The 72,089-nt window shown below is 48.3% G+C and overlaps 2 long non-coding RNA genes across 2 annotated transcripts; one reads left to right on the top strand and one right to left on the bottom strand.

Annotated features, from left to right (window-relative positions):
- The first annotated feature begins 26,797 nt into the window (after window positions 1-26,797).
- LOC115652921 lies at window positions 26,798-54,813 on the top strand. The gene is made up of 3 exons (XR_004000770.1): window positions 26,798-26,906; window positions 50,564-50,646; window positions 54,374-54,813. It is a non-coding gene; the product is annotated as an uncharacterized LOC115652921 (long non-coding RNA).
- LOC115652923 lies at window positions 35,508-43,827 on the bottom strand. The gene is made up of 3 exons (XR_004000772.1): window positions 43,816-43,827; window positions 39,432-39,436; window positions 35,508-36,038 (listed from the first exon to the last, which is right to left on the bottom strand). It is a non-coding gene; the product is annotated as an uncharacterized LOC115652923 (long non-coding RNA).
- Window positions 54,814-72,089: the final 17,276 nt, after the last annotated feature.

Here is a 72,089-nt window from a genome sequence, read left to right as displayed (position 1 = left end):
CCAAATGAGGTGTGCGGTTGACTGGTCAGTTCGTAACTCTGGTGTTCATAACTCTGAGGTTCTACTGTAACACTTTGGACATAGGAACTGCCATACTGGATCAGACCCAAGGTACATCCAGCTCAGTGTCCTGTCTCTGACCAGATGGTTCAGAGGAAGATGCAAGAACTTCTGTTAGGGTCTCATCCAGGGTTCTAGTAGATAGAGATTGGCTAAGACTGTTTTTACTATTAGGATGCTGTGTATTCTTGTCAGCCAGATAAGTGTCCAATCACTCTTTAAATCTTGCTTAACTTTTGCCCTCAACATATTTGGATATGTACTTGTTTTTTTCCTGAAAGCCCTGATCCAAATAAACCCATGAACAGTCCTGTTGTCTTTGTGTTTGCAGGCTAGGTATCTGAATATACGATAGGCATGCATGTTTCTTATTATGACACAGACTAACTGGAGAGGAGTGAAAAAACTTTCACTAAACTCTGTGCTGCCTCTTTGCCCTCATTCATTTCTCATGATTTCGCAACTCAATATTTTCGTAGGCTGGAAACATATTGCAAAGAAGCACATGAAAGTCCTGTCCTGCGTGGGGACTGTGAAGGCCTCGCTGCGTTCATGGGGAAGATAGCCATTTTTATTTCTCCTCATTTCATATGATCCCCAGCCAAGTTTGGGTTTTACAGAGGTGCCATGACACAGCCTGATTGCTCTTGGGCTGGATGTGGCTGAATGTCTCTGTCTACTTTTGCGCTAGCCAGTTGTTTCCACATATGTCCGATGCACTGAGGTCTCTCAGCTCAGGTAAGCACTATGAGCCTTAAAATGTAAAATTCCTGCACATTTTACCCTCAGCCTGAAGCAGAAAGCACAGCTGAAGAGACCTCATATCCTCCAAAGGCCAATAGGATCAGCACCCACAATGCATTTTCCCTGGCTTTCTTCAGTCTCATTTCAAAATGTCCCAAGCAATGGGGCTTCCCTTCCTGCCTGTGAGAGACTATTCCACAGCCTCAACTCTCACTGCAGGAAGCTTCCCCAGAAATTTACCATTCCTTAGTGTCAACTCAAACCAGCTTAAACAAGCCCTAGCTGCCTTACCTCTGCAGGCAGGAATTGACTTTGCAAGGTAGCGGCGAGTGTGTGCCCTGTCCTCCTTCTTGTAGCCACTTGACGGATGTGTCAACCCCAAACCCAACATGTCCTTCAGCTTCTGAAGATATTGGCATCCCCTGTTCAAATGAGACAGCCCAGGAGAGTGCCAAGGAGCCCAGCCACCTGCTCCCCTGGCACTCACCACGGCAGCCTTGAATGGCTGCAGCCCAGCCTTGGTTGTTGTGGTTGTCATGGAAGTAGTGGCTGCTCTACTCCTTTGCAAAACAAACACATGAAAACCCTGCCAAGCACATTTCAGCCAGAAAAGCTTTGGGAATGGAAACAATCGCAACAGACTCCAGCTCTTAATTATGCTCTAGCTCCCCGAGAGTCACGGTTTATTTTTAGGCTGCAAGGCTCAGGCCAAACAGCTGGTGGGTGTGTAGGATGTGGGGGGCTGTTTCCATCTATAACTTTCTCAAACAACTGTCCTGCCAAAAGTATCTGCAGTGGCTCGTGGAAGGTGAACAGGAAATCATACTAGACACTATTGTGCAACAAGGGAAACAATAGCTGGAGCTCAGAACCAGGAGGTGAACCGATTGCTCATCATCCGTAAAACAAAGAGCAGCCTCTGGTACTAGAAGGAGGAACCTTCCCCTAGCAGTGGATGCTGGCCAAAGCGAGCCCTGATGTAAGTGGGTGCAGCTCTGCCTGAGGACACTGGATTTGCAGTGACTCCCCCACAGGCTGGATTTGGCCCCAGTGAGCAGTTTGGAATGAAGGGTTCTGGGCCCAGCCCTCTGGGTGCAAGTGTAACCCACACACCTTCTGGGTGTGGTGCTCTGTCCCATCTAGTGGCACCAAGACCACTTGGAGAGGGAGAGAAAATGAATCTGCTCTACAACCTGAGCTACCAGCCAGTTGGATTTTAGCTCATGCTGTAGACGCTCATGCACTAATCTCCAGAGAGTCCCCGGTTTGATCCTGCCCGCTGATAAAACGGGGTCTGTCAGCGTTACACAAGTCTATTGGTCTCACAGTGCATGGGAGAGCAGAATCAGGCCAACTATTCACCTAGAGGAATAAGAAACAGTGGGGGGCAAACTGGTTAAGATAAAATAAGCAGCCACCCAAAGCTCCAACCAAACCAGTTTTGACGGGAGGGGGGTGTCCACACCTCATCCCAGAAGGAAGAAAAAAGTGTAAATTAACACCCTTTTCTACAAAGGGACAATGGCTGCTGCCTGTCTGTGCTGCAGGGCTTGCAAGCAGTAGCTGTGAGAGTCAGTGACTCTCCTCAGTGTCCTGGAAATGAAAGCAGAGCTAGGGGGATGGGGTACCAGATATTCCCCCAGTGCCATCAGCACAGCAGCTGATGGAGCTATGTGAGGGCTGATGGGCATCCCTGGGCCAAGGTCTGCTCCAGTAGGGTACCCACCAGGTCCAGAGCTAGGTTGCTTATTGCAGTCCCTTACCTTAGCTAAGATGGGCCTGAAGGATGACCCCAGAACAGGCCTGGTGACCTTCCATGAGCAGCAGAGAGCTTGTAATGGCCAAGATTTTTAAGGCCAGAAGGGACCACTATGATCGTGTGGTCTGACCTCCTGCATAACACAGGCCATTGGATTTCCCTGTATTAATGGTCCATGCTAAGGACACATGCCTATTTCTACTACATAGATTTAATGTAATGAGTAAGTAAAATGGCAGGTTTCCATTGGAGTTATCCCATCCCAGAGACAACTGCTATCAGTTTGTCTCATATATTCCCTCTTGTAGGGCCTGATCCAAGCCTATGGAATTCTAAACCAGACTTTTCATTCGTTTCCATGGCCTTTGGATCAGGTCCATAATGTCAAGTGAGTTTTCTCCAGTTAACACATTTATCATTCCTTTCTGATGCAAGGTGCTCAGAGAAAATGAAAGCAATTTGGCTGAGGAGTATGAAGACAGGGAGGGAGAAAGGGCAGGGAGAAAGGGCTGGACAGAAGGAAGTGAGACTATTCTAATCTCTTTTCTTAGGAAAACATGGTTGTGCTTTAGTAAGAGTCTGCTAGCCCTGCCCAGAAAGCCAGAGAATGCAAGAAGCACTGCTCCATTTCCACTCATGAACCTGTCACCAGCCACACATACCTACAAGTGCTTCCCATTGCCATTTCCACACTTGGGTGTCTAAAGTTAGCCTAAATCTGGGTTTATTTGTCTATGTCTATGCTACAGCCTATGTCGGCAAAATTTATATCACTCAGGGGTGTGAATATTCCAGCCCCCGAGCGACAGAAGTTACACTGACATAAGTGCTGGTGTGCACAGCACTATGTCGGCAGGAGTTCTTCTCCCGCTGACACAGCGTCTACTGCTCATGGAGGTGTTCTTTTATCCTGTCAGCATAGAGCATCTTCACCAGACACGCTGCGGCAGTGCAGCTGCATTGGTACAGCTGTGCCACTGCAACGCTGTACATGTAGACATGGCCTTAGACTCCTAAGTAAGAGTGAGCTGATGTCCAGGAGCTCCTACTGAGCCAGGAATCATTCTCATGGCTAAGGCACATTCATGGCAGGTGAGCCATTGTGACACTGAACCAGCAACAGTTAAGCAACCAGCAGGCTAAATGACCCAAAAATCAACCTTTAAGAACATGGAAAACTATTGAAATGGTAATTAGGGCCATTCCTTGTGGATAGTTATCAAAGCCATGTTAAATAAACCTGTATTGTTAGAGCATTAAGAATAGGTACCAACTGTATTTGTCTGTGTTCACCTATATCTTGTTAGAAGATTAACAATATGATCCAATTAGCTTGTAGATGCTAAACTTCAGTTCCTATCTGTAATGTCTATTACTATATTCTATTGATTCAGAGATCCAAAAGGAATGTTAACTTTAGATGAAACTTGGGTGTAATAATATCATTGTCTATCTATCTCTTTGAAGTTTGTGGTAAACTGTTTATGAACTGCTTGAATGGTTAATTACCTTATGCTAATGAATGCAGCTAGTTACCGATGTGTGCCTAGGAAACAGAGATTTACTTCAAAGCAACAATGTGTATTACTTATTCTTCATCCAAGAGATGCCTGCTGTGCTGTCTGCTGCCAAGAGGCTATCATAGCCTTCTAGAGAACTCTAAACAAACTCTAGAGCTTGGTCCTTACCATCTCAGATCTGCTTGAACTTTGTTGTGGCAGTTTAAGTCGCAAGACTGAGATCTCCAGGTCCACATGGATTATCCCGCTAATTTTCATGGAAGAATTTGAGCACTTGCAGTGATTCTCAACCAGGGTTACATGTACTCTGGGCGTATACAGGTCTTCCAGGGGGTACATCAATTCACCTAGATATTTGCCTACTTTTACAATAGGCTAGATTAAAAAGCAATAGTGAAGTCAGAACAAATGAAAATTTCATACAGACAATGAGTTATTTATACTGCTCTATATACACTGAAATGTAAGTACAATATTTATATTCCAATTGACTTATTTTATAATTATATGGTAAAAGTAAGCAATTTTTCAGTCACAGTGTGCTGTGACACTTTTGTACTTTTATGCCTGATTTTGTAAGCAAGTAGTATTTAAGTGAGGTGAACCTTGGGGTATGCAAGATAAATCAGATTTCTGAACGGGGTACAGTAGTCTGGAAAGGTTGACAATCACTGGCCTATTGAACTATAACCGGATGAATTGATTCTGGAAGGACTTCTGCAAATCAAGTATCAGCATAGCTGTGTTAGTCTGGATCTGTAAAAGCAGCATTTAGCCGTATGGCATGGAAATCCATCAACCTCATGAAGAAACTTGCACAAGTTTTACAGGACTCTTTGCTGCTTTTGCAAATCAGCAGCTCACCATTTCTACAAAACTGACCTAAGAATTTTATTCATTTCTGTATGTATAATGATCTTTTAACCATAGTAACTCTTTTCTTTTTTAATAAATCTTAGTTTAGTTCATAAGACTTGGCCTTAAGTGTGTACTTGGGTAAGATCTGAAATATACATTGACCTGGTGGTGGGTAAAGCACCCAGTCTCTTGGGATTGGTAGAACTTTATATTAGTGAATAAGATTTTATGTAATCCTCACCATATTAGACTTGGTTGTCTGGTTGAGAGCCAAAGGATGCATTGCTTAAGGGGAACTGTATTTTAGCTTCGTGGTAACCAGTAAGGTATTGTAGAAGCTGTTTTCTTACTGACTTGGTGGCTCTAATTATTGGACTAAACCACCAGTTTTGGAAAGCGTCTACCCTGTTCTTTTCAGTTTGCCTTGATTGAGCATTCTCAGTGTGGCCCCTCCAGTGGCCATGGTCACAGCCATACTTTGCAGTATAGGGTGCCAATGCTACAGATAAATGCCTGACGCCAGCCCCTCTTCCCACTGACATCAAAAGCAAACCACCTTGCCTTTTCTGGACCAAAACAATGCCTCACAGCAAACCTCTTGGAAACTAGTGACATCTGGGATAAAAATCAGTGATGGCACCTCCTGGAGGAAGAAAAAGAATGACCATGGCTTAGGGTGAGCAAACCCCCAGTAGGCATTAAAGCTGCCTAGAATCCATGTGGAAGATGCTCAGTCTAACAAGAGAGAAGATTAACACAATGTAAGCTTGCTGTGTCTCTGGGCCAGGGTGTCCCCTGTGGCGGCATGGCGGTTTGGGACACCCGCCAGATGAAGAGGTTGGCATAGTTGAAGCTACCGCGTGCAGGTTCAGCACGTTAACGGGCAGTCTATATTGTTGGCCTCCTAGGACGAGGGCTGAGAACTTAAACCTTCATGGGCTCCAGCCTCCTAGCTGGAGCATCCAATAAGAGTTGATGGCTCAGGTTTCCTAAGATGAGAGCTGAACAAACAAACAGGTAGCATTTCCAGCCACTGGCCTAAAGGTTAGAGTACACCCAGATCTGCATAGGGGGCTGGAGGTAAGTGGACCTGGATCCATCCTGCTCCACCAGGTCTCATCCCGGGGCCCTAGAAGTGGTGTGTGCCCCTGCCACAGGGTGAATGGTAAAGCATGCAGTCTAGGAGAACCATCTTTTCAAAATGCAAAAATAAGACACATGCAAGACCCCCACCCCCTCTTAGCCCCATTCTTGCTCCTTCTCTCCCCATGAGGTCCTGCCCCCTGGCCAGACCAGAAGCGGGAGCTGGGCAGTGGTAAGAGCTGCCCAGGGAGCCGGAACATTGTGGGAAGCCCTGGACCCTGCATCTGCCCTGGGCAGGGCCTTGAGGGGGTGGCAAAGAGGAGCAGGAGGCAGGGCCTTGTGGCAAGGGGGAGGCTAAGGCCTCCTCAGCCTACTGCCCCCTCCCTTCCCCCCGGAAGAGGTTGGTGCTGCCCTTGAGCCTCAGGCAGGCATGGATCAGTGCTACAGGGAATCCGGGACAAATTTTGTCCCAGAGTGATTCAGCCTGGGACTGGGACTTGAAATGTACATTCTGGGACTGATCTGCCTAATTAGGGACGGGTGTTCATCCTAGTGTGATTGCTGCCTTGCACCCTGGCAGCACCACCGGACCCAAGTCTTGTTTTCCTGGGCTACTTCCCACCAGCTCTGGCAGGTGCTGCTTCATCCCTGCTGGGACCTGGCTCTCAGCCTCACAGTCAGGCAACCCTTCCGCTTGATTCTCTCTGGGGTTGTCCGGCTCCTGGGGCAGCAGGTCACCTTTCCTCCCTGCTGCTGGTTGTGGGCTCAGCTTCCTGGAATGAAGGTTTGCCGCCTTCTCTGGTCCAGCCCCAACTGAGTGGCAGGGCCTTGCCCTTATACTGCCTTCCCTGCACTGCACTTCCTGCGAGGGAGTAGGGTGAGCTGAACCCCTCTGTGCTGGAGGGAGGCCACGCTACTTCACTATACACAGGAAGACTTCTAGCAACGCTGAGTTTGGTGACTGGCCACATGTGATGACCACACTGAAGAAGAGGGCATATCCCAGAAATAACTCTACTCAGCCTGCCCTATGTTTAATCCATTCTAGGGCATTTTCAGCCTACATGATCGTTAAGGTAGTGTCAAAACTGGCAAATGAGGGATTCATTTCGTTACTGCACCTGCCTAGCCAAAGTAGAACACTGATAGCAAAGCCGAGCTACTGACAAAGGGATCAGGTACCCACGATAATATGCCTTCACTGCAGGAACAAGAGCAAATACCGTTGTATTAGCAGCACAAGAATAACTGAGCTAGCTTCAATGCGGGACAATTGCAATACACCCTACCTGGAACTGCTTCAGGAGAAAAAAGAATTCACAGATATATTGACTCCCCTAGGCTGGATGAACAGACAGCTGGGCTTACAGGCAGCCACTACCCGAAAATGGTAGTCATGCTCCCACTGCCACTCAGACAGACCCCTAGCTGTAAGAGGCAGACTGTAAACTAAGCACTTCACTGTTGCCAACTCTCCTGCTCTTATTGTAAGTCTTGCAATAGTTGGTGTTTTTCTTAAAGGCCCAGCTACTGGAGCCATGGGATTACACATAAGAATTCCAGATTTCAGCTTCCAAAAAAGGGTTCTAGCCCCTGTGATTGTGAAGAAAAGCTTGACACCAAGACCCCTGCAGGCTGCAGCACCAGGCAGCCAGGAGACACACCCTACAGTTGGTATTGCTAAAACCCCTGGGATTGGCGGGCCTGACTTGTGATTGGGATGGCTCAGGACTGGCACCGGCAAGGAGTGGCAGGCCCAGCCACAGCTCAGACAGTGCCGGTGATGGGGAAGGGCTGGTTGAGATACAGCATGAAGCAGATGCTCCACAGCAAAGCCCAGCTCATCGATTGTGTGGAGACAAAAGGGCTCTCACAGAGCGAAACAGGCCTCCATGCTCAGAGCACTCATCCACCTGTAATTTCGTCACTGGGGAGTGCAGTTCCCCAAGGGCTCCCCTCCACTCCACTAACTCCCCTGGGTTTGGGGGGATCTTGGCCCTTCCTGCCTCCTCATGGGCTGCTCTAATGAGCACTCAGTGGGGCCACCGGGGGTGCTGGTGCCAGGCTGGGAGTCTGTGGGGCTCCAGGCCTGTCCCACCAGAATGGGGAAGCACCAGATGGCAGAGAGGAATTGTCCCATGGGCAGTCTCCTACCAGCCTCCTCCTCCCTGCAGGGAGAACTGTCCCTTCTCCTCTAGGGACAGAGCAGGGAAGGGGGGAGCCTGCTGCTTCCAGCCCTGCCTCCCTCCAGGGGAAAAGAGAACCATGCCCCTCTTCCCCCCTGCAGGATCCGGGGCAGTCGAGCAGCACTGTCCCCTGCTGTCCATAGAGAGGGCAGGTGGGAGCAGGAGGGCTGAGCCCCTACACAGCTCCACACGGCAAACGCACATACAGGGCTGCTGGGGGACACATTTATTCCCTTGCCCCTGCTCCCTGTGCTGAGCTGTCCCATCATGCACCACGATGCAATGTCACTACATGACATCACCTTCGCCTGGGATGCCATGCACCCTCCAGAATTGGTGACCTCTGTTGGTTCACCTCTTTGAACCCATTCACATGCTTAATTACATAATGGGTCCAAGCTGAGCTCGCAGTCTCAATTGCGGGTAAACACGCCTGTTGCCCATCCTACCCATTACAACTAATTGTATCAGCGGGAAAATGAACACCTGCCTCTGCCCCAGTATTTGCCATAGGCCCATCAGCAGCTCCAGGAGCAGGGCCATTGAGGTGGTGCACCCAAATAGGAATGTCTTATATAAAGACAAGAACATGACCAATGACATTATTGTATTTTATGCCTCTGGCGAGGCATTTATGGTGCTGGCTCCTGTTATGTGCTCAGATCCCACTGTCCACAGGCAGCTGGCAAAATTAATGATATGCATTTTTCTTAACTTTTGGGAACAGACTACTTATCCCAATGGACTGAGCTAACTTTCAGCTACTGGAGATCCCTATGAAACCCAGCCCTGACCAAATGTTATGAAATGACTGCACCCATTAAAAACTACTTGGATCTCAACCTGGGTGAGGCCCCATGTCCAGTTGCCCCAGATTTGCATTTCTGGGCTACTGCCTTGCAGTTTAGATTCTAGGGGCCTCCTTTACTGAAGATGTCATGTACTTTTCGAGGTGTCTCTGGAAAGGGGTAAAGAGTAAATCTGATCCTGTCAGATAAGAGAAGTATCAAATAGCCCCATGCAGATACTCTCTGGATTAGAGCCCGTGAGAACAGAGGGCTCACTCCCATGTATAGACTCAAACAAACAGCAATTGTTGGGTACAAAGTACTGTGCCTTTTTGGAAGAGTATTCAGTTTGGCTTCCATATTGCCTCCCATTATCCAAGACAACAACTTCTCTGGACACACTAGGCTTCCCCACTCCCCTCCCTGCATAATTTAGAACAGCCTGTGAAACACAGTGGGGAAGCTACAAGTCAGAGCAATGGTTTGAGGATTCCCAAACTAAAGCTGGGCCAAATGTGTGTCTGACATGCCGATGAGGACCAGAACCGTGGTGAGCTCAGCCAACACTTGGGCCAGCTGGTGACCATGAAATCAGGTCATTCACAGAGCTGGGGAGCCGACAAACCTCTCTCCCACAGCTGCCCTGTGGCTCCTGAGGATATTCATCATAGGAATGTGAGTGAGGACCCCAGCGTTTGTTGGAGGACAGGGTCATTTGGAGAGGCCTTTCTGAAGTCTGCCTGCTGAAGCAAATGCCAGCCTATGTGACTCAAAGTACAGATAGTTTATGAACCCTTTCAAAAATGGATTCCCGTCAGGGTCACACAGCCCTGCTAAGAACTGAACACAGAGTGAACCATTTGTTCTCTCTCTCTCTCTCACTCACACACCACACACTTCCTTCTGATGTACAGATTCCAAGACGAGAAGGGACCACTGTGATCATCTACTCTGACCCCCACGTAGCACAGGCCAGAGACCCGCCTGCAAATAATTCCTTTTGAACTAGAGCAGATCTTTAAAAAAAAAAAAGGTATCTTTATAACAGTCAGGTTTCTCTTCTCCTGTTTTCTCTTGGAGGATTAACTTGGAGGACTGGAGAACCAGTGCAGTTATGATATCACAAGTCCTAGCTATACCAATGGTACCTGTAGGGGAGACATGCTGCACTGGTGCATATCATGACTTTGGTGATTCCATAGTGAGGTATGTTGCAGCATGAGAAGATTTTCTGACAGGAGAGGCACCAGCCAGATGTGGATTATAATACTCTGACAGCCCCTCGCCCAATCTCCAACCAACATCCTAATCCAGCCACAGGGGCCTTTCGCACTAGCCCACCAGGAGAGAGACAAACTCCAATGCCATGACAAGAAGGAAGAGCTGTCCCTTGGCCTTGAAACCATGCAGCTGGACAACAAAGCTGGACAACAAACAAACTGAAGTCCAGCTGCCACAGTAACTCCCTTTTATGCTTCCCAGAAACCAAAATGGCAGCTGTCTGGGGTCAGTTGCTAAGTGGAGCACTTTATAAAAGCTTCACACTGTTTCATAGTTATTATTGATTTTTAGTCTTCTGTATTTCTGAAGTGTCACAGCCAGCACTTGGTCTCACTGCCACGGCTCTGGCAACAAGAAGTCTGTGGATGGTTGTGAGGGACGTTGTGGGAAAGCTGCGGTTATTTTAGCACAGCCAATCTGAGGCATTTGCTGAGATTTCCTAGCTCACTCCAGATTGCTTTTATAGTGTCCTGTTCAGGTTCTGTTAGGAGTTTGTTAATCTGAGTGATTATTGCTCATCTCTGTCACCAGGTTAGTGTTATATAAATACACTACTTTTTAAATGCTTATTTTCATAAGTGTGTAATATTGGCTTCTGGAGAGAGCAGCTTTCACGCACAGAGTTAGACAGGCAGAACTGCAGGGTCTCACTGTGTGGATGAAATAATGGTGGAGGGAGGAGGGGTTTAGGTTGATTAGGAACTGGAGGTCCTTTTGGGACAGGAGGAGCTTATACAGAAAGAATCGGCTCTACCAAAACAGAATTCTATTGCTGGCATGTACAATTACAAAGGTTGTAGAGGATTTTTTAAACTAAAAGCCAACACATGCAGAGGACCACATGCCTTGGACAGACACATGCCTTAGGGGAAGATTTATTAAAGGGGATACTTTATATCCTAGTAAAGAGGAGAGACTAGAAGTTGATAAAGCACAGGTAGGAACTGAAGAGAAACAGTGAAACCAAAGAGTCCCATTCAATTACATCACATGACAGAAGACAACTAAATACTCACAAATTTTATAAGTGATTGTATACAAATGCAACAAGTCTAAAGACCAAGATGTGAATTTGCATGACTGGTATTAAATGAGGATACTCATATAACAGATGTGACGCTGGCACACCAGGTGCCAGCTCATGCCAAGACTGCTAGACCTCACTGAACACTGACAATGCAGGACTGGAAATCAGTCTGGCCCACCTGTGTGTTAGCACTGTCAAAACAGATGTTGAGTTTGTAAGAATGTGTTTAGTGTTTAGACTTGATGAAATGCTTGTAGGATGCTACATATATTGATCTCACTTATAATGTCTGTAGTCCATGGTATAAAGTTATATTGAGTATTTGCATTGAAAACCTCTCTAACTATGTAACTCCCCAAACAGGAAAGAAGCATTAATTATCAAAAAAAGGTCTATCTGTGACTCCATGTTAAGCCTGTTACAGTGCTTGAGGATTTGATACTTGGTTGGCGCAATCTAAGTAGAGAACACACAGTTTGGAGGTTGTGCCCTGGTTTGTAGCAGTCTTTCCTGAGGTTGGTACTCATGTCTAGTCACTCTAGACAGCTTAACAATATGCATCACGGAAACTTGGTGGGATGATGATAATCAGTGGGACACAGTAATACCAGGTTACAAAATACACAGAAATTACAAAGTAGGTCATGTTGGTAGGGGAGCAGCACTATTCCTGAAAGAGAGAACTGTGTAAAATCCAATAAAAATCTTAAATGAATTAAACAGTGCCATAGAATCTCTATGGATATATGCTTGAGCAATAAGAGTACAGCAGTTGGAATATACTATTGACCACCTCCCAGGAGGGTGATGGTGATTGTGAAATGCTCAGGGAGATAAGAAAAGCTACAAAAACAGAAAATGCAATAATAACGGGGGATGTCAACTATCTCCATATTGACTGAAATGACACCCCAGGAAGGGATGCAAAGATAACATTTCTAGACACCATTAGTGACTGCTTCTTGGAGCAGCCAGTCCTGGAACCCACAAGGCAAGAGGCAATTCCTGATTTAGTCCTAAAAGATGCACAGCATCTGGTCCAATCAGTAAATATAGTTGAACTGCTTGCTAATAGTGACCATAACATAATTAAATTTAATAACCTATAAGGGGGGGGCAATACAAAAGAAACCCACTACAATAGCATTTACCTTCTAAAGGGGGAATTACACAAAAAATGAGGTGGTTTGGAAATTTAAAAGAACAGTCACAAAAGTGAAATGCCTCAAGCTGCCTGGAAACTTTTTAAAAACATCATAATAGAGGCTCAAATTGTATGTACGCCTCAAATTAAAAAAAGCGGACAAAAAAATAAAATAAGAAGGCCACCATGGCTAAACAAGAGAGTAAAAGAGACCATTAGAGATAAAAAGTCATCCTTTGAAAATGAAAGTCAAATCCTACTGAGGAAAATAGAAAAGGACAAACTCTGGCAAGTGAAATCTAAAAGCATTATTAGGCTGGCCAAAAAAGAATTTGGCAAGCAACTAGCAAAAGACACAACAGCTAACAGCAACATTTTTTAAAGAGCATTAGCAGCAGGAAGCCTGCCAAATAATCAGTGGCAGGGGTTGTGGGAGGCACACTCAAGGAGCACGCAAGGAAGACAAAGCCATTGTAGAGAAGCTAAATTAATTTTTTGCATCAGTTTTCACTGCAGAGGATGTGAGGGAGATTCCCAAACCTGAGCCATTATTTTTAGGTGACAAATCTGAGGAACTGTACCAAATTGAGGTGTCGATAGAGGAGGTTTTGGAACAAAATGATAAATTCAACAGTAATAAGTCACCAGGACCAGATGGTATCACCCAAGAGTTCTGACGGAACTCAAATGTGAAATTGCAGAACTACTAACTGTGGTTTGTAACCTATTGGTTAAATCTATAGCTGTACCAAATGACTGGCAGATAGTTAATGCCATGCTGATTTTTAAAAAAGTCTTTAAAGGTGAGGCTGGCGGTTACAGGCTGGGAAACTTAACTTCAGTACCTAGCAAATTGGTTGAAACTATAGTAAAAGAACAGAATTATCAGACACGCAGATGAACACGTTACCTTGGAGAAGAATCCGCGTGGCTTTTGTAAAGGGAACTCATGCTCACCAATCTGTTAGAATTTTTTGAGGGGGCCAAAAAAACGTGGAGAAGGGTGATCTAGTGGATATGATGAACTTGGACTTTCAGAAAGCCTTTGACAAGGTCCTATACCAAAGGCCCTTAAGCAAAGTAAGCACTTGTAGGATAAGAGGGAAGGTCTTCCCATGATTAAAAGATAGGAAACAAAGTGTAGGAACAGATGGCCAGTTCTCACAATGGAGACAGGTAAATAGTGGTGTCCCCCAGAACCCCAGGGGTCTGTACTGGGACCAGTGCTGTTCAAGAGATACATAAAAGATCTGGGAAAAGGGGTGAACTGTGAGGTGCAAAAGTTTGCAGATAATACAAAATTACCCAAGACAGTTAAGTCCAAAGCAGACTGCAAAGAGTTCCAAAGGGATCTCACAAAACTGGGTGACAGGCAAGAAAATGGCAGATGAAATTCAATGTTGATAAATACAAAGTAGTGCACATTGGAAAATACAATTCCAATTATACGTATACAATGATGGGCTCTAAATTAGCTGTTCCCACTCAAGAACGAGATCTTTGTGTCACTGTGGAGAGTTCTCTGAAAACATCCACTCAATGTGCAGTGGCACTCAAAAAAGCTAACAAAATGTTAGCAGCCGTTAGGAAAGGGATCGATAATAAGACAGAAAATATCATAAAGCCACTGTGTAAATCCATGGTACCCCCCTATCTTGAATACAGTGTGCAGTTCTGGTCACCTCATCTCAAATAAGACATGCTAGAATTGGATGAGGGCTATGGAACAGCTTCTGTATGAAGAGAGATTAAGAAGACTGTGACTGTTCAGCTCAGACAAGAGATGACTAAAGGGGGATAAAGGTCTATCAAATCTTGACTGGTGTGGAGAAAGTGAATAAGGAAGTATCATTTACCTCTTTTCACATAATACAAGAACCAGGGGTCACCCAATGAAATTAATAGGCAGTAGGTTTAAAACAAACACATTGGGAAGTATTTCTTCACACAACGCACAGTTAAGTTGTGACAGCCAAAACTATAAATGAGTTCAAAAGAGAATTAGATAAGCTCGTGGAGGGTAGGTCCATGGTTATTAGAGAAGATGGTCAGGGATGTGACCCCATGCTCTGGGTGTCCCTAAGCTTCTGGCTGCTAGAAGCTGGGACTGGATGACAGGATGGATCACTCAATAAATTGCCCTGCTCTGTTCATTCCCTTTGAAGTGTCTGGCACTGGCCACTGTTGGAAGACAGGACACTGGGCTAGATGAACCATTGGTCTGACCCAGTGTGGCCGCTCTTATGTTCTTGAATTAACACAGGGCTCATCTTTAAGGCTGACACCTTCAAAACTGAATGTTTAAGTTAGGTACCAAACCAAAGTGATGATGAGAGTTGCTGAGAATAACCCACTCCTCTGGCCTTCAATGCAAGTCCCATGTACTCACCACCCAATTAGACCCCTACTAGTTAGGTGGCTACATATGGATTTAGTTGCCTACCTTTGTTTGAAAGCACACATGGAGTGTTGTTCAGTGCCCCATTCACAGCACTGGTTTAGAATATTGGCAAGCTAGACATGGCATGTGCACTTCCCTGGGCACTCCGCTTAGCATGGTTTTCCAGACTGTTTTTTAACAGTGCTCTGTTCACACACAGATATCTAACCTGACTGCCATGCTGCTCACGCTGAGTATTCCCTCACTCCAAAAGTGAGATTTGGAACAAGACTGGCATAACCAGCTTAAGGTGCTAGACATGGTCAAAGGATCTAACACCTTTATTTTTGGGGGGAGTATTGCCATTGACTTCAGTGAAGCCAGGACATCACCCATTGAGTTATATCCTACTCATGAGTATTTTCACTGAAATCAGGAGGACGGCCTGAGGAAGGTTGGCATGCTCTGCCCAGGAGGGACCATTAATGATACTGTACAATTCTTTCAAGCTTCAAAGCAAAGAGATATTTGAAAAGGAAGTCATATTCCAGGCAGTACTAGCAGACAGTGCTTGCAAACAGGGTCATATTCAGGACAGTTTGTCTGCAGTTCTATTCTATCCCATATTGGTTCTTATCCTGTTCTCATCACTGTAATATCTGAATGACTTCCAGTTGTGCATTATGCCAATGATTAACATCTCTACTGTGTGGGGTTTTCTCTCATCACCTTCCCAGGGACAGAATTGTGTGTACAATGTAGGGCATGATTTTGGAAGGTTTTGTTTTGTTTACCAGTCCACGCTGCTCTGTGTTTGCATTAGAGAAGGCAGGGAGGGCACAGTGCACCCAGTACTCAGAGCAGAAAGTGAGGAGGTTTGTGATGGTTATCATCACCTGGAGGAGTTCATTCCACCATCTCAGACTGGCACCTGAGAAAGCTCTGTCTCATACACAGTTTTACCCTACCGAAGAGTAGCATGGTGCCTGAGGAGCAGAGCTGTCAACTACAGCCTGCATCCCGCACCTTTAGACTCTTTTAGATACGCCATGGAACAGCTTGAAGATAGTGACAGATCTTCAATTTGCCTCACTATTCTTTGGGGAGCCAGTGTAGAAGCAGAGGATAGGTCAGATGATTGCTGAAACCCGTGCTGAAAAGATGTGTTGCAGTCTCCTTTACTAGTTGGAGTTTCTGAAGGGCTGATGGCTTCATTCCCATTTTCTTCCAGTATCCCAAGGAGACATGGAGTAGATGTAGTTTCACAGGTTGGCAAGCTTGCACTTGGAAATCATGTTTGTTAGAGACCCTGGAAGTGCTGTATCCTGTCCCTCTGCACTGCTCTACATAGGGACCCTATAACATATAAGGAGAACATTGTGACTAGAAGAAATGTTACCAGATCTCCCTTGTGTAATGGCCCACAACAAACTGGGGCATGTAGTTATGTGAGCAAGCACATCCCACTGCTCTGGGAGGCAGCAGCTGACTTGGTCAGGAGTCTTGGAAATCTCCAAGGCTAGCCATCAACTCCAAAAAGTTCTGTGAAGAGCAGGGAGAGGCAGCTGCTCCCCTTGTGCTGCTTGAGGCTCCTCATCCCAGCTGGGTGTCTGCCCACTGTGCAGCAACAAAGGCAAAGAATGTGAGGGTGGCACAGGACAGTGTTGGCCGGGCATCGAGCCATTGGCTGCACTTAGCACTTCCCAGCGTTCCACGCACATACACAAAGGGAGCCCAAGGGCGTGGCAAGGCTGCTGGAGGTGCTTGCCTAGAGCCAGAGCAGGAGAACACAGGCATTCCTCGCTCCCAGTCTGGGCTCAGCTCTCACCTCGCTCAGGCCCAGCAGGCAGCACACCTGGACTGACAAACCACCTTGTCCTGTTACTCCTGGGATTGGTATGGGGGAGATGGGAGTTTTGCCCCCTTCCTGCTGCCCTCTCCCGAGGGACTCCTTCCACAGGGAACAGCAACTGGGGCATTCATCTCTTCTCCTCTAGAGTCCCATCTCTCCTGCGGCACTGGCCCCAGCCCTGCCCTGAGGGGTGCGGTAGGGAAAGGCCCCTGAAGCCTGTTGGTAACAATGCAATAGCTTATGATCTCACAGGTTGTCATGGTATAAACCCCCACTCTGAACCTTAGCGTCCAAAAGATGGGGTACCAGCATGAATTCCTCTAAGCTCAATTACCAGCTTAGAACCTGTAGCGCTGCCACCAACCAGGAATTCCAGTGCCTGGTACACTCTGATCCCCACAAAACCTTGCCCGGGGACCCCCAAGACCCAGACCCTCTGGATCTTAACACAAGGAAAGTAAACTCTTTCCCTCACCGTTGCCTCTCCCAGGCTTCCCCTCCCTGGGTTACCCTGGAAGATCACTGTGTGATTCAAACTCCTTGAATCTTAAAACAGAGAGGACAATTCACCTTCCCCCCTCCTTCTCTCTCCCCCTCCCAGACTCTCCCTGAGAGAGACAGTAATCCTAACACAGAGAGAAAATAACCTCTCTCTCCCCCTTCCCTCCTTTCTCCCCACCAATTCCCTGGTGAATCCTGACCCAGTTCCCTGGGGTCTCACCAGAATAAAAGAACAATCAGGTTCTTAAACAAGAAAAGCTTTTAATTAAAGAAAAACAGTAAAAATTGTCTTTGTAAATTTAAAATGGAATATGTTACAGGGTCCTTCAGCTATAGACACTGGGAACACCCTCCCAGCCTAAGTATACAAGTACTAATTAAAATCCTTCCAGCCAAATACACATTTGCAAATAAAGAAAACAACCATAAGCCTAACTCGCCTTATCTACCTAGTACTCACTATTCTGAACTTATAAGAACCGGTATCAGGGAGATTGGAGAGAAACCTGGTTGCACGTCTGGTCCCTCTGAGCCCCCAGAGTGAACAAGAACCAAACACTAACAGCACACACAGAAACTTCCCTCCCTCAAGATTTGAAAGTATCTTGTCCCCTGACTGGTCATCTGGTCAGGTGACAGCCAGGCTCACTGAACTTAACCCTTTACAGGCAAAAGAGATATGAAGTACTTCTGTTTATGACACAGGTCTCCATGGTAATGATGAGATGGGCTCACTTCATGTGGGTGCCCAGCCCCTCTGTCAGGGTGAGCCTCAGCACTGCAGCTGTGAGAAGTGCTCTGCCAAGGGAAGATCCTCCACTCATAGGCCAGCAAGAGGAGCAGCCCCATGGGGCAGAAAGGTCCTGGGAGCCGCCTCCGAGGAGCTGGCAACAGCCTGAGACAAAATCCTCCCCCACTCTTTGGGTGCAGGTTGGTGGAGCGAATTGTCAGGGAGGGGATCCTGGGCAGTGGAGGGGCTGCCCTTTGCCAAGTGGGGAGGGATGAAAGGGGGAACATCCTGGCTGGCCGGAGGGGGAGAGAAAGCCACCAGAGTTTCTCTAGGGACAGTTTTACTGTCCCTTTTCTTGGGTCGCTCTGTTTCCCTGTGTGACTGGTCTGGAGCAATGGCTGGGCAGAGGGGAGAGTGACGGTTGTCCATGGGGAGATGAACTGGCTGAGATTTGGGAACCTGAGGCCTTGGCTACACTGGCGCTTTACAGCGCTGCAACTTTCTCGCTCAGGAGTGTGAAAAAACACCCCCCTGAGCATTGCAAGTTACAGCGCTGCAAAGCGCCAGTGTAAACAGCTATTCCCTACGGGGAGGTGGAGTACGCGCAGCGCTGGGAGAGCTCTCTCCCAGCGCTGGCGCTGCGACCACACTCACACTTCAAAGCGCTGCCGTGGGAGCACTCCCGCAGCAGTGCTGTATGGCTGCAAGTGTAGCCATACCTTGAGTAGAGATGAGAGGGGAACACTAGAGGGTATGGGAGTCTAGTACAGTGTCAGGAGATGGCATCGCTACAGCCTGAGACAGTGTGTGCCGATGGGCTGTCACTGGGGGAAGGGCGACTGCTTTTGTCACACTGCTGAGACCCAGGCTAGCTGGGCTGTTGGTGAGCATTGTGGTGTGAGTGTGGGAAGTGCCCTGCAGCAAATAGAGACACGTCTCAGGAAGTCACTCGCAGCTGCTACTTAATGCTCCTTCCCACACTAGTGTTAGGGAAGGGGCTGAGAACCTCCATGTGGAGCAGCTCCATCAGGCACGTGCCATGCCAGCCACAGGTAGAGTGTGGAGCAACCATTGGCGGCTCTGGCTGGGTTCTGGGCACAAGGTGGGCATGCACACCGACCTGCAAGCGTCGCTCCTGGGACTGGCTGGCCAGCAGAGGTGGGTTCACTGCTTCTTTTCCAGACCATCCTAGAGCAAGCAGTGAGGAGGTGGGCTTGTCTTCCCCATGCCTGTCATGGGGAATGCAGCTCTCCCCTCCCTCTTCACTGTGGGGCTGCGATGTCACCAATGTGTGAGTAGCACTCGGGTCTGCATCAGACACAGCAGTGTCTGTGCTCTGCCGCATCCTGCCAGGCCGGGGAAGTTTATGGCAGCACCGGAAGGAGTGATGCCAACAGAGTGAAACCCCTCCGAAGCATGGGGTGGGATATGTGCCTTCCCTAGGTGGGGCAGGGAGCTGGCCAAGCTGGACCAGGACTCCTAGTAGATTGCCCCACACCGAACACTCTAAATCCAGACATGGATCCCCTCACACTAAGCCCCTCCACACTTGGATCCTGTCTTGCTGAGCCTGCCTGCTGTAGCCTGATTTGGGGTGGATTAGTAGGGCTGGTGTAATTTATCTACTTAATTTTATTTTATTTGATTAATTTTAATTAATTAGTAATTTTAATAATAATTATTGGATATTAATTAGTGTGGGTTTGGCTCACCAATATATTTCATCAGAAGATAAAGTTCGTCCTGAATCAGGCTTCACAGAGTTTATAAAAGGAACTTCGGGGTATATGACAAGAGCTTACACTGAGACAGATACAGTCATAAAGACCTTTTCATTAAAATCAATGAAACAATAAGTAAATGTTAAAAACAGCTCAAGATTACAAAGTTACAAAATATCACAGTTCTTTAAGAGATATATTTATGATAATACACTGTTATAAGCTCACTCTGTGTAGTGCAGCAGCACTTTGGGTGTTTTTCACACCTCTGATAGAGGAAGCTATTGTATGTGTTTTGGTTTTAACCCTACATATACTAGATGCTTTAGAGGGTAAGAATGAAGCGGAAGGGAAATTAGATTCCTTTTTACTTACAGTTTTGAAAATAAATAATACTACGGCCTATTAATAGTTAATAGCCTTCGTAGATGGGTAGCATCTATAGGCAGATGGGGGTGGAGGCGATGAAGAGTAGACAGGAACAGAGAGATGGGTGTATCACCTATCTAATAGTGATTTGTTTCACCTTTTATAGAGCATTATTTGGAAATCCTTCCTCCTATGCCCAAATTTCATCTTTCCCCCACGGAAATGTTAGGGTACACCTGCCTCATAGGCTAACGTGTGTGCATACGAATGACAGTTATGTACGCATTGGTGGTGTACTTGTTAGATTTGTGGGCAAAAATCCCTTTTTCCACTCTTTACTGTTATTGGTTCAGTTAAAGGTCTCCAGACGTCTGCATAGGGATTTTGTCTTATTATTACTTTTCTGAGTAAGGGTCCCAAAGGTTGCCATAGCATCATGCAGGATGTTTGACCTGTAGGTATCTTGCATTTCAGCTATTGCAAATCTATAAACCTATTACATACTTAAATTTATCAAAAAGACATTTTATATATACCAACAGATTAATCGTCAGGGCTACACGCTCCCCTTTGATGGGGTGGTTTGCACCAAGAAACCCCATCCCCTAATTAGGATTTAGTATCTGTGGGGCCCTTTTAAGTTTCATACTTGGGTAAATTTTGGTATGTATCTGGAATGAGCACCATGTATACATAGTCACGTTCATCCCCAGGTGGTGCTTGTCTAGGTGTCTGTCTAGGCCTCTGCCTCTGCCTCCTTTTTGGCTTGGGTTTGTTGAGTTTATACTGCAGGTAACCCAAAATAAGGAAATTAATTCCAATTCCAATTCCTTGGATAATTACCCATTCGTTTAATCCAAAATTTTCCCTGGGAATTGTTGCAGGTTCATTACCTCCATTCATTAATTGCGTAATAACTTGTTGGGCTTTGTCCATATCATTAGTAATTTGAATGAGGTGAGTCTCCTTAAGAGCCATTAATGATTTTAGCTGTAACCCTAGTGGTGGAATATAGGCCAGAAAAGTGGATGTGCTTTGAATAGTTAAATTCTGATAATCAGGGTTAGACTGAATAATGGTAATGTTCTCAAAAGTGGGGATGGGGAAATAGCTTGATTTTCTATTACAGTGGGTTGCTTTGGGGTAAAACAGAAATTTGGCTCTGTGACAGGACACTCCAACGGACCATATTGGTACCTCTTTTGGTTGGTAACCACGCAAAATTGATTCCTTCCAGCATAGGTCACCCTCTCCATCAGAGTCTTCCATGTGGTCAGCCTCACTAGGCATGACGATGACGAATTCTGTGCTCTTGCTCCCTGTAGTCCACCCAAAACAGTGTCTGATTCAAACAAATTACATCTACAGATATACTGAGGCCCTTTCTCAGAACAACAGGCCACCTGTTGCACTTTCCAGGTCTGAGTTGGAGCGTGATAGACTACCAGGGGAGGTGCATTAATGCGTTTCCTGTAGATGTCATCTTTGAGATGACCTCCAGAATGGATAGCAGCCAATTGCCTGTACACATCCTTGTCTGGGTCAAACACTGGTAACAAGACAGTGAATTAAACATACAAAGATCGTGTCATTTTACAATCTTTTGCAAGAGAACAACTGTCTCGGTTGGGGTGAGGCGTCACAGATCCTATCTCTCTCATAGCACCCACTGACAAATGCTGGCATGTATCCAAACAAGTGGATCTTTCCTTTTCCAGCTTCTGAAAACATTTAGGACAATACCAACTCAACAGTTGCTCATCTTTAATTAAGTCAGAACCTTCTCCTAATTTTAAGGATCTTAATGCATCAGTAATTGTACTTATGACATATTCTCCATATGCAGAGCATATGATTTCTTTCCCCAAATGCTGATCCCTTTGCTGATCATTGTTTAAAGCAATTAACTGATTAATTTTCTGTTGGGTTTAATTAAACAATTGGGTTATATTATGCATATTATAGACAGTACATTGTTCTTCCTGTGCCAGTTCCTTTATTCCCTGTAATATTGGATTGACTACTTGGTTAGCTTCTTCTTTTAACACATAATCTATATGCTTGCGGATTTTCCCAATATCCGCTTGGTTCCAAATTGACATTCCTGCACCAAATAGTCCTGTTAGGGATCCTAAGCCTCCAAGGAGATTCAAGCTACGCTTTCTCCTAGGAGTCTGAGACTTAGGGATTTTATCATCCTTCAACAGAACAAGATCTCGCACTCATTGCCGAGAGGCCACAATTCTATCCACAAGTAGCACTGAGAAAAAGGAAGCTACTTTAGTATGTTGACCATAGCTAAATTCTCCTAACTACCAACTGGATAAATTTAGCACTACAGGAATATGCATAAATTGAACTTGATTAATTATCTTCCCCACTATGGGCGTTGTGGTACGACCACTAGCGGGTCCTGGATTTAACACTGGACAACTTACATCATTTGTTATTGACTGATCATAATCATAGTCAATAACTGGGTCCTGAACCTTAAGTTCAAATGTCATATTTTGGACATATCTTTTGTTTCCTGTTTTGGATTGAAAGGTAGCTATAATGAGTACCTCATATCGCCCTTGATCCTCATATTCAAGCTTATACAAGATTAAACTTCCCCATTATCAAATTATTACAGCTAGCTTTGTTTTTCCAAGTTCCATAAGATATACCATGTTCCAGGGAAGCTGAATTTGTAAATGTCTTGCATCCTCCCCCCTTAGAATTTTCATCCAAGGGCCACATCTTTTTCCAACCACTAGAGGGTAATGCAGTTACTCCCACCAATTGATATTCAAAAGTAACATCCTCTCCTCTAATTCCCTTAACCTGTTGAATCGGGTTGTTGATAAATTCTGGGTTAGGTATAATAGTCCGTTCCTTCTTTGGTGGTATGTTCTGCTGCTTGGACTCAGGCAATTGAGCATAATTGGGTCATCTGGTTTCCTGGGGTTGCAATAGCTCAGTTCCAGACTTAGGATTTTGGCTTAGTCCTACCCTTAGAGTAGGCCTGCACAACATGTGGCCTGCGGAGGCTCACTGTGCAGCCCACGGCGGGGAATCAAAGGGCTTTGGGCTGCCCGCAGCCGTGGGCAGCCCAGAGCCCTATGAATCCCAGCCGCGGCCGGGACTCAAAAGGCTCTGAGTTGCCCGCAGCCGCGGGGAGCCCAGAGCCCTTTAAATCCCAGCCGTGGCCGGGACTCAAAAGGCTCTGAGCTGCCCGCAACAGCGGGGAGCCTAGAGCCCTTTAAATCCCAGCCGCAGCCGGGACTCAAAAGGCTCTGAGCTGCTCGCAGCAGCGGGGAGCCCTGAGCCCTTTAAATTTCAGCCGCCTCCAGGATTCAAAAGGCTCTGGGCTGCTGGTAGCTGTGGGAAGCCCTGAGCCCTTTAAATCCTAGCCGCGGTGGGGATTCGAAAGGCTCTGAGCTGCCCCCAGCGGCGGGAAGCCCAGAGCCCTTTAAATCTCAGCCACAGCTGGGATTCATAGGGATTTGGGCTGCCCGCAGCGGCGGGGAGCCCAGAGCCCTTTAAATTCCAGCTGGCTCGGCGGGATTCAAAGGCTCTGGGCTGCCTGCTGCTGTGGAGAGCCCAGAGTTCTGTAAATCTCAGCCGTAGCCGGGATTCAAAAGGCTCTGGGCTGCCCGCAGAGATTCCCGGCATGGTTGAGATTTAAAGGGCTCAGGGCTCCTCGAGGCTGCAGGCAGCCCAGAGCCCTTTGAATCCTGGCTGTAGCTCCAGTGGATGGGCTGGGACTGTGATTTAAAGGGCTTGGGCTCCCCTCAGCAGCAGGAGCTCTGGGCCCTTTAAATCCCTGCCCCAGCCCCGGAAAGCTCCGGGTTCCCCCAGCCACCGGAGCCCCAGACCCTTTAATTTGCCCGAGGGCTCCTAGCCACCTCTTCAGCTGAGAGCCCCTGGTTGATTTAAAATCAAGTATCACCTCCCCACCCCCAACCTTCTTTTTTGGCCCACAGCTGTTTTGGTCGGGCAGCGCTGGGAAGGAGGGTTTGTTTCTGCAGGGCTGGGGCACGGTGTTTCCGCTGGCTGAGAGGTCCTGGGGGGATGTTTCCGCGGGGCCAGGGGATTTCGGTCCTCAGCTGTTGTCTTTGGAGTAATGTGGCCCTCGCCGCTTTAAGAGTTGTGCAGGCCTGCCTTAGAGCAATAATAAGGGTGTAATAATTCAGATATATCAATGTCAATTTCATGGTTGCAATCTGCTGGGCTTCAGTTGTTGCAATTTCGTCTGATGCTGTTCACTTAAGTCCTGAGGAGGAAGTTGCTCCTGCGATCTGGATGATCGATACAGCTTTAAGTGGTTAGTATGATAAATTTTGTCTTTTTTATGCTTTCCTCCTGTTATTCTGATCTTATATACTGCTGAACTGAGTTTATCAATGATTCGGAAAGGTCCGATCCATCAGTTACACAGTCCATGTTCTGGTGACTTATATGACAACAACATTACCTGGTCTCCTACCTCCCAAGTATTCTCTCTCTGGTTTTTGTCAAAGTAAGCCTTTGCCTTACATCTGGATTTTCTCAATTTGGCAGCTACCTCAGGTTTGGAGTCCTCCACTGGAGACACCATGCTACACTCAGGTATGACTACTGGAGAGTCATCCTTTGCCTGTTCTACTGAAAGACACAATAATTGCTTACACAAATCAAGAACACATTCCTGTTTGTATAAGAAATCAGTTCCCAACAGACAATTCTTTGGGTCTGCTAATTTCATCAGTGCAAAGGTATGATCCTTTCTTAGGTGATCTATTTGTACTTCAAGGGGTATAGATAGTGTGGTAACAACCTGATGACTTGCAAAAGTTGCAAGTGTCTTGGTACACCCTGATGACAGAGGAGAGAATCTAGGATCCTCGACATGGAGAATACTAATTGCTGCTCCAGTATCTATAATAAAATTCCTTTTGAGGCCCTTTACCACTACAGATATTGTAGGTCTCCCACTTGTATCTAGGTAGAAGGAGTCAAGAAATAAAGGGGTTATGACTCCACTCAGGGTTGTTTGTAGTCATGCAGTATATGCAGACAGATAATCTAGGGGTTCTTCCTCTATCTCCTCAGAGGCAGCCAATTCTGGAGGAGTGGCTGTCCACTGGGGAAAGGGGGATGGATCAACAGAGGCCACTGGACGGTTCAAGGTTGCTGGGCCTTGGCCTTCCATCATCAGCTCATTCACACGGGCATGGAGTTCTTGGATATCCCATCGCTGAGCTTCAAGCGTCTGCTGCACTGTCCTAAACATTCTTACAACTGAGTCCTCAGTTTTGTGCAGAGATGGTGATTTAGGTCTCTGCAGACGTGAATTGTTCTGTGCAACATCTGAAAAGAAAGGAACACGATCCCGGGCTCCTACATAGGATCCAAACGCATAACCCTGTCGAGGGGCCTGGCCACTCGAAGGTCCAGGGTTATTACGTGGGTTAGGGTCATTTTGCCAACGTTGATACCTAGGGAATTTCGGAGCTCCTCGTCCTAACCCTGGTTGAGGTCGAGGTCCCTCAATCCTCACCGTGGGATTAGTTTGTGGTTCCTGAAGTACTGCAACAGGGGCTCCACGTCAACCTAATTGATAGCCTCCCTGTGCATATGCCTTAGCCAATAAGGCTAATGCTCTCTTTAAAGAAATATCATCAGTTATGTGCATCTTAACCATTTCCCTTAACTGGGGAAGAGAGTTATTAACCAGCAAACTGATGTATGGCAGTTCATCTGTTTCCTCTTTTGTGACTTCGCCAGGCTGCACTTAATCGCAGATGAAACTGATGTGGAGTTTCATAAGTTTTCTGCTTTAAGTTAGACAGAATTGCTACTCCAGCTTGCCCTGGGTGCTGGTTATGTTCCAATAGGGCTACTGTTTCATTAAAAGTTTTCTCTCCTATCCTATACTCAAGTGGCAAAGTACTCCACAATGCTCGATTCACTGTGAGTTGTAAGATTTTTAACCCAATCTTCCCTTGCTAAGCCAACGCTTTTGCTATCTCTTGCACACGTTGTGCATGCATTGCAACTGAAGAATCCTCCATTGTTCCTACTTGCTTAGCTACTAGGTCCAAGGTCTTAATATCTGTAACAACTGCTACAGGACAATCAGAACTAGAACCTGAAGCTTCTTCTTCTGGATCAGGATCTAGGCTTTCATCTGAGCTTGAATCTACAATTTTTATTTCTTGACTCCTTCTACCTAGATTCACATTTTCCTCATCCGAACCATCAAAATTTTCCACTGGAGATAATCCTGCATATGTAGGATAATTTTCCATAAAACATCTGTGTCTTACATTCAGAGCGTCTCCCATTGACGCAGGACATCCCTTAGTCCGCTAAAGTCTGGTGTAGTAGGGCGTTCTACTGGTACACCAGGTGATACCAGCATATACCACAGGGGTGTAGGGGACCCACAAAATTCTTGGGATCTAGGCAGTGTTGATTGCCCAAATGCCAATAAATGTCCACCCAAAGGGACTGGATCTTCTACTCTATATGGTGCTAATGTAATATTGGGTGGAGGAGCAGGAATTCTATTCCCAGGTTGTTGTAGCTCTCTCCGTTGTAACTTAGAGATTACTACATCACATGCACTAGCTACGCGTGTTACCTGTGATACGGCATCTTCCAATCCCTGAACAACGACCGATTCTAAAGGCACTGCTTCTTCACTATCAGAAGCTGGCACTAACAAAGAAGAAGATTTTTCCTCCCCCTTTGCTTCACTTATTTCGTTTGTGTCACTAACTGCCTTTTCTATGACACTTGTCTCCACCTTCTGTGGCGTCATCTCAGGACTTCCTCCTTTTATCTGCAGATTGTTAGTAACTTCTGCACTGTTAACTTCCTCTTCTGACTCCTCTCGTGGCTCTACAGATTTAATCTCCAACTCTGCTTCTAAAGGTACTGTGTTAGCCTGAGCTAATTCTTTTGTTTTACTTCTAGTTATTGGCCCATAGATTTTTCTACCTCTGTCGGTTCCACCATGCCAATAGTGATGGGAATCAATTCTTTATCCTCCTCTACCATATTTTCTCCCCTTTCTAATTCTTTAATCTTTTCCAGCATCCAACCATGGTCTACTCTATAGGCCACCAGCATTTGCAGAACTTCCCTGAGTAACTCCATCTTTTTATCCAATTTCTTTCCCAATGAACTACAAGCCACAAGCAGGCATTCAACAGTTATTCCTTTTACCAATTTATCTCTTTTCTTTTTCTGCTCCATTTCTTCCTCAAATACATTGCTCACAAAACCCTATGGGTTTCTCTGCTCAGAAATCATTTCGCTATTTCTCAGCTGTTCTAAACTCCTCCATGTTCCTGAATATACTTCCTGGCAAAGTTTTCTAAAGCCAGACTACTGGCAACTCCAACAGACTCTACTCCTGCCCTTTCTTCACTTTTAACACTCTTAATACAAAATAGAGAATTCATCCCTATCTTTTTCTAGTATATTCACTAGAATAAATACTCTGTTGGTTTACTCTGACATGGAAGGCGTCCCTTCACAGAAACAACAGGAAATAATACCCTTTTAACCGGATTTACACTTTATATCCTAGAAGTCCCAAGTAATAGAGGGATGGGGGTGAGTTCCCTCTCTTCTCTCGATGGCTTATAGCAAATCGAGAGGTCTTTCCCCTCTGTCGGGACCTGCCAAATATCGGGGGAATACTGAGGCAGACGGATCAGAGGTGCAGTCCGGGAGAGTCATGGGGACGGAGATAAGGTATCTTTGAACTGTTTAAGTTCTGACTGATTGCGGCCTTTCTGGCGGCGATTAATACCTTGCTTTTGTCAACTCCCCCACACCACTAGTGTGGGTCATCGGATCCAATGCAACTGCCAATATCTTATCGGTACCATTCGTTACAACTTCAACCTTTACAAACCCCTTAAGCACGAGTATTACGTTAAACAATGTTAAATTAATCAAAAACTCTATTACCTTATTTTGCAAGATTAAATTTAAACTTATAAGTCAAAACTTTAAGTTAAACTACAATACAAAATGGAAATACTGGGCTTGCTGCCAAGCCGCAGCCACAGGATGTTATGCTCACTCTGTTTTTCTTAAGAGAGACAGATCACAAATCACTGAAATTTAACCAGTTAGTTACGTGTCAAGTGAAAATTCTCTTAAGGGTCTAGGAATGCCTGGAATCCCTGAAAATTCCTTTCACACACTCCTCGAACCTGCCAGCCTGTAGCCTGATTTAGGGTGGGTTAGCAGGGTTGGTGTAATTTATCCACTTAATTTAATTGTATTAATTTTTAATTACTAATTAATAATTATTAATATCAATAATCAGGGCTACACTGCCCACACCTGGTGTACCTGGCACGGAGAGGCAGAGCCCCTGGGGTATTTCTGGGGCAGGCCCAGTCCTTGCGTTGTGAGAGTCTGGGTCCCCGGAGGAGGAGCTGTACAATGATCTCCCACCTATGTGCAGCCAGTGGTCTGTACCCCCCAATGCCATGCTGGAGCCACCACATTTATTTGACAAATACAATTTGCAGAATTTTAAAATGTGCACAGAATTTTAATTTTTTTGGTGCAGAATTTTTTATTTTTTGGTACAGAATGCCCTCAGGAGTAAATGGGCTGGAGTTGGAAGTCAGCTGGGATCCGCCCCCCCAAACCTTTGCAAACATAACCAAAGTTATATACATAGAGCTGCCACAGCCTAGATGCCCCAGAGGATAACAGTGACCCACGACAGCAGGGCCTGCATATTTGTTATCAAGCTGACACAGATTTGGAAAGGAATTGTCTGGCTCTTGGGGAGGATTCGGAGCACAAAAGACAATTAAAAGTAGGTCTGCTAGTGAGTAAAACCTGCTGTTTGTTAGTGCCTGTTAACTCAGTAAGTGTCACTGGTGACACATGGAACAAACGGCCTGCAGGCGAAAGGGTGTGGAAATCAGGTGGATAAGAACACGCTGCAGGTCTTTTACTGCACTGTGGGGAGCTGGCGTGTAAGCTGGCAGACCAAGCTCATGACACCCAGTGAGCTTGGGAATTGTCCATTCCAGGGTCTGGCCTCACCGCAGCTCCATTCTCTGGAACTGCTGCTGGCAGAGGAAGCCACCAAGCCGCCTCCAGCCCCAAGTGCTGTGGAACATTTCAGCAAGTGACACTGGCTGGCAGCACAGGAGATGGACAGGTGTTTGCATAGCTCGGCCAGCCAGTTCACTTACCGTTCTGGGGAATACATGGTGTGTCTGGGGAGCACATCACATTTCAGAGTGAATGGCAGCTCTCGGAGGCTGGTCAATTAATCCTTCAAGACAACAGCCAGGCACTGGTGTGAGGTTCCACTCTGCCAAGCTTCCTAGCCCATGGGCAGTGGGAGGAACCAGCGGCACAGCTGCCGTCCTGGCTTGCCCAGAAGAGCGTTGAGACAATGAGGCGTAATAGACATGGCCGCGGTGGCAGGGAGGCATGTGTACGAGGAGTGACAGACTCAAGGAGGACTGGCCTGGTGAAATGTCCAGATGTGTGACACTATGTAAAGGCCAGGTTATTAGCAGTAATGATCACTGTGGTGGAGTGGTAGGGAAAGCCTCCACTATAAATGGAGACGTGCCAAAGTGTCTGTTCTAGCAGAAGCAGCAGCAATGACAACTACAGAACAGGTAACATCCCCATGTCAATCCCAACCCATTGCTTTCCCCGCAAGTTTGAGAAAACTGGATTGTCCATCTGGGGGTGTGAGATTAACGCTAACAATAAAACAGTTCTCCAACCTCTCTTTGAACAGCTCTAGCACTCCAATGGCTGAGATCAGGAAATTGAAATCTGGCAGGGAAATAACTTCCCTTCAGAAGTGTCTTTGCAAGAAATGAGGTAGAGATTGTGGCATAGAAAGGAAAGGACACGAGAGACGAACATGAGGCCAGGAGAGGGAGGAGATACCAGACAAAGACCTTCCAACATAGGAGATGTGAACGGACAGTAAGATGTGATCAGATAAGGGCCTTTACAATGAGCAGCCTTGTCTCCACCACCATTTCTGGGCTTTGGGCGCTTTAGCTAAGCAACGTTAGTTCCCTCAGTTTTGTCACCTTACTCAGGGTGGAGTAGTGCACTGTTCAGCTAAGTGCATAACTCACAGAGTGAAAAGATGGCTACATATGCAGGTAGCAGGAGCACACCTTTTTTATTTATTTATTTTTTAACTGGAGTAAGAGAGTTTAGTAGGAAAAACTGAATTCAAGGTTAAGCCACAAAGCTCTCTGGGCCACAGTGTCCATTCACAACAGTGCTCAATGGAGGGTGGTGAAGGGTAAGATAATCCGAGTAGGAACCATCGCTGCAAGAGTTGCCCCATACATTTTCAATTTGTCCTTGCAAAAAAGGCAGGACCTGTGGGGGTCTCAGAGTCCTGAGCTAGCTTCTGAAGCCATATCAGTGCATGACACCTGGCTGGGGCCAGCAGACTACTTAGCTGAAGTCTGGTATAATCGCAGCAGAAAGGTTCTTCTTTTGATGCACCACATCTTTGGAGCTGCCATGAACTTTCACGGGAGTGATAGACGTCTTCAGAGTAACATCTCATCCCAATATCAATGAAAGCCAAGCTGCAGTCTTGCAATGTTAGCGGAAGCCTTTCAACATAGATTGGTAGTGACCAGACATTCTTACATTTGACATCTGCTTTCTGGCCTATGAAATGAGTTGGTGTCTCCATCCAGTTCCTGCTGGATGGGCTTCCACAGAGGTGAGGTAGCCAGTTAGACTGAGCACTGACCTGCCCTTGGCAGGTAGCTGCACAGTAGGTTGAAGCAAATCAGCATATGCCCACTGCCTGGGCTGTGCTTGTCCAGTGAATGGATAGGTTCTCAATCCAGCACCTGGAAGCAAAATACACAAACACACATGAAATGTCCCAGGTGACTCAAACAGCCGCTTGGAAGAGCTGGAAGATAATATTTTTGCAGAGATGTTGAAAATTACTGCACCATGTGTCAAGGTTACCATGGATATGTTTTATTCATAAATCCAAGTGGAGGTAGCAGAAAGCTTGGTCTGGGAATCATGTTTACCAGGAGTCTAGGGGCAGGGAGAGGGAAGCACCCTCTGGCTGAAGGTCCCTCACAGCAGGACAGTGTGGGATGCCATGAGGATTGCCTGCCCACATCCTTTGCTGTGCCCCAGACGAACACTTAGCCTCTTACTCCAGACATGTGGAGAGAAAAGGGGGCAAAACCAACTACTGATTCTGGGCTGCAAGAACGTTCATCTGTCCATCCTTTTCCTCTTTGGGGCTGGCCTTCCTCCATCATGAAGGTCCTGTATGTTAGCCAGGTGCCCGCTCCCATTACATGTCATTCGTCATTCCTTAGCACTGCTCCTAAATCAAATCCTGAGTGGGGAATTCCCACTATGCAAAATGAGGACCCATCCTTGCCAAGACAGAAACCTCTCTCTAAATGCACGTTCAGACAGGGAGGGGCCCATAGGGGTAGGGTCTCTAAGGAATCCTACTCTTACCTGCTAACAGCCCCAGATCATTACTAACAGCAAGAAGAGATGTGCACTGTTCTCCATCTACATCCTGCTTCCCACTTACAGAGAACAGCTGCATAGGAACTGGCATCATGTGTGTACCCCTTGCTGTGCCTTAACCAGCTCTCTCCCACCATGAGCGAAACATCTCTAGGCCTGGAATCCGAGGGCTTGAAAGTGGCAGTTCCAAAAAGCCATGGCAGGGCATTATCAATTGATGTGAATTATCGTAATGGATTAGTCTATTTCCATTACAAATTCAGCCAGATACCTGAAGCTCCCTCTTTGCTGCCATTGGGCAGGGCCCCCCAAAATGTGAGGATTCTGGTCTGTGTGATAGAGAGTTTTTCAATATTATCCAGGAGTACATAACATGCAGCATGTTATTCCATATGGGTGTGTTCCTACTTTAACCCCCTCTCTCCGCCCTTGCTGTCATCTCTGAGTGCCTTACAATACCCATGAGGGAGATGACACTGGGCCCAGAGATGTAAGTGACTGTGTGACCTTGGGCAAGAGTCTGTGTTGAGCTAGGAAGGGACACCAGGTCTTGAGTTCCAGGCTAGCATCTAGCCACTGGGCCATGTTGCCTTCCACAGACCACAAGTGGCCCCCGGGGCACTTGCAGGTCGTCAATGGTGAGATGGCTGGTCACACGGTATGCCTCTATCTGTTTGCATCTGCTGCCCCACCATCCCCATCGGATGTCATTTCTTCCCCAGGAGGAGGGCAGCAAGTCACTGCAGCCTCAAATGGGAAGGGACATGCCCAGGCCATGAGGCAGCAGGCCACAGCCAGCTTGAATTTAGATGACAGCCCACATGGGTGCAGTTTACCCAGCCTGGCTCCCATCACCACAGTGTTTGGAGTCTCTGCCCCGGCTCGATGCCTAGGACAAACTGCAGAGGGAGGCTGACCCAGTCTGGTAAATGCCTCTGAACACATGTATCCTAGCCATGGTTGTGGCACCCTTTAGCTTCCTGCTCCCTACAGACAGCAGGTGCTGGGGGTGGCAGAGCTCCACCCCCCTCCCCACACTAGGTGCCCCTCCAATTCCCCCGGTAGACAGCAGGTGATGTGGGTGCCAGGTCCCCATTCCCATCCCTGCACTGGGTGCCCCTCCAATCCGCCCTGCAGACAGTGGGTGCCAGTGTCCCATCCCCATCCCTGCACCAGATGCCCCTCCGATCCGCCCAGCAGACAGTGGGTGCTGGGGATGCCAGATCCCCATTCCCATCCCTGCACTGGGTCCCCTTTCGATCCCCCCTGAAGACAGCAGGTGCTGTGGGTGCCAGAGCCTTGTCTCCATCCCTGCACCGGGTTCCCCTCCCATCTCCCCTGCTGCCCATCCAGCCCGTCCTTTGGGGCTCTGCTCCCTGGGGGCATGGCCAAGATTCTCTTAGCCCCTGCAGGGATGAGCTGTCCCGGGCAGAGCAAACCTGCCTCCCCTAGAGCAGCCATTGCCTTGAGAAAAGGCTCCTGTGGAATTCATTCCACGCTGCCCAAGAGGGAATCTAAAGGAGTCTAAGAGAATTTGAGCTGTGCCCCCAGGGAGCAGAACTCCAAAGGGAGGACTAGACAGGGACCCCAGCTCTGCCCCATGTAACCAGGACAGCCAGAAACCCCTTGCCAGCCCCCTACCAGCCAAAAGACACCAACAGAGCCAGTCAGCGATGTTAAAATAAACTCAGCTTCCTGGACTATCCAGCTGCGGAGGGAGCACCCAGCATTGCTGCTGCTTTCTGCTCAGCATCTGGGAATGTCCTCTCACCCAGTCACAGGTAGATACAGAGCTAGAACTCTCCACTGAATTCTGTGGAAATTTTAATGACATTTTTGACATCTTTTGAATGCTTAACTAGTGACATCTAGCGATTTTCCAGGGCTTCTCTGGCAACTTCCTGCCATGTGGAGTTAGCACTGCTTCAGAGGCTGATTTAGAAGGCCGGCTAGTGTCTCAGACAGCAACAGCTGCCCAGGCTGGGAACACAGGCATCCCTGCATTAACAAGCCAGGGCAGCAAGGAAAGGACAAGCTTCCTCTTTGAGCATATCCCAGAGCCTTCATTCCGTAGCCATTGCTATCCTACCACAGGGCCCACGTGTGGGGTCACCTGCCCCTACTCCTAATTTCTGCCAGGATGGGATGTGCCTGGGAAAGGCACCGGCACTGGGTGCTCTCGTTGAGCCAGGCTAAGCGGTGCTGGGAGCAGGGAAGCGAGACCGGGCTGGTAGCAGCTGCAGATACAACAGCTCAGCAGCGGAGCCTGCCTGGTGTGCATGTGAGGCTGCAGAAGGGAGGTTAGGGCAATGGGGAGAAGCCAGCAGGAGACCAGAGGAGAGATGAGTGGGGTGGGGGGAACAGCAGGCCCAAGGGCAATTGGGAGGCAGGTGCAGAGGCAGCAGGGGTGGCAGTAGGTTCCAGGAGTGATCGGGAGGCAGGGGAATACAAGTGCAGTTCCCCTGAAACTATAACTGATGTTTTATTTCATTTTTTTCTGAAGGCACTAACCCAGCAGAGTACTTACATGTGAAGTGCAAGCATTTGAGCAGTTCCATTGATTTTAATGGACCACGCCGAACATAATTGAACATATACTTTCAAATTTGCTGGATTGGGGCCTTCATATTGGAATATATTAAACAGTAAGAACTGGAAAGTCACACTCAAACTTTGTAATGTTAATAGGAAAAGTGGGTCAGTTATGAAGCTTCAATCCAATTTCCAGTTCTTAAATTTCAGATCCAAACTCAACCCACTTCACAAGACGGTTGGGATTTGGGGTTCTGAACTGGTCCATCATAAAAATAAAACCTGAGCTGAGAAGTTGAAATCTGGACCTAGAGCTGAACTGCCTCATGGTTCTGAGTGATTTAGATTCTGCGTCCGACTTTTAGGTCCATGTCTAGTTAGAAATTAACTGTAGAGAGAAAATTGAATTGTAAGAAAGCTCAGATATGTGACTTGAACACCACTGCTAATTGGCCTAGGCAAAGGAGATTAAAACAGATTTCTGTGCTCCATTTACTTTTCAAAAATTCTTTCAAACCACTATTCTCCTGCCATGAAATCTGTTTTTCCAGGTTTGCTAATGATGCCCTATATTCAGCATTCTGTGATACTACAGGTACCTGAAGAGTCAGCTGCCAGAGGAGACATCACAGCCACCGGGAGGTTAGCAAGAGATTTCTGGTACTTGTGATGCTCAAGAGAGCTAAGGTCTCCTTGAAAACGCATAAGAGAGAATGGATTCAAATAGAGAGGGAAAATAATTTGACACGGTTAAATTAGAACAGATTCCTGAGATAATTATTGGGGGCTGATATTACAAGAGCTCTAAAAGATCATATCAAAAGGATTGTCTGCAAATATCTCTGTTCTTCGAATCAGCGGCTCTCAATCCTTCTAGACTACTGATCCCCTTTCAGCCAAGGGCAGCAGGACTCAGGCTTCAGCATGTCTCTCAGCTTTGCAGGGCCCCTGCTTGCCACCCCCTAATGCCAGCCCGGCACTTGAAACTCCCAAACCCATCCCACCACCCCTGGGTATGGTACATAGAGCATTATAAACAAGTAATCGTGTGAAATTTCAGCTGTCTATCAGAGATGGTCTACTCTAGACAGTATTTGGTCCTGCCCTGAGGGCAGGGGCCTGGACTCGATGACCTCTCGAGGTCCCTTCCAGTCCTAGAATTTATGAATCTATTACTTCGCTAGTGATTTTTACACAGCCTGCCATAAAACTAGGCAAATAAATAGAACCATAGACTATCAGGGTTGGAAGGGACCTCAGGAGGTCATTTAGTCCAACACCCTGCTCAAAGCAGGCCCAATCCCCAACTAAATCATCCCAGCCAGGGATTTGTCAAGCCTGACCTTAAAAACCTCTAAGGAAGGAGATTCCACCACCTCCCTAGGTAACCCATTCCAGTGCTTCACCACCCTCCTAGTGAAAAAGATTTTCCTAATATCCAACCTAAGCCTGCCCCACTGCAACTTGAGACCATTACTCCTTGTTCAGTCAGTAATATCTAGATGAGCTGATGATGTACCCCCTGGAAGACACCTGCATACCCACAAGGGTACATGCACCCCTGGTTGAGAACTGCTTCAAACTGATAATATGGCAGTATAATCCAGAACTGCTTCATGTGCAGCTCTTTAGAAATGTCTCCATCTGCTCTTACGTAGTATTGCAAATCATGACACCAAAAGTAACTCTAGAAATCGAAACTCCTTTATCTCGAGTACCTGCCCTGAGCTCCGCTGCATGACACCAGAACCTTTAAATTGTGCCCTCCCACTATCAGCAGTTACCAGTCGCCTCTGCCTGAGCACCTCATGCTGATTAATCTATCCCTCCCATCCTTTGTGGCTCTGATCTCTCCTTCAGTAGAGCTCAAGTTTTAGACATTGCACGTGTAGTCACTCTCTCTACGCTTACTGTGAGTGAGTGCCATTTGGAGGAACAGCAACAAAAAGAGGTGGAGTTTATATGTTCTCTAGTATTTAGATATGGGAGCTTTAGAGGGGCACACGTGGTGTTACAGAACAAGTGTTCACAGTTATATGATCTGTCTGAACTTGTATTTTACCACAGTAATTAGTACTCAGTACTCAGCTCCACCACCAAATCCCAATTCTGCAGGGTGAGCATCAGTTTTCTATGTTCATAGATCAAAAATATAACTAGGCCCTGGGTCTTCAAAGCCAGAAATCAATTTTGGGGAAAAAAAGTGGCGGACATTTTGAGCTGAGTTAAATGAATGGGAAGAGATGCCTTGTTTCAAGTTAAGATCAGATTTATTTTCAATCTTTTTGGCAAGGATAATTTGTAAATTTCTACCCAGTTATGGAGATTAATGGATAACTGTAGCTGCTCCAACACCACTTGCTGTTCTTGCAAGAGTGCAAATCACAAGGACAGGTCCAACACAAGCAAGCGAACCTTTTAGGAAGGATAAACACTTGGGCTGTGCCTTGACACAAACCTGGGAAATGGCTTTTCTACCACAAGAGGCACAAGTAGAAGACAGAACAGCTTCAAGGGGCAGTTTCTGGTTGGGGGGAGAGGGGGGCTTGCCTGGGCAGAATAGTTGCTCTTGTGCTTACTGGAGTAGAACTTTGGCCTTTTCCTAAAGAGCCTGACACAGTTCTTCCAATGATGCTGTCCCAACAGGATCCAGCCGGGGCTCTCAATAGCTGAGCTCCCTGGGAGTCTGGCTGCAAAACTCCCAGGTGATGGGACAGAAAGGAGCTTCCTGCCCAGAAGGTTAATGTTCCTGCCCAGTGAAGGAGCATTTCCACCTGTTTGTTTCTTCAGCCATTCGCACATATTTCCTGCACCCTGCCAGCACAGCGCCTGTCACACTTGGGCACAGGCTGCGCCACTTTGGCAGCTTTAGGTAACAGCAAAAAAAATAATTCATCCTGGTATGACCCCCATTGACCAGAAGCACTATAGCAGGGACCAAGCATGCTCACTGTCCCCAGAGAAGCTGAACACACACACACCTGCCTTTACTTTCAAGGGTTACAGTTACCAAAAAACCTTACCGGGAGACTGCCCAAGGGAAACCATCTCCTTCAGTTCTGACTCCTGTTGCACAAACCCGGGCTGCCTTCAGAGACTGCAGTACAGACAATCCTGGCTAACTCCAATTAATTCTTAAGACTTCAGCTGTATTCAGATTTAAAACTGAGTTCTAAAGCGTTTAGCAGAGGCCGAAACTGGAGAGAACAATGCACATTGAAAAGGGACTAGGCAGCCCAACTCTGGCCTTAGGCTAAGCAGTCAGCAGAAACTGGAGCTATAGAGCCAAACTCCTCTCTTGTAAGAACTCCAAAGATGTCAATGCAGATACAAGAAGTATGTACGTGGCTCAACAACAATCCAGTTCTGCAATAATACTCCAGATTTCTCACTACACAAGACATAAAGTAATATCCACTGACAGTGTTCCCACCTTTCCATGCTCTCACTGATTACGTACACATAGTTATGCACATTTTCTGTCAACACACAAAGTAAGCAAGCAGTGACTGCTGCATTTGAGCTTCATTTAACTGGAACCACCTCCTCAGTGCTGGGATTCTGCTTTTACATGCAATATAAGATGCTACTGGTCACACCCCAAGGAATAATGGTGCTGTCTGCCTCCCATTGTTTTGCCCCAAGGGTAAATGATTAATTGGTTTGCCCTTCCGAACTGTGCTATTTCTGTAGAACACAAATCAGCCAGCAACCTGGAGACTGGAAACAGGTTAGTGAGCACAAAATTGTGCTCTCTAGTTGAGAATGTTGGCTGCTGGGGATTTATCCTCCTACTTAAAAGGGGTTGAATTCCCCACTAATTGAAATAAATTCTTCTCTGATACAGTCAGTGCGCTCCACTCTCATATAACATTCTCAAACAGCAGAGTGCCCTGCCTCCTGCCCAGGGCCCATCGTACACGACACCCAAGTGGTTTAAAAACCCTGCTTGACTGCGACAGTTCATTAACTCCCAAGCACAGTATGACAGTGAGGGGTGGGCATGCAGGCTGAAAATGTTTCCCTGCTCACCTTTCGCAAGCTCAGCGACACCAGTCTCACTGGTGCTTGGCCTGTGATTAACCACAGATTATTTTCATTGAATGCCTAGCCCCCCTGCTCCTTGCCATTGTGCTGTGGCAGAAGCATGGCACTTGGAAGTGAGGGTATTCCCAAACTAGCACCTTCTGGCTGCCACCACCTTGTTCTGCCTCTGGCTGGGGGGTTCTTCTGGGTTTCTTGACAGCGGAAAGAGACAGGGACAATGAACATCAGGCAACATATCCTTACTGTGGAGAGGGGAGAACATCCCCAGAAGCAGCCACTCCTGTGAGCTGCTCAACAGTGATAGCTTGGAGCGTACCTGGTGAGCTAACACTGTGGTGTGAGGGACAAAAGAACAGTGATAGATACTTGAACATATCGACAACAAACCAAGAACCCAAGGGTTATTTGGCAGGGCTCCCAAGCAGAATATTGCACTCAGGGGTCACTAATGCTAGAAGCTTTAAACTGTAGAAAATTAAATGGTTTTGCACATTACAAAAATAAAGATAAACCACATTGTTCTACACGAGTTACTGAACAGCAGTGAACTTCAGATGAGTGATCCCGCATCTACATGAAATAGAACCAAACTGGAGTGCTCTAAATATTGCCATCAATCCTGACATTATGGCTATTTGTGTACAGCAAACAGAATCCCTGAGAAGCTGTTCAAACTGTTCGTTTGTCAAGCAGCTCTTCCTTGGAGGATGATCATGATTCTGAGGTTCAGGTGTAAAACGTTTACTCAGTTGTGCTTTACCAAGCCACAGCATTTATTCCTTGAAAACGTCTGAACTCTTCTTGTTAAGTGTGTCCATAGATCACGCTGAGTTATCAGGAAACGGTCCTCCATCTGCGAAAGATTCCAGTCTGGACTTTTCTTTTCCTCACTTAACATCACAGCAACAAATCACTAGTTTCTTCCTCTGGAGGAAAATAAAGACAGAGACACATCAGTGGCAATGAAGAGAACAGGAGAATGTTTCCAAATGTGGGAAATGATGGGAGATCCCAGCCCCAGCTCTGGGCACAAACAAAGCCTGTATCCATGTGGGAATTCTGTGCCTCTCCTGCCCCCTCCAAGCAGTGGCACTGAGCTCCAACAGCTGGAGAACATGCAACCTGTAAGGCTGGCCTTGTCTCTATGCCCCTTTGAGCATCTGTGTCCTCCCACTCCCCCAACATTGTAGGTGAATTTAGTTCACTGGTGCATTTTACGATAGTGCTAAGTAGACCATGAATGCGGTGCCAACAGAGTCTTGTCCCCAAGCCATTCTCCTCCTGGAGGAACCTCCTTTTTATTGAGCCAGAGGATTTGGAGGTTTTTGCCAAAACCAGAGCTAGGGAGTTCTTAGCCCAGACTAGCATTCCCAACCCTCTCATGCTGGAAAGGTTTTGCCAACACCTAATACACAATAGCACATCACTCAAATAGTTTTGCTATTGTAAAGATGGAGGAGCTGCATCTTTAGCTAACTATACATTATTTTAAACTGTAAACAAGTTAAGAAAGAAAAGAAGCCAGCTACACACTCCCCACTGACTCAGGCTTGTATGGCTTCAATTGGTCATGACTAGAGATTGGTCCAATCCAGAGCTCCATCTGTGAGTGTCTGTGTTCCTGATTTGGGGGTGTACAGGTCTTCACCGCTCATGCTCAGGTTTAATTAGGGGACTTCCAGAGAAGCTGATGATTCAGTATTCATCCGAACCTGACCAGCACCAGCTGTGGCACAGTTCATGGGAACAAACGTCAAATTATTCCTGAAAAGGAGGCAAAGCCTTCCCATTTTAATGTGTGCCTTGTGGTTCTGTAGCATTTCTCAACCTCTCAGCCACAGGGGCCCTCAGTACTCCTGGGGGGGATTCTGCGCCACTGCGCAAGCACAGAAACACTGATTCTCTTTGCTTCCTCACAGAACAATGATTTATGTGGGGAAGCAAAGAGAAGCTTTACCAGTGCTCACCGTGACAAAGTGGGGATTTTCCCTTGTTATGTTGTATGTGAATCTTACTATTTTGCATGAATGCTGCGTGTACCTCAGTTTCCCTGTGTATTGCACCAATGTCTAGGTGATGGGAATAAGGGTGTGTGAATTTTGCAGGGGCTGCTCCAGCTCCCTGCACGGATGCCATGGAGACCAAGGAGGGAGATGCGACCAGATGACTCTTGACCAGGGAAAAGAGACAAAGGCCAGAGGAGGAGCAGCAACAGGCAGGGTAGGGGCCAGGCAGCTGGAAGCAAGTCAGTCTCAGGTGGCTTGGGGGAGGGCCAGAGCCCTGGGTTCCCCTCCCCCGAAGATGGACTTGGATGAAAGTGACTGATTTCTCTGCTAACCAGTTCTGTTCTACGCTGTGTTCCTGTCGACTAATAATTCTGTTTTACCAGCTGGCTGAGAGTCACGTCTGACTGCAGAGTTGGGGGGCAGGGCCCCCTGGCTGCCCCAGGAGCCTCGCCTGTGCAGACTCACTGTGCGAAGCGCACGGAGGGGCAGGGGATGCTGAATGCTTCGAGGTCAGACCCAGGAAGGGCCAAACTGTGGAAGCTTCTTGCCCGGGAGACAGTCTGCTCAGAGAGAGGAGGCTCCCGCAGAGTCCTGATTGGCTTCATATGGAGTAGTTCCAGAGTATCACTCGGTGACTCCGTGACACACACTCACTCCTCCCTGGCAGTGCAGGCACATCTGTTTGGGAACCTGGAGCAGCTAGGGGAGAGGCAAGTCACTGCAGGCGGTGGGGGGCAGGGGGGGGAGGAGTCCAGATACAAGGGCATTGGGCAGACAGGGGAGCAACTCCCCATACAGTGATTCTCCTGCCATTTCCTGGCCCTATTGCTCCTCAGCCGCAGGGGGAGGGGTCCCTGTACAGGGAGCTGCTCCCCCTGTCCACCAACCCCCGTGCACCCGGATCCCTCCCCGCTGCACCCAGAACGCTCTGAGGCCCCCCTGCATTGGGAGCCCCTTGCAACCTCCCACAGAATTCCCACCCTGCTGAGCCTCACCCCTGCATCAGGAGCCTCCAGTACCCAGACTTCCCCACACCCAGAACACCCCCACTGAGCCCCCCACATCCAAATCCCCACCCTACAGAGACTCATCCCATGTGTCGGGTGCCCCATACACCCAGACCCCCATACCACTGAGTCCCAACCAGCTGCACAGCTGCATCCTGACCCCCACCCCACCAAGATCCACTCCTCCAGCACCCAGATCCCCCTGCTGAGCCCTAACGACCTTCACCTGGACTCCCCTGCAGAGTCCTCTTCTCCCTGCATCCAGAACCCCCAACCGAGCTCCTGTGCATCCAGATCTCCTCCCCCACACTGGGCTTCCCGCAACCTGACTGCTCCACACAGAATCTGGTACTCTTGAGGGAATTCTAAATCAAAATTTAAAAATTCAGCACCAATAAATTAAAAAAGTTTTAAAATTCTGCATATTTTATTTGCCAATATAATCACATCATTTTCAATTACTTTGGTAATTTATTTCAAAATACTTTTCAGCAAAGAATTGAAAATAGCGTGATTATATTGTGGTGTTTTGACAAATATTCAGATTTTTGCAGAATTTTAAAATATTGTGTGCAGAATGTTTATTTTCTGGGCACAGAATTCAAGAGTAACTCAGTGTGGTGTGCCGAGGTCCCTGCCCTTCACGCGTTCCATAGCGTGCTGATTCGGCTGTCGTATCTGCGGAAGCACCTCAGGAAACCCCTGCAACTGAGGTTTCTTGACTTCAATGGAAAATCACAACATATCGGTTACCTTCCACAGCACCGAAGTGTTTAAACAGCACCTTGAGGGGTGCAGCGTAGCAGCTTAACCTCCTGGACAAGGACATTAGATGCTCCAGAGAAATCATTTTTATTACTATACAAAAATCTCTTCAATCAAGCTGCCTGCAGCTGTCTAGAAGACCAGCACTCCCCTGGCCACGCATGCCACCACTGCATTTTACATTGTGCTGTGAGGTGGTCTCCAGTGCCCAGGCGGCTCACTGACTATTTGATCAGAAACAAAGGGTTGAGGGCAGCCTACATTTTTCTTCTCCAACTAGCTTCCTAGCGACAACCCCCTCTCGGCTCTCACAGCAAGTGTGCATCTCAATAGTGCTGAACTGCTCTTTCTGGTATCCGGTTATTTCAGGGGTCACCGACCCCAAGTGATCTCTGTTTGACAGGCCAGGATGAACGTAAAATGCTCTAAAACAAAACCATGGAAAGCACCACAGTTAGCACAAGGGAGACAGAGCACTCTGTTTTAGGGCGACGCTCCCAATCCCTCAGACTCTGCCCTATGCAGAGTGGTTTCCTGTCCTAATAAAAGGACGGCCCTACTGGGTCAGACCAAAGGTCCATCTAGCCCAATATCCTGTCCTCTGACAGTGGCCAATGCCAGGTGCCCCAGAGGGAATGAACAGAACAGGAAATCATCAAGTGATCCATCCCCTGTCGCCCATCCCCAGCTCCTGGCCTCATTCCCCAGCTCCTATTATGTTCACTCTCTCCTATTCCCACCAAGTTCCCTCACCCCTTTTTCTTACCCACCCATCCTTCTCCACAGGAAACATTCATGTAGGAAGCCAATCCCTCCCCACAGCTGTGGGAAAGGGTCCCCTCAACCCCACTATGGTCCTGTTCCTGGAGGCAGTGCAGAGGTCTTTGGGGTTAGCCTTCAGTGGGTTCTAGATAACCCCTCTGCTTGCTGGAAGGGAAAGGGAGCTCCCTCTCTCCTCCTGTCCCACTCAGGGACCCGGCAGCTCACAGTGCAGGCGAGGAGTCCACCATCACTCTGCTCCCCCAACACAGCTCACAGGCTGGTCTTTGATGCTACTCACAGCTTTGCCAAGCAGCAGAGTGAGGCTGCCCCTATTCTCAGTGATGTTAGGAAGTGCCACGCATGAGCAGCAGTGCTGGAGCCATCTGCTGGCAGCCTCAGGAAGGCAGTTCTGCACCTTGCCCCACACAGGACACTGCTGTGAGTTTCCCTTAGGAACTGCAGGGATACAGCCCTCAAGAGGGATAGAGCCCTCAAGGCCCTTGGAGACTGCAGAAGCTGAAGGCACTTGGCCAAGGGAGCCAAGGGCTCCTCCAAGCCCTGAGCTCAAGTCTGTGGCTGAATGCTCTCTGGGTAGAATGCTCTTCTTCAGGCTGTTACCAGCTCACTACACAACATGACTGCACTACGTGACCCCCTCTGTGGAGGGGCAGCCACCGCATGCGTGATTGCTCTGCAGCAGCTGGTCAGTCTGACACTCCCGCCACGTGTGCCCACACCAAGAGATCTGGTTCCAAAGATACCCGAGAACGGGGAGTGTGCACTTTTCCAGCCCAGCTCCCTAAGGACAAGCCCAGCCTGGCAGCTTGCAGACTACTGTGCGGTTTGCTGAGTAGCCTTTCCCTGCAGACCCCAAGGGAGCTCTGGTTCCGACAGGCAGTAATTCTGTCAGGATTTCAATGACCAAGTCAGATTCCTTGTTTACAAGAGCAGGCTCTCACCGCGTGAAGCGTCAGGAGGACACCATGCATTTGTTTGGGGTTAAAATGTCGAAGGGTTCACGCAGCAGCCAGCCCTCTCTTAGCAGTGACAAAGGGAGCATGAAGGCCTGATTGTCCCCCCTTTCCTAAGCTGGGGGCATTTCACACCTGCTCTGCATTGCAGTAAGGGCAGGGTGAATCAGCCCCTCTCCTCCCAAGATAGCTCCTAGGACTCTGGTACACTAGGGGAGCTGTGCATCCCAGCCTAGCGAGAAACTGCTAATTCATTTTTCCACGTCTCCCACTGGCAACAGATGGCCAGAGCCCAGCACACACAGTGTAAGACTTTTCAGCTGTAAGATGGCAGTTGCAGCCCCTGCAGGCCAGACTGTCCCCTCGTTGCCCACCTGGAAAGGAGCCAGCACTTTGCTCTGGGTAGCAAAGCATCATATCTGTCAGCACAGCCAGAGGAAAGCTCTGCCTGGTAAGCCATCGTCAGCACCAGAGACTCGCAATCGGAAAAGAGTTAGACCAGTGTGTGTGATGCACAAGCTGGAAGAGAACCCAGCTTGCTCTCTGTAGTGGGGCCACTGCCCCACTCCGGGGTAAACAGGGCTGTGGCTGGGTAAGCCAATCAGCTGGACTGATTGGCCTAGCAGCCTCAGCTGTGGCCATGCCCCAATCAGGGCCCAGCTGGCCCTTACAGGAGGGCAGTGGGCCAGGAGCAGGCAGGCTTCCTCCAGCTGAGGAGGGAGATGGATCTGGCTGCCTGAGTACTAAAGGGTACTGGAGTGAAGCCAGGCTGGGGAAAGGCCAGAGGAGCTGGGCATCTCCGGGCCAGCAACTCCCCAGGCTGCAAGGCCTTGTACAAAGCCCCTGGAGGTATTGGGTGCTGGGAAAGGCAGCAGGTCAAAATGTCCCTTGCTATTGATGACTGGCTTATACAGACTGCAGTCGGCCCCAGTGAAAGGGGGCAAGATGCTGACTGGCAGTGGCCCATAGGCTGAGGCAAGGTGGGGATAGAGGGTGGGGGTTCTCCAGGGAGGGCAGACTGGAGGGGCAGCACCCCAGGTGAAAGGGCACCTGGCCAGGAGGGACATGGGGGCCAGCAACAGCGAGACACTGGCAGAGGATGCTCTGGAGCTGGTAAAAAGAGCTAATTCCCAGAAATACCAGCAGGAGACGCTGCTGGGTGAGTCTCCACCCCGCTACACTCTCCCAGAGGTAACGCACTCATTTGCAACTGAAGTCTGGGGACATGTGTCTGACCAATACGTGGCACTTTTTCAGTTGCTTTTCTCAACACATCTGCACTTTGAAGAGGAGGAGAGGAGCAGTAAGAAACACAAGAGTTTTCTGCCTTAAAAGGTGACTGACAGGGTCCCTTGGAGAGAGAGGAGTCAGTCATATCAAGCCTCCTGTGGTGGTGTTCTCCATGTTAGCCCATGTAAGATGGTTCCTGTACCCATCTGTGATGGGGTAGTAGCACCTAGTGGTCAGCCCATCCCATGCCCTGGGATGGCCCTTTAAGGGTCTGGAAGAGTCCAGCGCATACAGAGAATGACCCAACCAACTAAAGCCTTCTTCTGCTCCGGAGCTGTGCCCCATCCCCACTGACTTGGCTTCCCCTGGATGGGACAAGGTGGCTCCTGCTTCAGCTCTGCCCTCCCCTCCCAGAAGCAAGGAGAGAACTGGAAAGGAAGAAAGAGACTTGCCCTTTTCAGAGAGATACTGCCCCCTGCCATCCATGAACCATGTGCGGCCCAGCAGCTTCCTCTGTACTCCTGCCACCTCTAGCCAGTGTCCTGGCAGCTCCAGTCCTTACAGGGACAGAGAAGACAGGGGAAGCCAGCAATCACTGGGAGAGGGTGGCCAGTGTTAGCAGTGTGGAGGATTGGATGGCCAGTATTCACTGCAGGGTGAGGGTGGCGAGTGACACACTTCATTCATTGTAACGGGGTGTGGCATCAATATTAACTGAGCCTGCATGTGGCACAGACATGACTTGGAGGTGAGGGGGAAGAGTGCTTGTCTCTTAGGAGGACACTGTAGATATTAACTCAGCTGCAGCCAGTCATGTAATGAGCTTGGGCTTAGAGCCACTGAACACTGGTGCTTGTAAAAGCAGTTTTGTAATGCCGGACAGGAGATGGGATTTCTGTTCTGCAAAACAAAACAAAAAACCTGAGTTTGAGGGGAAATATCCTGAATCAGGACAAAAAGCCACAAAACTTGAATTTTTTGTGGGGATGAAATTCCTAAATTTTTTGCTTTGGAAATACTGACATATTCCCACAGTGGGACCACTTCAGTGTTTCCAAAACAAAATGTGCTCCCTGGAATCACCTGCTCTGCGGTAGCTGACAGTCTGGGAAGCCCACAAGGTCAGCTGTGGAGAACAAGGGAGCCCCGGTGGCCAGTCTGTCTACCTGGTTCCCAGCACAAGTGCTGGTGGAATCAGCCTGTTTTCACGCGCATTCCGATCCCACCAAACCAATCCTTTTGGATGGAATGTCCAGCCAGCACTAGGTGTTTGGTAGGGAGCAGTAGTGAATGGAGGATCCATCTTGCACGAAAGCGGGTGGAACAGAGAGGGTCAGGGGTATCTTTCAGCCCTATACCAGTGAGTGTCATTTGAATGGGAAGGGTTAGGATAATGTCCTAGCTCTACACCATCGTGAATTTAGGAAAGGATTCAAAGTAACAGATCTGGCTGAGATTTAAAGAAGGTTTACAAACGCCACAGAAAGCAGGATACGTACAGGCAGCGTGTGGGTTTGTGCAAATGAGAGACAGCACCAGCACATCGGGGACTTAAAACACGTAACTGATTGGTTAGCTGCAGTTCAGTTGCTCCAAAACTCAACCTGCTACAGACCAAGCATCATGTGTCAGCTATAACCTAGCACATGCCAGCCCAGAGCTGGACTGTCCTTTTATTCCATCTCAACCTTCGATATGTGAAACCCACCAGCGAGCAAGTTAGGTTCACGTACATTTACAATCTCATAGTTAAAAACTGCATCTGCGGTTAACTGTCTGGGACAGTAATTTTGATACTGGAATTCATACCACGTGAAACTCTCTATTAACAAGCTGCCCCAGTCCACCCCTCCACCAAATTATGGGAGGAACGTTTGTGCCATAGATTGCTACAGTGAAGAAGAGCCAGACCACACTGGCCTGCTCTACCAGTCTGCTTTTAAAGAGATATGATAGCTACATGCACACTGTCAAACCCCACTGAAAATATGACTGATGCAACCCCAAACACTCACCTGTAAGGAAACAGCTCTAGGAAGCTCCACAACAGCAAGTCTCAACTGACTTTTCTTCAGTTACATCTGAATGAAAAAGTACTGAAAAAATGTTTACATTCATCAACAGGTCCAAATGGGTGCACAGCAGGGTCCATAGAATTTCAGTCCCAGTGTTTCATCTCCAGCCAATAATGCTGCCATCTGATTGCTGCAAGACTATTGTTTCACGTCACATCTGCTCATCAGTGACCTTCAGATTGCACTGTACACTTAAGTTCTCAAGGGTATCTCAGGAGAGACACACTTAGCCGTGTTCCCACTTCAAATAGTTCAGAGTTCCAAAGTCTGGTCTCGTTGTAAAGGCAGGACTCCAAACCCAAGAGACAGTAGCACTACAGATCCTTCAGCCACACCGCAGTTTCACACGCTGCCCGATGTAAAACCTTTAGCACTAGCATTACCATTCATCTGAAGGAGAGAAGGACAAAGAAACCGTCTTGTAGCAGCAGTCTTTCATGGCTTATAGTAGCAGCAAAGAGTCCTGTGGCACCTTATAGACTAACAGACCAATTGGAGCATGAGCTTTCATGGGTGAATACACACTTCATCGGACATATCTGTTAGTCTATAAGGTGCCACGGGACTCTTTGCTGCTTTTACAGATCCAGACTAACTTGGCTACCCCTCTGATACATGGCTTATAGTGTTCATGATGAACAGATTAATACACATTCTGTTTTCTTCTAGATGCCAAATATGGTGAGTACTCAGTCTAAATAAAATAGCCCTTTTTCAGAACAGACAGGGTTTCTTTTGTCATGGGTTTGCTGGCAATTACTACAGGATGGGGGCACTAGTGTTAGGTGCTACCTAGGGCAGACTGAATATTTGGGGGACAAGCCTTACAGTGTTTGTGTTCCATCTCAAACTGTTTAGTTTGAGGGTAGAAATTTCTTTGCTTCTGAGATCCAACACAGTGTCAAACAAACAAAAGGTGAGATGTGCAGCTGTGGTTCAGGAGCTTCAGGAGATGCAAGGTCTACAGACAGAGCTGTGTTTGAAAGCTGCATTAACACACAACTCAACACAGCTTCCCCCCTCTCCCAAGCTGGTTTAAACACAGTTGGCCCATTGCAGGGAGACCAGGGCAACTTGTGCTCAGAACTAGTGTCAGACAGTGAACGAGACCAGTGAGGATCTAAAAGCAGGAAAGAACACCAAGGCTGGTGCCCAAGAGAACAGCTAGCCACGGATCCAGCTGACATTCTTTGCACACCTTTGTCTGCTACCATTACAAAGCGCACCCCTCCCCACAAGGAGGAATACATGGGACATGAATCTCTGAAGAGAGACTCAGCAACAGGTTTGGGAACCTCTGCCATAGCAGAAGCTTGCATCCAGAGAAGCAAAGACACCATTTTAAAACCTGGAGCTTTCCATCTGCTTTGAGCAGGGGGTTGGACTAGATGACCTCCTGAGGTCCCTTCCAACCCTGATATTATATGATCAAGTGATGTGTAGCCAGAACAACAAAAATAAAGGATACTTCCTATAACTGGGAGTTCTTGGAGATGTGTGGTCCCTATCTGTATTCCATGCATGGGCAAGCATCTGTGCATGCGCCCAAGTCCACAGATTTTAACAAGTAGTGTCAGCTGGCCCCCACACACACAGTAGATCTCCTTGTGCTCCCGAGCAAGGGTACAAGAGGCAGTGTGTTCCTCTTCCTGAGAATTTAACCAGATGTGAAAGCAAAGGGGACGGAGAGTGGGTCGTGGAATACATCTCAAAGAACTTCCCATTACAGTCAGCAACCTCCATTTCTTCTTCAAGAGCTGGTCCCTACATGTATTCCACGCGTGGGTGATTGGCAAGAAGTGCTCAGACTGGAGGTGGAGACAAGGAAGCCAGCAACAAAGATGTGTGCACTACTGCAGATCCCACTGCTGCATTTGCAGCAGAGGCCTGGACTAGTGCGCAATATACAGCAAATGTGTGTCTAGAGCTCCAAGTCGCTGCTCTGCATATGTCCTGTGTTGAGACTTCCTGCAGGGATGCTATCATGGTGGCCTGGTGCTCTTGGGTAGTGTGCTATTATGCCTCCAGGAGGCGGAATGTGAGCGAGCATGTAGCACTTGATAATGCAGCCAGAAACCCACTTAGAAACCCTTTGAGGCGACATAGCTGTGACATTCTACACCTTGGGGGAGTGTGCTTTAACCCCCATATTCCTCATTTTTATATAATTGTGATCTTACATGTAAAGCAGGCCATGTGAGGTATCAGGGGAAAGGTTATGATCTGCTGAAAGTCATTTCTCTACCTACATATGTGTATCATCACTGCATGTGAAGTTATGAGAATTGTGTTGTACGGTGATCACTAAAACATGCTGTAAGTTGGGGAATCAGTCAGATATTAGCTCCTCAGAGACAACAGCACGGAAAATAACCAATGCCTGGGCAGGTGTCAAACAACCATCAACAGCCATTGTCCAGCAAGGGAGATACAATTCAATGACTCACCTGCATAAGGCCACACCAGGGGAATTGCTCAACCTTGCTTGGGCCACGTCCAGACTAGGGTATTAAAATCGATTTTAGATACGCAACTTCAGCTACGGGAATAACGTAGCTGAAGTCGAATATCTAAGATTGAATTACTCACCCGTCCAGATGGCGCAGCATCGATGTCCGCGGCTCTCCGTGTCGATTCAGGAACTCCGTTCGGGTTGATGGAGTTCCGGAATCGATGTAAACGCGCTCGGGGATCGATACATCGCGTCCAGACTAGACGCGATATATCGATCCCCGAGCAATCGATTTTAACCCGCCGATGCCGCGGGTTAGTCTGGACGTGGGCTTGGAGACTCAGCAATGCCTCCAGACATACCTGGACTTGTGGTGTTTTCCAAGCACAAGGACTGAGGGGATAAAACAGACAGAAGGGCCACATGTTTGGCCTCTTCTCCTGCCCCCACCTATGCTGCAAGGAACTGAGACACTGAGAAGAAGAAAAGACTCCAACAGAGGATACTGGCCCAGGTTTAAGGAACAAACCTGTATATTAAGGACTGCAATATCCAGTGGGGTGAGAAAACTGCTTCATCTAGATGTTTTCCAGTCGAACAGGTTGAGAGTTTAGACTGTGTGCTTATATTTCATTTCTTTTGGTAACTAACTCTGACTTTTCCCCCTACCACTTATCACTTAAAAAAATCTCTCTTTTGTAGTCAATAAATTTGTTTTAAGTGTTTATCTTTACCAGTGAGGTTGTATGAAGTGTGTGGCAAATCTGCTCAGATTTGACAGAGGTATATCCACTTTCCACTGATGAAGTGGTGAACCAATTAATACATTTGCATTGCTCATCTTGCGCAGTGCAAGACGGTACATTCCTGGGGTACAGTGCTGGGAGCTGGGGGAATCTGGCTGGTGCCTTTCCCTGTGTGATTCAGGAGTGGCTGGGGAGCATTCATGCGATCCAGCTGGGTGTGGGGCTCCACATGCTGTTGTGCTGAGTGATAACAGCACCTGGAGGGATTGCTGCTGGTCATTAGCAAGACACTGTGAGAGACAGCTCAGGCTGGAGAGAGTTCAGGAGGCAAAGTGGTCCCACAAGTCCCAGGCTGCACCCCGGGGATCCTGTCACAATAGACTGACCTTGGGATTTCTCAGGTATCATGATAGAGTGTCTTGGTGACTTTCTGATGGGTTTGGTTCTTTGCAGGTAAAAAGCCAGCGAATGCTGGACGTCAAGAGAATGAAGTCTCTTCTGTTTGGGAGAAGTGTGCGGTTTGGGAAAAGAGACAGGTAAGTGAATACGCTGGTTAAGGTAAACTTCAGAGACTAGCCTGGGAAGAAATTCAGGGTGAAAGCAAAGGGATACTTTGTGTTTCTGAAATATCATAAAAGGGAGGATCTGCCAAGAGGGCTCCCAGTTTGTTGACCCTCCTGGCTGAAGCGATGGCCAAAACACCGCTTTCATGGATGGTGACATAGGGAGGGGGAGTAGAGAAGGGTCCTTTTTAGGTTTCGACCATCAAACAAAGGAGGCCATGATCTTAGTGGGAACCTTGGAGTCGATGTGGTCCTTGTTGGGTGAGTTGACTGAGCTGAGCCAGGCCTGTAGGCAACACAGATGAAGTCTGGCAAAGTGTGTCACATTAGTATATGCTGCCACATGGCCTAGCAGTGATATGCACATTCTCACTGTAGCCTTTGGTCTGCGGGAAATCAAATAAATCAGGTTGCACGTCATTTGAAACCTTTCTGCAGGGAGGAAGACTCTTGCAGAAAGAGTCCATTGTTGCCCCAATAAATTTTGTCAGCTTCATGAGGGATAAAGTGGATTTTTCTCTATTCATGCAAACTCCCAGGGCTGTGCGAAACTGAATGAGGAATTGAATAGCTGATGTGATCTCCCATCGAGAGGGTCCTAACAGGAGCTAGTCATCCAGATACAGAAAAACTGTATGGCCCTGACATCTCATCAGTGCTGCCATCACAGAAAAAACTTTTGTAAATGCTTTGGGTGCTACCACTAGTCCAAAAGGGAGGACTCGGAATTAGAAGTGCTCCTGACCCACCATGAACTGTATGAGCCCCCTGTGGAAAGGGTGAATGTCTGTATGAAAATATGCATCCATGTTGAAAGCTGCGACCCATATTACCTCTTCAGGAGGAGACTATTGATGCCAATGTAACCATCCTGAATTTTGACTTTCAAATGAAGATGCTGAGGTGCTAAACATCCAGATTGGGTCTCCATCCTCTGTGTTTTTGGGGACTAGGAAAAATGGACACTAGAACCCTCTTCCTTGATACTGAGGCAGGACGTGTTCTGTTGCCCATTGGTATAATAGGGATTCTACTTCCTGTTGAAGGGTCATCTAGTGAGACTGGTCCCCAAAGAGGGACCGGGAAGGGGGCTTGTGCAGAGGGAAGGGGAGGAACACTATGGAGTATCCCTTATGGATAATCTCCAAGACCCAACCAACTATCATGATTAGCTCCCAGTTCCAGGCAAAAAGAGTAAGATGGCCCCCAAAGGTGATGGAAAAAAGGATAGGAGGAATCAGAGATCACAGAATATCAGGGTTGGAAGGGACCTCAGGAGGTCATCTAGTCCAACCCCCTGCTCAAAGCAGGGCCAATCCCCAGACAGATTTTTGCCCCAGATCCCTAAATGGCCCCCTCAAGGATTGAACTCTCAACCTTGGGTTTAGCAGGCCAATGCTCAAACCACTGAGCTATCCCTCCCCCAATGGCACGTGGGTCTCGACTAAGATGCAAAAGTGGCTCCTAGCAGTGGGCTGGGAATGAGTTGTGGTTGAGGTGCTAGAGGGGGCTTAAAAGCAGGGCCTCTCAGTCTTTTGTTGCTTGCATGGAGGCTCAGCAGGATGCTGGTAGTAGAAAGCATGAGGAGGAGGAAGTGGTCTTGTTTTATAGGTCTGCCTCTAGTGCTTCCTTCTCGGGGCTAGTGGGCAGATCCCCAAGGAGCAAAGGTCGGACATCAAGTCCTTTAACAAATAAAGAGTCATTAATTTTCTCATTGAAGAGGTTCAGCTTGTCAAAGGGAAGATCTTGGATAGTATTCTGCACTTCCCTGGGAAATTCTGAGGACTGCAGCCAAGAATCCCTCCTCACAACAATACCAGTGGCCAAGCGTGTTGATGCTCTATCCACTGCATCAACTGCAGCCTGAACAGCCACTTTTGCCACCAACTTGCCCTCCTCTAGTAAGGAGAGGAATTGGGCTCTGTCATTAGTGGAAAGTTTGTCCTGAAAGGCCACCAGCCTAGAGTAGTTGTTGAAGTTGTACTTTGCTGATGCGGAATTGCAAGCCCTCAAAGACGACCTTTCTCCCCAGGAGGTCCAGTCTCCTGAAGCCTTTGCCTGACAGGATGGTCCTTATGTATAGTGACTTACTCCTCTCTGTAGCAACCTGTACCACCAGAGAGTCTGAAGCAGGGTGGAAGAATAAAAATTTGGCTCCCTTTGGTGGGACCAAAATGCACCTGTTGGTCCTCAGAGGTGTGGGAGTACAGGATGATGGGGTGTGCCAATCTTACTAGTTCCAATATGGCCTCATTAACTGGGAGAACCACCTTACTTGGGCCCTGAGGCTGCAAAATGTCCAACCAGTTGGTGTGGGCCTTGGGTTTCCTCCAGAGGTATCTAGAGACAATTAGCCACTCTTTGCACAAGTCATGGTATTGCTGATGATTGTCCAGTGGGGATGGAGAAGAGGAGGAGATTCCCATCGGGACTGTCTGTACCTGTGGTTCTGGTTTGACCTCCTCCTCCTCCTCATACACCAATGAATCTGGTTGTGGGTGAGAAGGAGAAGAGTGGAAAGTCTCCTGGGTGAGTCCCAGGCATCTGCTATCAGGATCCTACAGTCCCCAATAAGGCCTGAAAGGGGTCAACTGTTTGAGGGGGACCCCGTGACATGGGAAACCGTCAGTCCCTAAGAAAGTCATGACTATAAAGGTAGCAACTGTAAGTCCTGGAATGCCTGTTTGGGCTTGGCTCTCTCTGGGAGGGGGATGAAGGAGGAGCCAGCTCATCAGATTCATCTGAATCTGAAAATTGCTCCTGTTGGAATGGCTGAGCTGGCAGCAGCTGCCAGTGTTGCCTGATGGCTGTAAGTGAGATGGCTCCTGGTGTAGTAATGTCCCTCCGGAGGGCTGGGCCAGAGAAGAGGGGAGAATGTGGATAGGGGAGAAAAGTATCCTCTGGTGCCTTGTAGGTCTGAATATGTCCTAATGCACAGGAGGTTCGCATGGTTGGCACTGATGGTATGGGTGCATTCCTGGCGTGATGAGTTCTTTGGGCAGGTAAGTCAGTACCAAAGAGTCTGGACCGTTGCGGACAGGACCAGCACACGGCTGTCTTTATGCTTCAGTGCCAGAATCACCAGTGCAATCTTCTTCCTACGTGCTTTACCCTCAAGCCAGGATTGTGTGTGGTTTGGGTTTTTTTTTTGTTTTTTTGTTTAAATTGTTGTGGGTTTTTGTCAGAACTAGTTCTTTAGGACATGTAAGAGTTTGCTTGACCTCACTGGACTCGGGGAAGGAGCACATCTCTTATGGACAGTCACTGATGGGGGTCTGTCCTCACACCGATGAGTGCCCCTTACTTTCGTGGGAAGTCCTGGCGGGTTCCACTCCTAAGCATGTGCTCATAAGGGTGCTGCTCATTTGTTGAGGCTGAAGTACATGTGTGTCTCCCTGGCTGGACTGGAGAGGGGCCTTCTTCATCAAGCATTCCTAAGGCAAAGCTGACGGGCTTTGTGATTTCTCAGTGGAAACAAGAGACAAAATATGCATGTCACCCAAACAGTAGAGGCAGTATTGCTATTCGTCACTGATGGAAAAGGATCTAGGGCGGGAGATGCAGTTCTTGAAGCATGGGACTCTGGGCATAGTCCCAGACCATGGGGAAGAAGTCCTTGGTCCAGGGAAATAAACTACACTAGAACTATAACTGTACTAAGCTAAAAAGAATAATTATTCACCAGCCATTTTATTTACAGGTTTTCTGAAAAGCTGAAGGAGAGGACACTGGATTCTGACTCTGGCCATGTGGTGGTTAGAAGGAACTGAGGTCGTGTCTACCCACACTGCCTCTGATACCCTCAACTTGGGAACACGAGGAGATCTACTGCACCAACAGACACTGCTTGTTAAATTCTCTGGGCACAGGAGCACGGTGTGCATGTGTACCCACACATGGAATATGCACACGGACCAGCACTCAAAGAAGAATCACCAGTTAGTCAAACATTTCTTTCATTCAGCAAAACAAACTGAGGAGGATTTTGCTTTACTGTACCTTTATTCTGAGAAGGGGATGTCCACATCCCACTAATAATTAGAACAGTCCCTGGGCTCTGTGGCGGCTAGTTTTCAAAAATGCTTAGCAAGGGCTTGTCTTCTGTAGGGTTTTTGGCATGTACTGAAATTGGGGGTCCGTGCGTCTCTCAGAGCTCACTTGGAACAAGGGCTGATGACTGTCGGGGTTGGAGGATAAATCAATGCGACATTGACTCTCTCGCTGCCATTTCTGGGGCAGATTATTTCCATCACTCCCTCTGGTCTAGGCTGACTCAGCAATTCTCCTGAGAGAGAGAGAGAGAGAGAGAGAGAGAGAGAGAGAGAGAGAGACATTGAGCATCACAGCCATAGTCACAACACAGCTCATTTCACAAAGACCCGTAAGGGAGACATCTAAAACCAATGTCATAAAATGTTCTATAAGGAATTTTATTTTTCAACCCAACAGAATTCTCATCTGCATAACCATGATGGTGATTATAGCTGGAAGAATATAGCTCCAGACAAAGGCAACATCTGCCATTACTCCCGGCTCCCCTAACCTGCATCACCACAGACTGACTCAAAAGATCTTTAGCTAGACACTGCAAATTGAAGTCAGTCTCTAGAGTCTAATGAGGCAAGGACTGCAGAGTAGGTGTTCCTAATTAGGGTTCAAGGGCAGATGGGATCTGAAATTCACCTTCCAACAAAGCTTTGCATACACAATATGAATTACAGGTGTCAGTAAGGCAGCTGGCAGATCAGTGGAGACAGCTGTAGAAATCCCCCTATTATTTGTGTCTATGTAGTACAGTGATTCGCACCCTACCTCCTCCCCCCGCCCCTCGGAGAGATTATCCTACCATGGAATAAATCAGTACAAATCTAGCTAGAGGGATTCTATGACTACCCAGTGGAGACGCTATTCCTTTGCATTAACCAGAAGTGGCCAAATTTGAGCATCATTAAAAATTTAATAGGAGTACTTGTGGCACCATAGGAACTAATAAATTTATTTGAGCATAAACTTTTGTGGGCTACAGCCCACTTCATTGGATGCATGCAGTGGAAAATACAGTAGGAAGATAGATATCTACATACACACAGAGAACATGAAACAATGGGTGTTACCATTGGTGTTACCACTGTTTCATGTTCTCTCTCTTTGTGTGTGTGTGTGTGTGCGCGCGCGCGCGCGCGTGTGTGTATGTATATATATATATATATATATACACACACACACACACACACACACACCCCTTCCTACTGTATTTTCCACTACATGCATCCGATGAAGTGGGTTGTAGCCCATGAAAGCTTATGCTCAAATAAATGTGTTAGTCTCTAAGGTGCCACAAGTACTCCTGTTCTTTTTGTGGATACAGACTAACACAGCTGCTACTCTGAAACCTGTCATTAAAAATTTAGATTCTGGGATGCAACTTTCCCAGGGGTTGCTGCTCTCTAGCTCAGAGATCACGCTGCACCAGGCTGCTAGCTCTCTGTTTGCTCGCTGGAGTATGTGTCCTATGCTCCCATTTAGAGCAAAATGCTTTGTGTCTAATCCTGCTCTCGGAAGCTCCTGCACAACCCTGCATGCAGTCAATGGGAGTTCCAGAGGTGCACTCCATGGCAGAACGTTGGCCTCTTATTTTGACCTTTTGCACAGCATGTCCATCTTCTGCATTGGCCCTTATGGAATTAAGCATAGTAAAGAAGAGAGCATTCTGCAGCTGCCTGCTGAGTGGCAGTGGTGGTGAATTTCTACAGCTGACCCATATGCCAGGGCTCACTACAGCAACTATGCCATGAGTCAGGCAAGTTCACTTGTTTGATAAAAAGCTACTCTGATTAGCCAGTTACTGACACCCAAAATCACACAGGGGTCAAGGTAGGGCCCTGTGTCAGCTACAGTCATGTGAAGAGGACATAAGTGAAGAGACAAACGGACCAAGCCCTGAGTGTTTGATCCTGGAATAAAGAGCTGTGGTAGTAACGTCCCTTTACCCTCAGGTCTACACTACAGGGTTAGGTCAAATTTAGCCACGTTAGGTCGATTTAAAAATGACTGCCTCCACACAACCAACCCCGTTCCGTCGACCTAAAGGGCTCTTAAAATCGACTTCTGTACTCCTCTCTGGCATGGGGAGTAGCGTTAAAATCAGCTTTGCTGGGTTGAATTTGGGGTAGTGCAGATGCAAATCGACGATATTGGCCTCCAGGAGCTATCCCAGAGTGCTCCATTGCGACTGCTCTGGACAGCACTTTGAACTCCGATGCACTAGCCAGGTAAACAGGAAAACTTTTGAATTTCGTTTCCTGTCTGGTCAGCATGGCAAACTCAGCAGCACAGGTGACCATGCAGTCCCCCCAGAATCGTAGAGCGTAGAATGTTTCTACATTCCCCTTATCATCTCCGTCCCTGAGGTTATCACAGATTAGAAGGCAAAAAAAACCACACTCGCGATGACATGTATTTCCAAGCTTAAGTAAATGGGGGAGGGGAGGGGAGAGACAGGAAGGCTAAATCAGAAATCGAATAAAAAGTCAAATCTCTGGAGGTTTCCCCAGCTCCATTAAGAGAGAACTCTTACTTATTTTCTAAGCCTGACCTTAGTCTTTAGCTTGTGCAAGTAGCCTTCCCACAGCACAGCTCTCATTGTAATCTCTCTAGCTTCTCTAAACTAGGAGTGATAGCTGAGTCATTCCAAGTCTAAAAGTTCACATCATGCCATCCTACTGTAGCGTTCTCGTCCTGGGCATTCCTCCTGACCAACAAAAGTCTGATTCCCAGCCCAGGGTAAAACTTGGCATTAAACTATTTCAGAAGAGTCATGACTAATTCAGGTTTCTTTCACCCAGTAATGATTATCACACCTTGCAGGCCACAGATTCAATACACCATTAACAGCTGCACAGTAATGAGAGATGTTAGACAGAGTGCTAGAGAGATATCGTGCAGACATCTGCAGTGCAAGTACCCATCCCACTTGACAACGTCTCCACTGTGATGTGGAGGAACACTTTGCCTGTTTGCTTAGACTGCCAACAAAGATGCCAACTGTCCCAATGCTGAGAGAGAGAGGTGTGTGTGCGTGCGTGTGCACGCACGCACACACACACAACAGGACTGGGATTACCAGCTCGTTTTACAAGGCAACCCATCAGACTGTATCAAGCAAGTTACTACTGACCTAGATCAGATCTGAAGTATTGACGGACCAGGATGGCAATTTCCTGCCACATCCTGGACAAACCCAACTGAATTAAGTTCAAGTATCTTAGGAGTTCTTTTATTAAAAATGTCAGTGTTTTTATGTATTATTATGGGTCTGTACATAACAGGGGTGGCCAAACTTACTGACCCTCTAAGCCACATATGACAATCTTCAGAAGTTCGAGAGCCAGGACACCCGTGCCAGGGCTTGGGGCTTCAGCTTTAGCTTTGTGGGAAGGACGGTCTTGGGACTGAAGTCCTGAGACACCTCTCCCTGCTGGGTAGAAGTCATCCCTAGCTCCACCACCTCACTGCAGGGAGGAAACCGTGAGCTCTTCCTTCCCCCTCTGGTAGGCAGAGAATGGGAGGGAGGGGCCCTCAGCGAGCTGCACTTTAACTGTAAAAGAGCCACATGTGGCTCATGAGCCTGGCCACCCTGGCATATAACATCTCTAGGGAGACATGACATAAACCCTGGGAAACATTAAGAGCATCAAAGGGCGACTTGAAACAAAAGGCCAAGCTAGAAGGCACTTTGAAAGTGAAGTGACATCTCTAGGGAGAGGTATATGCACACAGACCCTTTCTTACTATGCAAGAACTCAGCCTTCTGAATCTTCGCCCTTAGGAAGGGTCCATTGGCTGCTGATCAGCTGTTACACGAGGACAAGATCAAAGGTTCAAATGGTATAAAGAAGTGACCCTCAGATTCCTGGGGTGCTTGTTCTGAGTCAAGTGGTTAGGTGCTTGTAACCACAGACTCCTTTTGGTGGAGTCTGAGGGGCTAATCACCAGCCAGAACCCTGGCTGGACTTCAGGGAGATCTCTCTCAGCTTGTTGAGTATTTTGGCTTGAATATGTGTTGTGTGCAACGCGTGTGACCCTCAGAGCCGCTCAATGCCAGCTGGCAGAGGGCCCACCATACTGTAACTCATGTCAGGCCCAACGCATTCACTATCCCCAACTATCTGTTGTCATGTCAGGTATCCCATGTAAACTGGTGACACACTGGTCCCAGAAGTCACTGCATGAGGTATGTACAGGTGGTATTCAAGAGCTTGTGGATGGGCTGGAAACACATCCTTAGAATATGTTTGGGAGGCAGTGTGTATACCAAGCCTGACAAAGGAGTCTGGATTCACCTCTCTGACTGGCATGACCTGAGGAAAAGACAGTTACCTTTTCCATAACTGGTGTTCTTCAAGATGTGTTGCTCATGTCTATTCCACAATAGGTGTGTGTGCTCGCCACATGCCAGTTTTTACCTGAGCAGTACTTGTAGGGGAGCGCCCCAGCGACCCCTGGAGTGGCACCTCCATGACATGCTATAAGGGGCGCTGCATGCTCCCCCTACCCTCAGTTCCTTCTTGCCAGACAACTCCGACAAAGGAGAAGGAGGGTGGGATGTGAAATAGACATGAGCAACACATCTTGAAAAACACCCGTTACGGAAGATTCCACAATAGGGGATTCCAAGCTAGATCTGTTGGAGGTGGGAAGGAGTTCACAAACTCTCAGGATGGAGCACAGCCCTGTCAAACCTGGCATCCTCCCTGGTCTGGAAGATAATCACATAATGCGAGGTGAACGTGTGAACTGAAGACCACGTGGCAGCCTTACAAATGTCCTGAATGGGGACATGGACCAAAAAGGCAGCCGACTGATGAAGCCTGCACCCTAGTTGAATGTGCCTTCACAATAGGTGGCAGAGGGATTCCCTCTTGGTCATAACAGGTACGGATGCACAAAGTGATCCAGCTGGAGAGCCGATGAGTGGAGATCGGCCAATCTTTCATCCGCTCAGTCAAGGCGATGAACAGTTGCGAGGACTTTCTGAATGGCCTAGTCGCTCCAGGTAAAAAGCCAGAGCCCATCTTGCATCCAGTTGTGGAGGTGGCACTCCTCACTGGATGCTTGGGGCAGAGGACCAGCAGAAAAATGTCTTGACCCATTTGATAGGCAGAGACCACCTTCGGGAGGAACAAAGGGTGTGGGCGGAGCTGGACCTTATCTTTATGAAACACTGTGTACAGGGGCTCAGAGGTCAGGGCCCTGAGTTCCAAAACCCGCCTAGCTGATGTGATCGCCACCAGGAACGCCACCTTCCAGGAGAAGTGTGACCAGGAGCATGTGGCTAGTGGTTCAAACAGGGGACCTGTGAGACAGGCCAACACCAGGTTTAGGTCCCACTGTGGGACTGGGGGCCTAACATACAGGAAGAGACGATCCAACTCCTTAAGGAACTGGCCAATCATAGTATGGGAGAATACCGTGTGGCCCTGTACCAGCGATGGAAGGCCAATATGGCTGCCATGTGCCCCTTGACTGACAAGGGTGTGAGACCCTGGACTCCAAGGTGGAGGAGATAGTCCAGAATAAGATGGATTGGGGTGGCCACCCATCTGGAAAATGACCCACTTGTCCGCCCACCTGGAAAACCAAGACCACTTTGCCAAGTAGGCTTGGCGCGTGGAGGGCCGCCTGCTTTCTAAGAGGACATGCTGAACCCCTTGACCGGGAGCGGGCGGGCAGACCTGTGACGGCGAGACGCTGGTGATCGATGCTCGGGGCTGCAGAGATGGTGCTGTGGTGGGGTCCTGGAGTGGGACGACAAACTGGAATAACGTCAACATTTGTGCTGTGACCAGCTGCAATAGCCCCTCCAAGACAAGGACCTTTAGCATCATCTGCCTTGGTCCCGTCGGTGTTCGCTCCTCAAGGCGGACCGTTGCTGAGAGTCTCAGTCAGATGGAACCCAGCCTGGTAGGTGTCGAGGGCGATCCACGTGGACTTTTCCCTGAACGGATGCTGAGCGGCAAACGACGTTGGGAACATTCTCTCAACCGAGACTGGTACTGAGCCGGGGGTGACTGCGGAGATCCCGGTAGCAGCTTCCTTCTGGAGCGCGGGGTCGACATCGGTGGTGCTCCTGGTACCGGCATGGACATAACATCTCAGGCAGCCTGAAGTGTGGAGGGCATCCTGACATCCAGGGAGGCCTGCTCCAAACGGGCTAGGCTACTCTGCTCGACTTGAGTCAGACGCCTAGAGGCCAGTGGGGATCAAGAACTGCCCAACATGGGTCTAGTCTCTGTCCCAGGTTTACTCCAGAGCGGTGGTGAAGAAGGCCTCTTCCTAGCATTCTTGGCATGCTCCGTGGATGGGAAGTGGTGCTGACTAGTTGATGGTGCCGAACAGTCGCCGCATATCAACACCGCGATGCCTAGTGCTGACTCGGAGCGGCGTGCCGGAGCCAGGGTCAGCGCCGACATCAGAATAGTCCGGAGCCTAATGTCTTTCTCTCTCGGTCCGAGGCTTAAATGACTTGCAAATCTTGCAGTGATCGCTGAGATGGATTTCCCCCAATCAACATAAACAGTCTGCATGCGGATCACTCACTGGCACAGATCGCCTACAAGTGTCGCACAACTTAAAACCCGGGGCACGAGGCATGCCCCAGCCCAGGCACTCTAGCTAAACTAAACAACTAACTAACTACAGGTACTGTACACAGAACAAACAAGCAGTTTTGGGGACGAGCTACAGCAAAGCTGGAGCAGGGCAGTTCCGAAGCACCTTCACAGGCAGCAAGAAGGAACTGAGGGTGAGGGGAGCGCGCAGCACCCCTTATTTCACACCATGGAGGCGCCGCTCTAGGGGTTGGTAAGGGCGCTCCCCTACGGGTACTGCTAGGGGGAAATCTTCCAGCACTGGTGCATGCGGCGAGCACGCACACCTATTGTGGAATACACAAGAGCAATCACTTGAAGAGCTCTGTGTAGCTTGAACGCTTGCTTCTTTCACCAACAGAAATTGGTCCAATAAAAAAATATTACCTCACCCATCTTGGCTTAGTTATTGGCAGAGAACAATGAAAGTATATTTACATATATGTAAACAAAGCCAACAAGCTATCAGGCTGGAGGTCAGAGTGTTCCTCAAAAGTTACTCATTGCTTAGGGAACAAAGGGAACAGCAACCTCTGATTCTGTGAGCACTGAATCCTCTGACCTGGAGGGCTGGAGATGCTGGTAACATTAGGTAAATAAGAAAAGTGCTCAGCTTTGTAACTTGCTAAGATTAAGTTTCAGTCACTAGAACGCTGGTTTGGTGTTTGTAACCAGACCTGTCTCTTCCTCTTGCTTAATATCACTTAAATCTCTGTTCCTTGTTAATAAATGTATTCGTTTTATTACCAAACCATCTCAGTACTGCTATTCTGAATGAAAGCCTGAGTCGTCAGCTAACCTAACAGGCTGATGTGTGCTCTGTTTCCTTGGAGGCAGCAAACAATTTCTGTGACTGTCCAGTGAAAGGGACACTGCAAGGAGACGTCTGAGGGACTTGAGAACTGGGATTTGCTGATGGCTACCTGCAAGACAAGGTTTAGACTGGCAAAGGCCCAGGAAGTTTACTGACGAGGCAGACAGGCTGTTGTGTCCAGACAGAACCTCACAGTGGTGGAGTTGGTAGGATGACTCATCATTTGAAAGCTCTGAGATATGCAAAAAGCCTATACAGACTGAGAAGGCAGAAATAACGGCTGTGCTGCAAAGCAACAAACAGGTATTTTCTAATATGCCAGGGATTAGTCCATTTTCATTTTAAGCATTAATGCGCTTCCTTAGAAAGAGCTGTGTTGTAACTTAACTGTGAGCAATTATGCCTTTGATAGCCTGTGAGGAGAAAGCAGAGCAGGCTTGCTTAGGCAGTCTGACTTGTTGGAGAACTGGCAGTGCAGCCTGGAAAAACCCCAGTCCAGACGCAGAAAGAGGCAGGTCTCTGTGCAAGAGAGGTGATAGCAGGAGAGCAGGATGGATTGATTTAAATCAAGGTGATTTATGTACCCAAGTGGAAAGCCTCAATTTAAATCATTGACGTTAATCAATTTTCCATTTGTACTTCAGTTTCTTAAAAAATACAGTGCATTCTCATTACTTGATCTAGCCATTAAAACATGCTGATTTACAACTAAATAGAGCCTTTACACCAGATTTCATACATCTTTTTGCTACCTAGGAGGGTCCACTACAACTATATACATTTATTTAAGCAATTATATAGCTTCATATTTTCAGTTTCTTACTAATCATCCATTTTAGTATGTTAGAAAACAGTGAATTATACATTGTTTATTTACCAGATAATTAACTGTTTGCTCATGATTTGGGTCAAGCTGCAGTAGCATGGTAACTGAAATTTTAATTACACACACAAAACAGAGTACTACATTTATTTTTACTAAAAAAAGCCATTGACACAGTATCACACAACATGATCTATTGTGCCATATTTATAAAGCTTAACCACAAAAGTCAGATTTTTTTCTGCTTCTTTATATAGACAAGTGGCCTTTAAGTCAAAGATATTGACAGAAACTCAAGGATCCAGCAGTTACTTTTTTATTTAAATGTTTTAAGAGATTATAAGTAGTTTAGGCCATAACAAATGTTGCATTAAATTCAGCTTTTATTTCAAAACAAATTAAAAACAAATAATTTAAATAAAAACACAAGCATTGATTGAGGAGTCAGGAGCCTAGAGCGGGTGCCTGGTGTGACCACCAAGGGGGAATACAGGCGCAGTTGCTCTGAACTGTGACACTGACATTGTCCACATGATGTTATGAACTATTCTCATTGCCAAGCAGTAACCATGTGCTGACATGTTCCCATTACCACCCCCAAGCTGTCTGGTCCCCAGAATAAGTTTATTCAAAGCATTCTGCGGATAAACCTTGCTGTTAAGGTTTAAAAAAATCCTATTACAAAAGATTGCCCCCCAAAGCCAAACAGAAGAACTGCACTGATAGTGACCCCACAATAAGCACTGTGAAATTTAGCGCTGTAATTTCAGGAGTATCCAAATACCGCATTTTTTTTCCTGTTGTGGTTATCTTCTCCATTTTTGTGAGCAAGGAGATGTATAAAATACTTGGTCTTTAAAAACAACCAAAGCAGGATTCTTGTAAATTTCAGTTCATTGCTTGAAAAAAGCAGCATGGCCAGCAGAGTGCAGCAGAAAATGCACAAGTGCACCCTGAGTTTGATATGATCTGTCGGGACTCTTCCCTTCTCTTCTATCATCCTAATAAATAGCTGCTAGTTCAAATGTTTCCCTAATAGTCTGTATAGTGACCAGTTAAATTCGAGTTAATACAGTATTTACTTAAGTCTCTCACCCATATTTTATCTTCAAAAATATTAGTTGCTTTTAAAGCCCATCCACTTCCCTGGAATAGAAGAATATTATTTGTATTTGAAATTAGAAGTTAATTCTAAAAATGTGCCGTCAATTACATGAAAAGTCCCAGGTTAACCAGGATATAAACCGGAACAACATACTAAAGTGCATCTACACTAAACAATTCCAGACCCATTTCCAGCACCAGGGCAGCTGCAATGCTGTTAGCAGTGGTACCAGCTCTAACACAGAATGGAGATGTTCTCAAAGCCATCAGGAAATCAGGTCAGGTATTGAGCAGGGGTTCTCAACCTTTTTCTCTCAAAAGACCCCCTTGACATGCTATAAAAACTCCAGGGCCCAGCGGGGGGGGGAGGAGGGGGAGGCATAGCGTAGTTTGACTTCTGTTTTGGAGGGGCATGGGCCAGCGGGGCTCAAGTCATCCAGGGAGGGAGCACCAAATCCACCCCCGACTTGCCTCAGCAGGCCACTCAGCCTGTCTGGGTTGGGAGAAGGGGGAGCTGCAACCAAAAATAATAACTGAAAAGGGAGGTTTAGCTCAAAAAAAAGTTTGAAAACAGCCTGGTAGCTAGGGGCTGTGTGCAGGCAGGGGGGCAGGTCAGGGTGAAGGGAGAGGAGTAGCTGGGGCTGTATGTGGACGGGGGTAGCTCAGGGTGAAGGGAGAGCAGTACTAGGGGCTGCTAGGAGCAGTGTGCAGGCAGGGGGTAGGTTAGGATGCAGGCACGGGGTAGCTAGGGGCTATGTGCAGGCAGGGGTGTAGCTCAGGGTACAGGGAGGGAGTAGCTAGTGGCTGTCTGCAGGCAGGGGGTAGCTCAGGGCGCAGGGAGGGGGTAGTTCAGGGTGCAGGGAAAGGGTAGCTAGGGGCTGTGTGCAGGCGGGGGATAGCTCAGGATGCAGGGAGGGGGTAGTTAGGGCCTGCGTGCAGGCAGGGGGTAGCTCAGGGTGCAGGGAGAGGGGTAGCTGGGGCTGTGTGTGGGTGGGGGGTAGATCAGGGTGCAGGGAGGGGGGCAGGTCAGGGTGCAGGGAGGGGGCAGCCAGGGGCTGTGTGCGGGCAGCTCAGGCCACATCTGCACACAGTATTCAAGATGTGGGCATACCATTCGATTTACTGGAGTACAGTATATACTGTGTATCAGGGGGATCGGAGGAAAGGCGTAGAGCAGACCAACCCCCCAAGACTGGAGGAAGGCGTCCGACAGAGACCTCCGACTGTGGCCCAGGAGGGAGCAGAATCGTTGGCACTTTTTGTTTTCCCTCGAGGCGAACAAGTCTAACCGGGGAAAGCCCCAGAGCTGGAAGATTGAGCGTATCACGTCCCATCGGAGGGACCACTCGTGACCTCAGAACAAGCGGCTGAGGGTGTCTGCCAGGCCGTTCTGCTCCCCCGGAAGGTAGAACGCCATCAGGTCGGTAGCACTGTGGACGCAGAAATCCCACAACGAGAGGGCTTCCCTGCACAGGGGAGAGGAGCGTGCACCCCCGTTTGTTGATATAAAAGACTGCCGATGTGTTGTCCGAGAGGACTGAAACACATCTGCCGGCCAGGTGGGACCAGAAGGTCAAACAGGCCAGGCGAACCGCTCTCAGCTCCCTAACATTGATATGCAACTCTAGGTCCTCCCGTGATCACAAGCCCTGTGTCCTGAGATTTGCCAGGTGCGCTCCCCAACCCCGATTCGAGGCATCCGTTACCAGGGAGAGGGAGGGTTGAAGGGCAGTGAAGGGGATGCCCGTGCATACTTTCTGTGGGTCGTGCCACCACCGTAGCGAGCTTAGCACCAAGTGGGGAACGGACACCACTGAGTCCAAGGGGTTCCTGGCTGGGCGGTATTCTGTCGCTAACCAGGACTGTAGCAGGCAAAGCCGGAGTCTGGCATGGTTCACCACATAGCTGCATGCTGCCATGTGACCCAACAGCCAGAGGCAGATCCGTGCTGTGGTAATCGGGGCGCGGTGCAGAGCGAGGATGAGCTCGGAAATCGCACGGAACCTGGATTCCGGAAGGTATGCTCTGGCCTGGGTGAAGTCCAGAACCGCCCCATGAACTCCATTAGCTGTGCAGGAGACAGGATGGACTTGGCTTCGTTCAAGAGGAGGCCGAGACTGAGAAAGGTCCGCCTTATGAACAACACCTGGGCCTCCACCTGCTCCTTGAGCGACCCTTTATGAGCCAATCGTCCAGGCAGGGGAATACCTGGATGCCCCGCCTGCGCAGGAAGGCCGCCACGACTGCCATGCACTTTGTGAAGACTCTTGGGGCAGCTGACAGGCCAAATGGAAGCACCGTGAACTGCAGATGGGCGTCGGCCACAACGCACCTGAGGTACCGACATTATGGAATTATGGCGATGTGGAAATAAGTGTCCTTTAAGTGCAGGGCGGCGTACCAATCTCCTGGATCCAGGGAGGGGGTGACTGAGGACAGGGAGACCATGAGGAACTTGAGCGTCCGTACAAACTTGTTCAGCCGCCGCATGTCCAGGATGGGTCTCAGGCCCCCTTTGGCCTTCGGTATTAGGAAATACTGGGAGTAGAAGCCTTTGCCCCTAAGCTTTCGTGGGACTTCCTCCACCGCCCCTGCCTCCGTGAGGGACAGCACTTCTTGAATTAGAAGTTGCTCGTGAGAGGGGTTCCTGAAGAGGGACGGGGAGGGGGGCTGGTGGGGCAGGAGGGAGGAAAACTGGATAGAATATCCCCTCTCTACCGTGCAGAGCACCCAGCTGTCCGACGTGATTCGGGACCAGGCACGATAGAAGGGGGACAGACGTGACCCAAAGGTAGGGGTAGAAGAATCCAGAGTCTCGATAGGTAGGTTGCCCTCGACCGTACCATCAAATAGGGGGCCTAGGCCCCCATGGCAGTCTCAATTGACTGGACACCTGGCTGGAGGGGTGGCGTTGGTGATGCCTCCTTCCATTTCTGCCCCGCCTGCAACCCAGCTCCTGGCGAGTCTGAGGCTGGTAGGGGCGTGGGGCCATCTGTGGCCTAAACTGCCTGCGCTGGGTCGCAGGGGTATGCAAGCCCAGCGAGCGAAGCGTGGCCCTCGAGTCCTTTATTCTATGCAGATGCTTGTCTGTCTTTTCTGAAAACGGCATCTGCCTCTCGAAGGGGAGGTCTTGAATGGTCTGCTGGATCTCATAGGGAAGGCCCGAGACCTGGAGCCAGTCTCCCCACCTCATGACCAGGCTCGTGGCCAGGGTACGCAAGGCTGAGTCCACTGCATCTAGGGCAGCCTGGAGAGAGGCTTGGGAGATCAGTTTCCCCTCTTCCACTAAGGCCAAAAACTCTGACCTTGAGTCCTGTGGAAGGAGCTCCGTAAACTTTGACATGGCTGAACATGTGTTATGACCATATCAGCTTACGATTGCCTGTTGGCTGGCAATACAGCGTTGTAGGCCTGCCGTGGAGTACACCTTTCTACCAAAGAGGTTGAGTCTTTTAGCGTCCCTGCTCTTTGGTGTTGACCCCTGAAATCCTTGACGCTCCCGTTGGTTGGTTGCATCCACCACCAGAGAGTCCAGAGGGTGGGGTGTACAAGTGTTTGTGCCCTTTAGAGGGGACGAAGTACTGCCGCTCCATTCTCTTGGCAGTAGGGGCCAGTAAGGCTGGTGTTTGCCATAGGGTGCGGGATGTATCCGCTATGGTTTTGATCAATGGGAGAGCCACCCTGGATGGCCCTGAGGGAGCCAGGATGTCTACTACCGGATCCGCGTCCACCTCGATTTCCTCAGCCTGGATTGCAAGGCTCTGAGCTGCTCACCAGAGTAGTTGTTGGAGGATCCGAGTGTTCTCCAAGGCCGGTGCCACAGCCGTGCCCGAGACTGCTTCGTCTGGGGAGGAAGATGAGGAAATTACTTGGATTGGCCCTTCCTCAGGTGCATGCAGCCCTTTGGGATCTTGCGGCACACGGTACTGTGGTTGCGGGGCCGGCTCCGATTCTAAATGCAGCACCGTGCCCGGTACTGGGGTCGCCAGTGAACGGCTTGGCGTTATCTGGCAGTGCCTGTTGAGCCCGAACTGTAGACGCTGCCAGTGCCGCTGCCCAGCTAGAGGGTGCTGAATTGAATATGGCACACCCCTGCCCAGCAACGGTGCCGGTGGAGGAGGCAGCTGCGCCGGGGCCACCGACGTCGAGGAGACTGAGGCCGACCTTGATCAAGGACCAACGCCCAGTTTACCGACTGTTGGACCCCCTGGGCCTACCATAACAGCCACTGTGAGGGCGGATGCCATTGCTGCTGCCACTGTGGGTAACGCTGGTGGCTCACCCCCTGAAACCGATCTCCTGCTCGGCAACTGGCTGGAGCAGTAGGAGTCTGCCTCTGAATCTGAAATTTCTGAGTAGGAGGACTTAGGCAGTGGGGAGCCTTTTATCGAGTCTAGTGCTGCCCTAGCGGTGCGGTGCGGGGAGGGAGGTGACAGCATGGCCCGCTTGTCCCTTGATTGTGCTGGGGGACGGGCTGTGGTAGGCAACTCCCTCTTACGGTGCAGGGAGGCCCGCGTCGGGAGTCCCATCAAGTCTGAGGCCGCTTCGAATGCCTCCGGTGTCGAAGGGAGGTGCAAGTCTCCGCTGAGGTCCAGGGATCTAGGCCAGTCTGGACTCGACTGCCCTTTCTGCGGTGCGGAAGTTGACGGAGCAGCTGAGGGCTGTAGCCCAGCCTGTCCGCTTGCACCCGCGGATGGCATCGGCCTCTGGGGGTCCTGGTGGGGTGACCGTTCCCTCACCGGCTTCCTTCTCTTAGCGGGCATTGGAGACAGTGAGCGATGCTGCACTGAGGCTGACTTCCTATGACCTGACTCCGTCCGGTGCCAAGTTTTAGATGACTTGGGCTGGGCCCTACAGTCCTGATGCCGGTGCCAGTGTGCTCCGCACCGAGGAAGACGTGCTGGGCACCGCCTTGGCCAGTTCCGGGTCTGAGGGTGGCCGCAGGGCAGCCTCCATGAGGAGGACTCTAAGTCTTTGAGCTCTGTCTTTGAGAGTTCTCGGGCAGAAGCCCCTGCAGATAGAGCACTGGTCCTTCTGGTGGCTCTCTCCGAGGCACCTCAAACAACCAGAGTGTGGGTCACTCTTAGGCATGAATTTCCCGCAGTCCTTGCAAAGTTTAAACCCGGGGGACTCGGGCATGCCGCAACGGGCGACGAAAATGTGGGAGGGACCCCCCAACTACCAAGAGCTATATACAAATGACTAAGTAAACTAACTATGCACTAGGACTATAAACAAGGATAGGACATTGCTAACTTGCTACGCGCAAGAGAAGTTCCAGCTAGCCGTCACCAGCAGTAAGAAGGAACTGAGGTGGTGGAGGATCGTCGGGCCCTTTTATAGGGTGCCGTAGTGACGCCACTCCAGGGGGCGCCAGGGCTGACCCTACGGACGCTGCTAGGGGAAAATCTTCAGGCTGGCATGCATGCGGCACGCACACACCTGCTTGGAATGGACATGAACAACCACTCAAAGAAGAACTTTGTCTTTATGGAATGTGGTGAAATGCCCCTAGTTTGCCAACCCTTCTTGCAGAGGTAATAGCTCCCGGGAAAGCGACCTTCACGGAGAGAAGAGAAAGGGAGCAGGAAGGCAGGGACTCGAAGGGTGACCTCATTAATGCTGTAAGAACGAGGGGTTGAATGGGAGGATATGTCCGCATAAGGGCCTTCCAGAATGGAACAGTCAATGGGTGAGTGAAAACTGAGTGCCCCTCCAAATAAGAGTGGAAAGCGCTCATGGCCATTAAATACACCTTGATGGAGTTCAGAGCAAGCCCCAACTCTTTCAGAGACAAAAGATAGTCCAAGAAAATAAGGACTTATGGCCTATGGAGAAGGCCCTTCTCTTGGTCCCAGGAGGTGAAACATTTCCAGTTGCCTTGATAGAATCGCCTCATGGATTCCTTCCTGTTACTCGAGAAAACATCTAACACTGCAGACAAGCATTCCCGCATTAGCAAAGAAGCACTCGGAGACCTCACCTCATCCAGGGCAAACAGTTTGAGTCCATGAAACAATTCACGAGGTTCAGGGGCAGATGCATGTCAATGGCACACGGTCCATTGAGGGAACCAGAATGGTAAACTGCCTCAGAACTGACGATTCACAGGACTCCAGGTGAACTGCTGCAAAACGGGTATGCTGCTCAGGAGCCAGGGCCAGCAGATCCGGGATGTGGTGCGACTTTTTGTCGTGTTTCTGGGCCTTGGATCGCACCACTTCCTTATGGATTATGCGTCATCTTTCTTGGGCCTTGAGGAAGACTTACTGCCATGCTTATGCACATGCTTCCTTGCCTCATGTCTAGACCTAGCACAGGGTACCTAGTGCTGGTACCAGCAGAACTGGACTGCAGCTCCGTGATAGGAGGCGCACTCCTGGATTGCTTAAGCTGATGTAACATGGGGGTTCCTGGCCAGGATCCATGATGTGCTTCTCAAGGTGAGAGTCCTACTTCCTGGTACAAGAGGCAGATACTGCACTGGGACACAATGTGGGCTTCCCCCAAGCAGTACAGACAGTGCTGATGCTCACTGCTGATCAAAAACGAGTGAGGGCAGGACGCAGAGATTGTGAACCCCAGTATCTTCAGCATAATCCACTATCCAGATGTGGGTACTGGGAGTCAGTTGGGGGGTGGGGAGAACCACCAAAGTGACATCCAGAAGTCTTTAAATCCTAAGAAAACTACTACTAACATGGAAAACTACTACAAAAACAATAAAATGCTAACTACTTACAGGAATAAAGCAGCCTTTTTTGCTAAGTTTGGAAAGTGTGTCACAAGGGACAAGAGAACAGAAGCTGCGATTCAGTCCATGCGGCAGGGAGAAGGAACTGACGGCGTGGTTCATTCACCCCACCCTTTGTCCCCTCCGTCAAAACTATAAGGCAGTACAAGGGAGCATGCGTGGCCCAACGGACACTTCTACTTGGAAAAGCTCCAGCTTTGGGCGCATGTGCATAACCTTCTATGGAATACAATTGGGGCCGTCACGCGGAGAAGCACAGAATGACGCTCCCTGTGCTTGAGCTTCAGGACCAATTTTCAACCTGTTGGTTAGAAAAGTAACTCTCCCATATTAACAACCCTTAAGGATGAACTTTCTGAATGGAGAGTACTGTTAAGTAAAAATTGGTACCTACACTGACTCCCTTAGCACCTCTGGGAAACATAATTCTCTTTAAACAATTGTCTTCAATGTCTTTTCTCATTGGAACTGACACACAATGACACCAAAACTGTGTTTTGTACCAGCACAAACTGCAACAGATTGAGTTCACAGCCAAAGCACTAGAAAACTGTGTCAAGCAGGAATATTTGCATTAAAAATACAAATACCTATTACAGCAGAAAAAGAGACACCATTCTAAGTAAAGTGCCTGTTCTCCACAGTCACAAACCTCACTGACCTGAGTTAATGTTAATAAAAGGCGCAAGTGCCTTTTTAATTCTTGCCAGAGGAAGTCTGTCCTTAAGAATAAAAGCCTTGCATCATCAGCCCCTTTCTGCCCCACACCCAGCTCCATACAAGACAGTCCACAAAACCTCTGCTGCAATTCCAGAGGGGGATGGACTCTGTAATTTAACAGCAAGACATATTAAGCCTCTCTTTGATTATACTTAGGCTATGTCTACACTGGCACATTTTTTTCACCAAAAGTTATACCGCTTTTATGAAAGTGCTTTAATTCACCTTCTGTTGCATGTCCACCCTGTGCTCTTGTTGCTGGAGTGCATCCACACTAACAGCTCTTGTATCAACAGAGAGCAGTGCACTGTGGTAGGTATCCCACTGTGCAACTGGCTGTGGGGTGATTTGGGAAGGGTTTGCAATGCCTTGTGGGGCAGGTACAGTGTCACATGATGCAGGTCTCTCAATCCCATTGTTCTATGGGCATCCTACAAGATTGCCAGCCACTTTTCAACTGAAGTGTGAGAGACAGAGCACACGCATGGGGGGCGGGGTAGAGTGTGTCTGCATGCTACCTTGTAAGTTCAGACAGCTGCCCTGCCAGAAGCA

The sequence above is a fragment of the Gopherus evgoodei genome, chromosome 5 (genome assembly GCF_007399415.2).
Source record: "Gopherus evgoodei ecotype Sinaloan lineage chromosome 5, rGopEvg1_v1.p, whole genome shotgun sequence".
Lineage (NCBI taxonomy): Eukaryota > Metazoa > Chordata > Testudines > Testudinidae > Gopherus > Gopherus evgoodei.
This window is presented reverse-complemented; position numbering and strand designations above follow the sequence as displayed.